The sequence below is a fragment of the Onychomys torridus genome, chromosome 5, assembly GCF_903995425.1.
Source record: "Onychomys torridus chromosome 5, mOncTor1.1, whole genome shotgun sequence".
Classification (NCBI taxonomy): Eukaryota; Metazoa; Chordata; class Mammalia; order Rodentia; family Cricetidae; genus Onychomys; species Onychomys torridus.
Window position 1 is genome coordinate 34197990 of NC_050447.1, and position 60948 is coordinate 34258937.

The following is a 60948-nucleotide window of genomic DNA, read 5'->3' on the forward strand; positions in this document are numbered from 1 at the left end:
TCAAGAGCAGGTTGGCAACGAAGTTAGGCAATAACATTTGGAGTACAGAGCTGGGGTAGACTGTGGGTTTTGCTTCTGTCCTGGCTATTTGGCTATGGGCAGGGGACAGAAACTCTTACTCTTAAGAAATATGACCAGGACAGCCAGGACTATATAGAAAAACCTTGTCTCAAAAAAACAAAACAAACAAACAAAAAGAAAAAAGAAAAGAAAGGAAAGGAAGAAAGGGAAAGGCAAGAAGTATGAATCATATGAACTACTTCATAGAACTGTATGGATTATAATAAGCTCACACATGAAAGTACATGGCTGCAAGTCTGGTATGCAGTGAGTAATACGGAATTGTGGTCACTCCTTTTCTTATGGTGTGCATGATTTGTGTGGCACTTTGCGAAAAACACTTTCCCTTATGTGAGTGCACCGGAGCACTGTTGTGTGAGGTCAGCCAGGGAAACAACATTGATTTTGCTTCTCCTGTGCATTTAGCACCCTGCCGGATGCTAACAGTTACTTTGTTGGTCTCACTCATTCAATAAATATTTGAGTGTTTGAGTATTTGATGCCAGGCTGTTTTATGCACTAGGGATCTCGCAGTGAACAAGAGACAAAAATCCCTGCCTGGGGCTGGAGCGATGGCTCAGTAGTCAGTCTCTGATGCCCAGACATGAGGCTCTGAGATTGGATCCCCAATACCTACTTATAGTCCTGTGCCTGTAACCTTAACACTGTGGAAGCAGAGAGGCAGTTCCTCAGAGCTTGCTGACTTGCCAGCCTAGCTAAATCGGTGAGCTCCGGGCTCAGTGAGAGACTCTGTCTCCAAGAAACAATGAAGTAGAAAGCCAAGTGAGGGGGACACCAGCATGGACCTCTGCAAGCACAGGCAAAGGTAAGAGGGAAACAGGTTCCATGCCTTGGCACAACTGACTCCATGATGGAAGGTACCACTCAGGCTGTAAAACTCAGCATGTAGGCAGCACCATCTGCCAAAACTGAGAACAACAATCTAACCTATCAAAGCCCATAGTTCTGGGAGAGTCTCGGCTTTTGGCTCCTGTAGTTCCAATCCTTGCTCACTGTTCTTGTTAACTGGAAGTACCTCAACCCAGGATGTGGTTTTTGTGCTTAAAAGCTCACCCTGAGAAAAGCTTGGGATCACACTGGGATCCCGAATAACCAATATAGTCACCAGATTTCTGATAAAGACTTTCTGTTGGCTTACAGTCCTGTCCAACATTCTTCTCTGGTGGACACCCCACAAGAGTGTACCTGCACAAGCACACTCACTCGCATATGTACACACACACAAATATGCACCCATACATACACTACACACACACACACACACACACAAATAAATAAAAAAACAAAACAAAACAATAATTAAAAGATGTTTGGGTTGGGGATTTAGCTCAGTGGTAGAGCACTTTCCTAGCAAGCACAAGGCCCTGGGTTCGATCCTCAGCTTAAAAAAAAAAAAAAAAAAAAAAAAGATGTTCATTAGGACCAGGAAAGATTCCATTAAGGGCACTGGCTGCTCTTCCAGAGACCCCATATGGCAGTTCATAACCATCTGTAACTCCAGTTTCAAGGGTCTGGAGCCTTCTCTGACATCCATGGGTACCAGGCACTCATATGCACAGACATACATGCAGGCAAAACACTCATACCCATAAAATAATGTAAAAATTTTTTAAGAAATGTTTAGTTCCTCTTCAGACTACTCAGCTGCAAGTTGATTAAACTAGTTTTGTCTTGGGTTTTTTAAATCCCTTTCTCACAGAGGGAGTTCTCTCCATGTGGAGAAAGACAATAAACACAATGTAGTAATCTTTTGGGTTTGGCGTTGTACAGTGCTTTACAAGCACTCACTGTACAGACGACATCTGAGACACATTGATAGTCTCACGACTAAACGTGCTAAATTCAAGATTTAAAGTCAGGTAGAACGATTCTGAGTTCTGGATCTTAATCATTATGGTATGTTATCTCAACAAACAAAAACAAAACAAAGTCTTTATTATTATTATTGTTATTGTTATTGTTATTATTTTGGTTTTTGACAGATTCTCTCTCTATAGCTCTGGCTGTCCTGGAACTCACTATGTAGACCAGTTTGGCCTTGAACTCACAGACAGTTGCCTGACTCTGAATGCCGAGATTAAAGATGTGCGCCACCACACCCAGCTCAATAACTACAACAAAATTATGTAGGTACTAATAAATCAAGATCCTGTAAATGCTCTGGAGGGGGCAAAAACAAAGGCTGGAAAGATGGTGGAGGGGGTGCAAGATGGTCAGGAGGGATGCGAGATGGTCAGGAGGGATGCAAGATGGTCAGGGGGGAAAGCAAGATGGTCGGGGGAAAGCAAGATGGTCGGGGGAAAGGCACCGGCCACCAACCCTGATGTCCTGAGCTTTGTCCTGAGACCCACATACTGGAAGAAGAACCCATCCTGTAGCTGTACTCTAAGGCCACATCTGAGCCACAGCACATGTACCCACACAAGACAAACAAATAAAAATGTAGTTTAAAAAATTGGAAAGGGAACCCTCAGAAGGCAAGTGCAGGCTGTCTGTGAATTCAAGGTCAGTCTGGTCTACATGAAAGGTTCTAGGCTAGCTAGTACTACAGAGTAAGACTGTCAAAAAAAAATCCCATAATAATAATAATAAAATAAAAAAGGCAACAGGAGGAAATACAGGGTGTGTGTTCTCTATGTAGGGTCATCAGAGATGGGCTCCTTGAGGAGTCACATCTGAGCAGAAACTTTCCAGGCATGGAAAAGACTACAAGGGATATTTTGGACCTCAATCCTGGCTGAGGGTAGAGCATGCGCAAAGGCCAGAAGCGTACTTCTGTGTTCGGGGAACCACAAGGAGGCCTGGATGGCAGGTGCCACGAGCCAAGGGTTCAAAGATGGCTCAGCTCAAGCTGCTGGCTGGCTGCAGTTGTTTTTTGCTAGGGAAGATTGTGGGAGCAGGTTTGGATGGCAAGGTGAAGGTTTGGGGTAATCAATCACCCAGGTGGGAGTTACTAATTCCACAGGATTTAGAGGGGTTAAGTAGCTCAACCCAGGCAGTCATTTTCTAAGACTTGATTCAAACTCATGTAGGCGAGTGTGGTGGTACACACCTGTAATCCCAGCACGTGGGAAGCAGTGGCGGAAGTCCAGGGTGAGCCTGGGTTACACAATCAAGTTTGAGATCAGCCAAACACCCTGCCTCGATAAAAACAAAGGCTTGGGATAGAGCTCTGTTGGTAGAGTACTTGCCTGGCATGCACAGGGCCCTGGGTTTGATCCTTAACACCGCATAAATTAGGCATAAGGCAGTCCTAGCATTTGGGAGATAGAAACAGAAGGATTAGACATTCTAAGTCATTTTCAACTGTTAGTGAGTTCAAAGCCAGCCTGGGCTACTGTAGGGCTCTGACCCCTCATTTTGGGTGGCTGTTGCCTTGCTTGCTGACCTTGACCAGATGTCCTCCCTATACTGATTCCCTGTGGGTTTCCTTCCTCCTGAATGCTCACCGGAGGTTCCTTGTCTGTGTATCCTGCATATTGGGCATAAACAGCTTAGATGCAAGAATGTAGAACATCGGCAGCGAACTTCTGCCCTCCAGGATTCTCCCATTGTGCTGTAAGCCTGTATTTAAGGCCACCTCCCTCCTTCAATAAATGCCATTTGGCATTCTGCTGAGGCAAATGACCCACTGTCTCTTGTCTCTGTTTTTTTTTATCCACAGCCCCTCTCTTGCTCGGACATGGTGAACGGGTGGTGGTAGTGCAGGTGTTACTGCTACGGGCTACATGAAACATTGTCTAAAAAATAGGAGGTAAGCACTGGGAAGACGGTTTGTTGGTTAAAGTACTTTTCATACAAGCAAAAGAATCAGAGTTCAGACCCTCTGAACTCATAAAAATCCTGGCTGGGTGTGGTGGCTCACCTGTCATCTCAGCCTAGGAAGGTGAGGACATGGGATCCTCAAAAGAAGCTAGCTAGTGAAAGTAGCTAGCTGCATTGGAAAACTCTGGGTTTGATGAGAAACTTTACATCAAAGGATAAGGTAGAAGAGCCTTAGAAAGAAATTCCTGACAGACGAACAACCTCAAGCCTCCACATTCATGCATTTGTGTTTGCACCTGTCCACTACATGTACCCTCATACTGGGAGCACGCGCGCGCACACACACCCCCACACACACACCACACACCCACACACACACACACACACACCCCACACCCCCCCCCCCCACACACACAAAGGTCTCCAAAGACCCATGTATTAAAAGATTGGTCTCCAAGGTCTACTAATGGGAAATGATAGATTACTTAAGAACTGGGGCCTGGAGATAGGTATGGTGGTACACTTCTTTAATCCCAGCATTCTGGAGGCAGAGGCCAGCCTGGTCTACAAAGTAAGTTCCAGGGCTGTGGGAAACCTGCTCTCACCTTTTAAAGGGTTCCTATGAGGAGGAGAGAGGAATACAAAATGTTAAATAGAATGACAGGCCTAGCCAATGAGAGGAAAGACAGAAACACAGGATAGCTTCAGAAGGACTTGGGTCAATACCCAATGGCCCAGAACTTATTCCAAAGGGCTTTTTATAGTAATATCAAGGGGCAAGGCAAAAGACCTCCCCCTTGCTAGATACAGCCAAGTGTAGACCCTTCCAAACACCTGGCAACCATGCCCGTGGTCCAGTCATCCTCTTATGCAGCCCTGCTGGGTAAAGCAAGCTCAGTTCTCACTAGGAAACCTCTGTGGGCTCCACACAGACAATAAAGGCTGCACGGTGAAACCAACCTTCTTTCAAAAAACCACACACATACACACACAAAAAAGATCTAGGGCCTGGTGAGAGTTCTTTAGATTACTGAGAACACACGCTCATATTTTGTTATTTAAAATTTGATTTGTTAATGCTACAAATTTGAATTTTGGGTTTTTTATTTTTATCCATTTTATGTCTACGAGTATTTTGACTGCATGTCTACATGTACGTTTTGTGTGTGCCTGGTGCTCAGAGAGAGCAGAAGTGAACTTCAGATTCTCTGGAACTGGAGTTAGGATGGCTGTAAGCAGCCATGTGGGTGCTGAGAAACAACCCAGTTACTCTGTAAAAAACAGTGAGTATTCCTCAACACTGACCCATCGCTCTAGCCCCAAATTCATTTTGGTTTTTTAATTTTTTAAAATTTACTTTGGGTGTATGTTTGCCTGCGTGTATGTATACCATGTATGTTTCTGGTGCCCGAGGAGGCCAAAAGAGAGTGTTGGAGCTCCTTGAACTGCAGTTACAAATGGTTGAGAGCCGTCATGTGGGTCCTCTGCCAGAGCAACAGTGCTCTTAACTGCTGAGCCATCTCACCAGCCCTTGTCTTTCGTTTCCTAAAGTGAATTTGTTTTGGGACAATCTTATGCATGTATGCAATGTATTTTGGTCACATTTACCCCTCACCTCCTCTTGACTCCTTCTTCCCACCAAGTCCCTCCTTCCTGCCTAGTCCACCCTGGCTTCAGTGTGTCTGAGTGGAGGCTTATTTGCCAGAACTTCCCAGTAGCTATAGCACAGAAGAAAAAAATGTCTCCCCATCCCCTTAGGGACTGGTTCTGAAGCACCAGGTCCGTTCCTCTCCCATCCTTTGTTTCCTGGCCAGAGCGTGAGTAGGTTTTGTGTTCCTTTATACCTCTGCCATGTTATGCTTGTTTAGCACAGGCCCAAAACTTTGGGGACTCTCAGCCGTGGACTGGAACCTTCAAAGCTGAGAGCCCCAAACAAGCCTTTCTCTTTCTAGGTTGCATGCCTTGAGTATTTTCTTATTACGACAGAAAACTAACCAATGTAGATGAGAAGACGCCAGAAGCCTGGAGTCTGCTAGGCAAGCCTTTGCTGCAAGGTGTCTTCCTGTTGTGATAGTATCCCCTAGCCAGACACTTCCTCTGAACTGGAACACACAACCTGGAAGCCTCCTCCTCACACCATGTCAGACTTCTGAAATATCACCAATCCCAGGCTTGTTCTGCCCATGATGGGATTCTAAGAACCCAAACTTGAGATAAGGATTCACATTCCCAGTCTGACACATCAAGAAATGCTCCCAGGAGGAACCACTAGGGACAAGTAAGATAAGGAAGGGCAAGAGGTGGGGTGAGCACAGACTAGGCCCACAGAGGGTGGCATCAGCCCACTCCACAGGGAGCTCTATGGTGCAATTACATTGAAAGGGTTAACCGCTCCCGCTTTCGCAACGGAATTTAGGTTCCAGTTCTCTGAGAAGGACAAACAGGTGTCTTTCCCAACAAAGGGTCATTTATCCACAAGGCTCTTTCATTCAGGGTGGAGGGAGAGAATCAACAGAGGGCCTGAGTCAGCCCCACAGTGTCTCAAGGACAAACCAGCAGCCCCCTTCTGAGTCACGTCCAAGCTTGTGCAGATGTGTCCAAAAATGATAAGACTAAATCTTAGCCAATTAGAAATATACTAGCCAATTAGGTAACTGACACTGAAACTCCTCTAAGCTGTCCTTAAAAGGAGCTTGCACGGCCCTCTGGGGGGCCTCACCATTTTGTACAGATGAGTTACCCTACATGCATGTGGCATAATAAATGCTTTATTCTTGCATACTTTTTGAGTCTGGGGTCTTCCTTCAGCGTTCCCTCGACCCTATAATGTCTTAGGGTTTGTCTATCTGGAAGGAAGGATGCTGGGCTGTCACCTACTCCAGGTAGTCATTGGCTGTGGGTGGAGGAAGCAAATTCTGGGCGTCTTTTTTTTTTTTTTTTTTTTTTCTTCTTTTTTTTCCCCTGAGACAAGAGCTTGCTATATATCCCATGTTGAGCTGACCAGGCTATCAGTAAATTTAACTGAAACTCAAGACTGAAATTCATTCAGTTAAAAGAATGAACTGATGAATGGCCAGCTGGGGAAAGCTGCGCAGAAGGCGGCATCGTGATCCAGGCACGCATAAACGCTGAGTACCGTTTTCACCGCTCGGCTCGCGGCCCCCCGCCGGAATGCTGAGTGCCGGGGAAGGAGGCGGAAATGAGCGCGCTCCACAGCTCTCCAGTCGAGTGTTTACTTAATTAGGGCCTGTATCCCGAGGCTCGTTTGTGTTTAACTGTCCGCCTAATAGCTTCGTCTGGCTCCCGGCCGGCGCGCGGGGGGACTTTAGGGGAGAGGATAGGTCGGGCCACCCTGTTCCCTCTGGGCCAGAGCCATTGAGCAACTCCGGCAAGCACCTAGGACTTGGAAAGCGTCCCCTGCAGGAGAGCGGGGCCCCTAGCTAGCTAGCTGCCTTAGGCTTTTCCTGAAATTTGCCACCTCCCACCACGGCTGCTGGGACTGCAGGGATCACTGAAGACTCCAGCGCTGGCAGATGCCAGCTACCCTCAGCCGTGAAATTGAAGGATTCCGACACTGCTCATTCTCTTAGTTGTGGAAATGGGGGTGCTAGCCAGGAGAGGAACGGCTGGCTGACGAGGTAGAGAAAGCCAAATGGGCCGCATCCTAGAGCCCTAATACCGACAACACTGGGCCCTTGTTCTGTGCCAACTACTGAGTTCAGCGTTTTTAACACATTAATCTGTTTAATCCTCATGTACACTTATTCACTTAATCCTAATACAGCCAAGTACAGTATGTGTGGTGTGTGAGTGTGGGGGGGATGGTGGTGATGTGTGTTCATGTGGATGAGTAGAGGCCAACGTGCATAGCCGGAAGACAATCTCTGAGCCAGCAGCCCTATCCTTCACCTTGTTTGAGACAGGTTTTCTGTTGTTTGGCACTGTCTAAGCCAGGCTAGCTGGCCTGATAGCTTCCCTTGAGTCTCACATCCTCCTCCTATCCCTCCATAGGAGATTACAGATTGTCACTGCTTTCCATATAACATGGGTTCTGGGGATTTGAACATAGGGACTTTACCAAAGCCGAGCCATCTCCTCCATCCTACCTACCTGCTTTGAAACAGGCTCACTATGTAGTGCAAGCTGTCCTTGAACTTGCAGTAATCATCTTGCCTCCCATCCGGTGCTGGGATTAAAGGCGTATACCAACCACCACCCTTAGCTCTAGTGCAGTTCTTTAGAGGGTAGGTGTCAAGATAGTTCCGTATCCCAGCAAGAGGTGGGATCCAAGCCTGAATCCCACCCAGTAGAGCAAGCAGAGACAGTGCTTGCCTGATTGCATCACAAGTTCCACAGCTCAGTCAGAGGTGGGGTAGGAAGGACAGGTAGGTTCAGGTAAATACGTGGTGAAGAACAAAAAATTATAAATAAACCTTTAAATATGGGGCTCAGTGGTAGAGCACTTGCCTAGCAAGAGCAAGGCCCTGGGTTCAGTCCTCAGCTCCGACCAAAAAAAAAAAAAAAAAAAAAAAAACAAACCCTTTAAATATGAGCTAAGTGGAGGGGAAGGCAGGGGAAGGAGAGGCATCATCCTGGGGTTCTCCAGGGAGCAATGGAAGGTGGCGGGGAGCTCAGGACGAAAGGCGTTAGATTGGTTCAGAAAGCTCTGCTCCAAGGCTGAGGCTGTAGCCCAGTGGTGGAACACTTGCCAGCCATGTGCAAGGCCTGGTGTTCAACTGGTGTTCAATCTCCAGCATTGCATAGAGGTGAGGCGGGGGGAGGGGGAAGCTGCCTATATGGGGAAAGGGCATGTAGAGTAGAGCAGTTGGAGCCTATGCCTGCCCAGGGACTTGTGGGCCCCAGTGTGCCTCAAGGACAGCCATTCTTGTCCAATATTGTAGAAAGAGCAACCTAAAGGAACAAGTCCCAGCTCACCAGGAGAGCTGTCTTCCAAGGGACAAGCATTACGCAGCAGGTAGTTTTCGGATTATGTACAACATTTCAGGCCAATAACAAAAGCTACATTTAAAATTGCCTTTATTGGGAATGGGGCTGTAGCTCAGCTGATAGACTGCTTGTCTAGCACGCATGAAGCCCTGGGTTCAGTTCCCATAATCACCTAAACCAGGCATAGGGATACATGCTTGAAATCCTAGTAGTAAAAAGGTAGAGCCTGGAGAAGCAGAAATTCAAGGCCATTTCCAGCTACATATTGAGTTTAAAGCCAGCCAGAGATATATTAGATTTTTATTAAATTGTCATTATTAAGCTAGTCATATCGGGTCATGCCTTTAATCCCAGCAGTTAGGAGACTGAAATGGAAAGTTTGCCATGAATTCAAGGCCAGCCTAAGACTACAGTGTGAGATCCCACCTCAAAAAAATAAATAGAAGGGCAAAGAAATGGTTTAGCAGGCAAAGTACTTCCTGCACAATCCTGATGCCCCTGAGTTCAAACCCCAGAACCCCTTTAAAGGTGGAAGGAGAGAACCGACTTCACAAAGTCCTCCTCTGACCTACACAAGTGTGCAGTGGGCCCATATACACACATAACAACAACAAATAAGACAAAAACCTCCATTATTTGTATTCAACATCAAATTGAGGAAACATTCACATTGGGGGAAGAAAGCATTTATATTGGGGGTGGTGGAAATAATGGGGCTAATAACTAATAACCGTCTCCCTACCTCAAGCCCTTTGAAGTTACTATGACTTCCAAACTCTGGGGATTTCTCTACTTGCTTCCACCCATTTGTTCAGCTGCAAACGGAAGTAACTATTCTCTCAAACGTATATCAGATCGTGTACTGCGGTCCTCTGAGATCTCGATGTCAGTTTCAAATCCCTAGTGCTCCCTGCTTGCTCGCGTGGGAGGTGGAGAAAGTGTCAGAGGGCAGATCCCGCTGTAGCTGGTGTGAAGACACGCCCTGCCTCCATCAAAGCTTTGAACTCGACGCCTCCGGCAGCATGAATGGGAAGCCTCTGTTTTTTGTCGGGTTTCAGATGCGTCTCCACTTTTTTTTTTTTCCGTTGTAGTTGCCAGCAATGGAATATTTGTCTTCCCGTGCTGCAGAGGCTGGGGTGGAGTGGATTGGAAGTTTTGTTTTGTTATACTTTTTTCCAGCGAAGCCAGAACCTGCGAGAGGCACGGGGTACCTTTCTGGAGTAGCTCCAGAAGAGCTGGGAGGACCCAGGAGGGAACCGCCGAGGCTCCGCAGGGGCTTCACGAGTGCCTGCCGCGGGCTAGCCTCGGCCCCACCTGCGAGGGGGCGGGGCCTCGTGACGCTGAACCAATCAGCAGCTACCTGAGCGCACCTGGCCTCCTCCCGCGGGCTCTACCGAGCCGCGGCGCTCAAAGCTGCACCCGGAGCTTAGCCGAGTACATTGCTACCATCGCGGCAGCGTCTTCACCTCCCTCCAGTCATGAGACTCCGTAGTGGGCCTCTCGCCTCCCTGCTCCTCCTGCTTCAGGTACCACAGTGCCTTGCCCTAGTCCTAACCCAGATTGATCCCTGGAGGGCGGGCGGGGTACTCACGCTGCGGGCGCCCCGCAGGGAGTGGGGGCACGGACCTCGGGGCTGTGTTCCTTGGGGCCAAAGTTGTCCCGGAGGCCCACGGAGGACTCCCAAGGATGGGTGTGCAGAACCGGGCACGCCTGTGACTCAGCCTCCCTCTTAACCCTTCTGCTCTCAGACGCAGGTTTGCTGGCTACTAAGCGTGGCCTCCCAGCCCTACCCGGCGGACTTCGGGGAGGCTGAAGTGACCTTGGAGATGGCAGGAACTGATCTGGAGCCGAGCCAAGCGCCGGGGAAAGGTAAGACCCTCCTGGAGCCAGCCAGGATGGAACCGCTGTGCGGAAGACCACACTTGGTCTGCTTTGCTGTGGCCCTCCGGTGGGGTGTCCAGACCAGAGCTGGGGACGTCTGGAGCCACCTCACATCCTGAGGAGGAGCAGAAAGTGGCCCCCCGGGCTGGGATGGGCTCTAGAGGGCTGAGCAACGGTGCGCCCACTAACGTCCAGCTCCTCCTAGCCCCACGGCCGCTGCTTGTCTTGACTTCTTAGTGCCTCGAGGCTGAGCCCCTCACCCAGCCCCGACGTGGAAAAACCTCTCCCGCGCCGGCCACAACCGAGGAATGCGCGATGCACATTCCTCCCACAACCCCCGCGCAGGTGTGGGGATGAGCGGTGCCCTGGGCAGCCCCCTTCGCCCTTCTCGGGCCCCCTTTGTGAACCGTGCTTTATGTCTCCGACAGACAGACCGGGTCTGTTTCTCTTCTCCCGGCCGCCCTCCCCGCCCCCCTTCTTCCCGGACTGGAATGCGCTCTTAACCCTGCCCTCCCCGGAGGGCCTGCGCCCCTGCAGCCTGCCTGCGAATGGCCTGGCACACCTGGCCGGAGGCCATCACGCGTGAGGGACACACTAGGTCCCGTTCTCCAAGCATCTTGTTAATAGGATGTTAGATCACTTGAGTGGGGGTGGGAGGGGGGCGCATCTGTGTTGTGTCCCAAGCCCGCAGGAGGCAGTGAGTGAGCGATCAAAGCGCATTTTGATCTTTTTGTTGAATGGAGTTTTCTCCATTCAAGTTAAAAGACTTGAAAGTGGAAGGTCATTTTGGTGCTGAGGACCCGAGTGCCGTGAGACCCGAGCATCTACTAGCTAGTGGGGGCTCCTGACTAGAGAGGACAATGGAGTTTTCCCTGTAGATCAGACCCACGTTGTTAAAAACCAGGAGTAACTCGGGATCCTTGCGTGACGTTCCAGAGAACTTTTGCATGCATTTTTCTGGCGAGGGGATCTATAGTTTAAACGACTTTCAAAACATTTGCCACGTAGCCCTTTGTAGTACTTCCATCAAAACTCCCTACAGACGCGTGTCTACGGCTGGAATATGGGGGTGTCAGAGCTTAAGGGCAAAATGACTCTCCTTTGTTTCTCAAAAAAAAAAAAAAAAAAAAAGAGTGAGGCCCTTGAGTCTGTAGAACTTAAAAAAAAAAAAAACTTTTCTCAGATAACTCTGCAGATTGACAAAATAATTAACACCCAGGCTAGGCTAGGTTCCTTAAAGGCTTGGCTGTAGGGAGCCGGAGCCTAGGCATTAAGAGGCCATGCCTCATAAACTTTAAATTCTTGCACATGGGTTTATTACTGGCGGGCTAACAAACTGCAACTGAGCCAACCTGTAAAAATGTTAACTTGGGCAGGGCCCCAGATCCAATTCCGGCTCCCTGAGGAAGCTCTATGGCTAACCAGACTTCTGCCAAATCCACCTCCCCACCCCCACCATCACATTCTCTGCTGTATTTTGGAAGCAGGTATGGCTTTGAGTTGTGAGTGTCTTATCTTCCTTACTGAAGCAAAATATATATATATATATAACAGATTAGCTGTCACTTTACTTGGTGTGGGGAAGTGCCGATCAGGTTTTTGATTACATGGTTGAGCTGGCCGGTGATGTCACAGATTTTAAAACTTCTTTTTCTAAGGAAAGTCTACTTTCTCGGATGTCTGGTTTATGGTTGTGAAATGGTAGGTTTGTGCCAAGAATGCACCTGGTTTATAAAACAGACTGGGCCAATGTGCGTAGCACGCCTTGATTTTCCCTGCGAACATTACTGACTCTTGGGGCAGGCATCCCTGGAAATGGGAAGTCACTTGGGCTTTTAAGTAAGAGCAAGTTTCTGGACCCATGTGGTGCTAATAAGTTGAGACTCTCTAAGCTGAACAGCATGCTTGTAGTCCCAGCTACTCCAGAGGCTGAGACAGGATGTAAGTAAACTGCCAAAACTCTGGGTTTGGTGTCCCGGGTTTCGGCACCAAAATGTTAGTAAATTGATGGCCGAAACTGCAAGGAGACAGTTCAGCCCTAGAGGACCAGGTATCCCAGACACCTCGAGCTACTCAGAACAAGAGCTCTGCCCTGAAGATGTCCCGGACACCTGGAACTGTATAGCACAGCTGTGATGGCTGAACTGGAGACAGTTTAGCCCTGGAGGGTGAGGTATCCCAGACACCTCGAGCTACTCAGAACAAGAGCTCTGCCCTGAAGGTGTCCCGGACACCTGGAGCTGTTTAGCACAGCTGTGATGGCTGGGACTGCAAAGAAACAGCCCAACCTTGGAAAGGAAGGTGTTCTGACTTCTTGCGAGAGTCAGACCTGGAACTGCTCCAGCAAGGAAGGGTGTCCTGACTCTTCAGGAAAGTCAGGATATACCTGGTGTGATGGGGGTGGTCTCCCCTCAGGACACAGCAATCCTGCTCCTCTCCTGGAGAGCCACAATCTCTGGTTTAGAGTTACCAGCTCTCTCTTGCTCAGTCCACTATGGGAAGTCCCTCCAAAGTTCTTCTTTTCAGCTGTCAATGAAGGTCTTCACTCAATACTCTGTTGAGAAAGAGGTTTATTTGGGAGGGAGGAGTCCAGGAGAGTAGCTGCCTCTACCAGGGTGGAGAGAACAGCTCACGACTGACCAGGCAGGGCGGTTTATATAGGATGTCTAGGGGGCAGAGTCAACTGTAATTGGATAGTTTATTTTCTGCCCAGGGATTGGCCAGTTTTGTGAGCAAGGGGCAGAGATAGCCTTATTTCAGAGTCAAACTGTGTTTCTTTCACTGGCCTTTCTTGGCTTTTTGACACTACCTCTAAGGCCAGGGCACATTTTTCACTGACTCTGATTCTAGGGGCCAAGAGTGTTATTTTGGTACTAGTTTCAGAGTCAGGGCATATTTCCTGGGTTCTGGGTTTGGGGATAAAGTGTTCATTTCTCTGGCCTAGGTCCCAAACACAGGCTGTGTTTCTTTCCCTGGTCCTGGGCCCTAGGGCCAGGATTCTGCTGTCCTGCTCTGTGATTGATTGATTTCACAAGTCAGTTGTACAGGGGCAGAGATGGCTCTGATCTGAGCTAAACTGTGTTTCTCTCACTGGCTTTATCTGAGACATTCTTCCCTAATTCTAGGCTCCAGGGTCAGGGTGGGTTTCTCTACCCAGCCCCCTTTCCCTACACAGGATCCCATGGCCCCGAGAATTCAGGGCCAACTTAGAAAATGTAGCAAAGATGCTGGTGGTGGTGCTGCACGCCTTTAATAAGCGTCTGAGTGATTATTTTATATGTGGGTTGTGGGACCGTGGGGGCTTGGTGGCACCTGGAGAGAAGATCTCCAACTACACAGTACCGTGTGTGTGTGTGTGTGTGTGTGTGTGTGTGTGTGTGTGTGTGTGTGTGTGTGAAAATGCCTGCATGAATGTATGTACACCATATATGTGCCCACAGAGGCCAGAAGAGGGTTCCAATCCTCTGGAAGGTACAGGGCTTGTAAGCCACCTGCTATGAGTGCTGGGAACTGAACCTAAGTCCTCTGTAGGAGCAACTACTCATCTTAACCACTGAGCCATCTCTCCTGCTCAAGATCCCATATCTTAAAGAAAATAAATAAATATGGTTGTGGGTATAGCTCAGTGGCAGGATGAGGCCTTGGTTTTGATCCTCAGCACTGAAAAACTATTTTTTATTTATTTACTTTATTTTATGTGCATTGCTGTGAAGGTGTCAGATTCCCCTGGAACTGGAGTTACAGACAGCGTTAGCTGCCGTGTGGGTGCTGAGAATTGAACCTGGGTCCTCTGGAAGAGCAGCCAGTGCTCTCAACCACTGAGCCATCTCTCCAGCCCTTTCAAAACTAAATTTTAAAATTTAAATAAATGAAACTCCCTAACAACAACAAGAATATGTAAGTCTTATTCCCCAGTGTATTTCTTTATGGTCTCAACTGCTGAGAAGTTTTACTTCACTGTCACCACCCTAGTCTCCTGTTCTTAAAACATTATGTCCCTTGGATGTGACAAGGTTGAAAGGGTTATCCTGCGGGTACATACAAACCCTCAAGTCTGGCCAAACAAACAATCCTTTCCATTACAATCGTCCCTCCTTGCCCCTGGGTTATGAATATTATAAGCGGCTATGAAGTTGAGCTCAAAGAAGTGATCTGGTGTAATTAGCACCTTGTTTGTTGTGTGTGTGCTTTCCTCTTCAAAGCCCTTCTACAACTCTGAGCTTGCTTTACCCTCCTAACAGGCCCTTGAAGCAGGGTAGGTGAACATTAAACGCTTTGAGGTCTTAATCTCAGAGTTAGGACTTGAGAAACCCCATAGCCAAACCCTGCCAGAAGTTTTAAAGGTGGATAAACAAAGGTATGGGTTCCTCATTTGAATGTGTTCAACAGTTCGTAAACATCTTTGAGGCTCCCAGACAAAACGTTCCTTCCTGTTGCCCAAGGCCCAGTAGGTCCACTGGAAGAAATCAAGACAACCTTCCTGAGGGCCAGTCTACTTTTTGTCCCTTACCCCCTTTTTAAAGATAGGGTCTCATTCTGTAGCCCTGGCTAGCCTGGAACTGTATAGATCAGACTGACTTTGGACTACAGAGATCCTCCTGCCTCTGCTCCCACACCCGGCTGGCCAACCCATTTTACAAAAGAAGCCCTACTGGTGATGATTTTATCACAATCATTGTTGCAGTGCCCAGCGAGCATTTGAAGACGTTTCTGACTCCATGTTGTGTAGGACGAACCATCAGAGTGAATGCTGGGTCTCGAATCTCACAGACGCCCGTCACCCTCACTGCACCTGTGAGCACTTTGCCTTTTGTTTGTTTGGTTGGTTGGTTGGTGGTTGTTTTGGTTGTAAGCCTAGCCTTTCATGTCTAGCCATCTCTCCAGCCCTGTTTGTTCATTTTTTTTGAGACAGGGTCTCACTATGTAACCCCGGCTGTCCTGGAATTCACTATTAAGACCAGGCTGGCCTCAAACTCAGAGACCCACTGCTCTGCCTCTGCCTCTTGAGTGCTAGGATTAAGGGCATATGGCACCATGCCCGGCTAGTCAGATATTTTTTTTATTGTAGGATTTTCAAAAAAACATTTCTCCACAGGGAGACAGCCTCTCATGGTCCTAGTATTAGGGGCTTGACTAAAGAAGTTAATCTTGAAGGAAAGAGAACAGGGCTGTTTCTGTATTCTTGCCCCTCCTAGTGGGGGTTGCCTAGTCCTTCAGGTGTGATCTGAGAGCAGAGACAAAGGAGAGCTTGTGAGGTATGAGTGCCGTGAGGAGAAGTGAGAGACCTCAGGCACCTACCCATCCTTGATGTTGAGCAATTGAGAGACACCGCTTCATGACACTGGTCCAAGACACTCAGGTCCCAATTGTAACCCCTCCACAGTATCAACCAGCTCTTAGGAAGCCTTTGGGTGAGACTGAGAGCTAAGCATAGGAAGCGTTAAAGCTCACTAATGAACTTGACTGGCCTTGAGTTGGTTTCAAGATGGTTGTGTTTAGCTCAGCTATTAGTATTTAAAAAAAACAAACAAACAAAAAAAACCCTTTAGTTTGGAGTTAACAGTTCATTTTTTCAGTAAACTGTAATCGATATCTACATGTTTCAGGGTCTGTTCTAGAATTGTATCTAACAGTGAGCGGATTAAACGAAGTCCCTGCCTTTGGGAAGCTTCGAGTCTGGTGTGAGCTGTTTTTTAGTGCTATGGCTGCCTTGCAAAGCAGGTGATAATACCTTCTTTCCCTTAGTTGTAAAATGGAGTCACTGGGGCTGTCAGCAGTAAGTCCAGAATGTAAATCCTGGTTAGCTGCTTCCATAGCCCAAGGGAATTCTGTAGTGCCCAATAAATCTGCCTCAGAGGAATGAAGGGTAGGGAGCTGGGGTTTGGAGCCAGCTGCCTTCCTTGCTTAGCAGAGGGGAGGGCTGGTTGCTGAAGACTGCCCTATATCACCATCCATTGTGTCAGGGGAGCAGGTCTCAAACCTCTAGTCACCTCCTCTCATAGCACTCTGTTCCTAGGTTACCCAGAACGAGTGTTCTCACCTCCCTGCTGCATCAGGAGGATGTTGCTTATGATGGACAGTGAGTAACTAGGGTCAGAAGCTTAAGTTCTGTAAAACGTTTGGAGTGGGCTATGGCAGGCGGGGAGAAGGCCTCCCCTGCCGAGATCAGTGAGGCTTCTGTCCTGATGCCGAGCAGTCGCTGTTAAGAGACTTGATGTTGAAGAATAGCATGTGTTGAGGACTGGCAGGGTGACGGCACATGAGCACATGTCTCCAAGCACATGAGCACATGTCTCCAAGCCCCGCGACCTGAATCCCCACATGGTGGAAGAAGTAACTCTCTCCAGGTTGCTCTCTGACCTCCATAAAAGTGTACCAGGTAATTTGGCTTTCCCTCCTCACCCCGCCATAACTAACTAAATAAGTGTAATAACTAAATAAAATAATAAAATAGAACGTAATTTATTTAGTTATTATTTATTTGGGGGTTTTTTGAGACAGGGTTTCTCTGTGTAACCCTGACTGTCCTGGAACTCACTGTGTGGACCAGGCTGGCCCCGAACTCACAGAGATCCACCTGCCTCTGCCTCCCAAGTGCTGGGATTAAAGGCGGTACCACCACCACCCAGCTAATAAATGTAATTTTAACCAAAGAATAAATGTGGTGAGGTAAGTGCCAAATTAATTAGCTTATTGGTATCACCAGCTTAAAATGCCCATGTACCCAGCACACATACCAAGGAATGGCATCACTCGTAACTAATAACCCCTTGCCTTCTAGCTACCCTTCTCTCAAGATAACTACTATTCTGACTTCTGATATTGTAGATTAATTTTTCTACATTAGAACTTTATATATAGGTGTGTGTTACTCTCCCTTTAACCCCAGCACTTGGGAACTAATGGCAGAAAGATCAGAAGTTCTAGGTCACCCTCAGCCTGGGGTATATAAGTCTCTGTCTCAAAAAACAAATGGGTCTGTAAGATGTCATAAAGACACCTACTGCCAAACCTGAGTTCAATCCCTAGACTCTACATGGAGGGAAGCAAGAACTGACTCCTGCAAGTTCTCCTCTGACCAACTGCGCGTGCGTAATAAGAAACCATCAGGAAAGATCTTATAAACTGGGGATGGTGAGGCATGGCTGTAATTCCAGCACAGAAGGCAAAGGCAGGAGGGTCTTAAGTTCAAGGCTAGCCTGGGTGACATAGTGAGACCTTGTGCTAAAGGAAAGAAAGATATGAAGTATAAGCTCTTGAGCCTGGCTTTTTTTGTTGCCCGTATTAAGATCTTTATGATTCTGGGTGTGAGTGCAGATGAGTCTCACTGTTGTATTCCATTGTGAGGCCATTTGAGTAGTTTCTATTCATGCTTTGGCTATTAGTAATAGTATTCTGTACATACACACGCAGATGTGTGTGTCTTACAGGGTCTCTCAAAGTGCTTGCTAGGCAAGTTCTTTGCCACTAAGCTACATCCTCCTATCCCCTCATGAACATCTTTTTTTATTTTTCACATAGACTGGGCTGACCTTGAACTCACAGACATCTATCTACCAAGTACTGGGACTAAAGATGTGTGTCACCATGCTCGGACCACGAAGATTTTTGTTCTCATCTTCTGCTTAACCTTTCTGAATACATTTGCTGGATTATCCCATGGTCCCCTGTGTATCCCTGTACTATGTGGTATTGGATCAAGCTAATGACTGTTCTCTGTCCTAAGATATTGCTGTCTTCTGGATGCTCTTACCCTTCTAGACTAGTTTCTCGTATGGCCAAGGCTAAGGAGACAGTGGGTTTCTAGTGTGTATTTGGTACTTTGCCTTGCTGGAGACTGTCATCCTATGTTTACTGTTAGAGGTTTCTCTTTTTCCCCAAATTAGGAAGGGAGCGTGTCTTAGTCACTGTGTTCTATTGCTGTGAAGAGACACCATAACCAAGGCAGCTTCTAAAGGAAAGCATTTCATTAGGGCCTTTCTTACAATCTGTAAGGATTGGTCCATGACCATCCTAGCAGGGAGTGTGAGGGCAGGCAGGCATGATGCAGGAGCAGTAGCTGAGAGCTTACATCTGATCCACAAACAGGAGGCAGAGTGACTGGGCCTGGTGTGGCCCACCCCAGTGACACACCCCCTCCAACAAGGCCACACCTCCTAACCCTAAACGGTTCACCAACTGGAGACCAGACATTCAAATAGGAGCCTAAGGGAGTCACCCTCTCATTCAAACCTCGGCAAAGCCTGACAAGGGCTGCGGCTCTCTAGCCAGGGACTTTTCTCCTGGCCAGGGCAAGGGAGGGCAGCAGCTTTCTGGTTTTGCCCCATGGACAAATCCAGTTCACCCCTCATAGAGGCAGTGAAGTATCTGAGATCTAAAGCCAAGATGAAATGGTCATTCAGCCCACAAATGCCTGGGCATGGACTTGGTGTGAGATATTCAGAGAGAAGCAAGATCCATAGCTTCTTGTGAGCTCCCAGTTAGAAATCCACAAGGGTCGGTCTCCAGGCCATTATAATCGCTAATCCTCACTTCAACACCTACCTACCCCGTGCCTCACCCTACTTTAGACAAGCTCTCACTATGTAGTCCTCATGGTCATGATCTTCTTTTCTCAGCCTCCTTCGTGCTGGGCTTTCAGGTGTGTGCCAGGTTCTGTTCTAGGTGCTGGGGATACATTAGTGAACAGACGGACAAAAGCCCCCAAGCTTCAAAGGCTACTTTGAAAAGTGGAGAGACAGGCAAAGTAAGTATTGGGGTGGGTGGGAATTTAGATGACGTTAAAAGGGAATACTAGGAAGGGACCCATAGGAAGTGATGTCTTCGAGGCTGAGAAGGATCTAGGCTAGAGTGTTGGACGTGAGAGATGGCAGAAATGTTCCTCCAGGTGATCAGCATGGATTCCAGGACTAAATCCATTTCATATGTCTGGACCATAGAGTGTAAGATGGAGAGAGCAATCGAGAGCTGTTCAGGACTGTCGGGCCTCAGCGAGGGCAGCAAGGTAATGTTCAGGAAAGGCAGGCTGGATGCTTAGGCAGCCCATAGCCTTGCTGAAGTCTTCCTCTGAGCCAGGATGCTGAACCCCCACACTCAGTGCCCCCACCCCCACCCCACTTTCTCCTCCCTGGCTTTCCTCAGACCAGAAGATGTTTTGTGCATTGACCCTTACCCCTCACTTCATTTATTTGGGCAAAGGAACTGGTAAGAAAAGGTTCAAAAGCCATCAGCCTAAATACCGTCTCTTTTATTTTTATTACATGTATTTACTGCGTGTTCATGTGTGTGCATGGATCCATGAGTGGAGGAGAACAGCTTGGGAGGGTCAGTTCTCCCCCTCTGCCACGTGGGCTCCAGGCATCAAACTTGGTTGTCAGGCTTGGTAGCAAGCACCTTTATCTACTGACTCATCTCACTGGCCCCTAAGTGCCACCTCTTGAGAGCTTACTGCATTCCAGAGTCACACTTTGCTCTTGATGTAAGAAGCCCCTTTAATCCTGAAAGGCCCCACGGGCGGGTGGGATTGGCCCCATTTAGCCGGATTGGAAACCTATGTTAGTAATTTTGTAACTTGCCCAGTGTCACACATCTACTAGAAAGATGTGGAATTGGGCTTTGAACCCTCCCCTAAGTGTACAGTACTAACCATGTGGGAATCCAAGTAGTTGAGGGAAAGCATTTGTGAGTCCTCTGGCCCCAGACAAGCTAGGGGAAGACTGGAAATAGTTAAACTTCTGACTCAGGAGCCCTGAATTCCTGTTCCCTCCCCTGGCCTCTGTTAATCACCAGGGACTGGAGTGGTGAGGCCGAACACTTCCGTCCAACAGCTCTGGCATCTCCTTTAGGATGGGGGTGGGGTTCAGATACCAGGCCTGTTAGGGCTCAGGCTGACCTTCTGAGCAGACATTGCCACTGGCTGTTTGTTCATCTGCCTCTCCTCGACCCACACCTCCCGCCCCTGGCCCTGGATAGTAGAGCTTGTAAGACCTCGCCTCCCTCTTTCCTCCACCACTACCAGATTCCAAACCTCATGGTTCTGGGTTCCCGGGAGCTTTAGCAGCAATGGTCTAGAAACTCACTAGCTAGCTACCCGGTCTGCAGGCCGCAGCTACCCTGGTGTTGCTCAGAAATAGCTCACCCTAGGAAAGCAACCCAGTGAACAGCTTACTTTCTCTTCGACTTCTTTAAAGTCACAGCTTTGGCTTTGTCACTGACTTCGCATCAGAGGAGAAGGAGGCTCCGCCATACAGGTGGGAGAACCTGACTCAATGAGGAGAGACAGTGGGCTGCTTCCCCTCGAGGCTTGAATGGAGAGCTCTGGATTGAGAGGCCTTCCTCTCCCCACTAAACCTTAGGATCCATCTTTGCTCATTTGAGAGTTCTTAAGGGCCAGACATTGTGGGACATGCCAGGGATCCTAGTCCTTCAAAGAGGGAGGCAGGAGAATAGAGCCTGAACACTGGGCATGATGGTGCATGCCTGTAATTCTAATACTTAACAGTCTGAGGCAGAAGATTGTGGGGCAGAGCAGCCTGCTTTACGTAGCAAGACTTTGTCTCAGTAAAATAGACTGCCTAAGATACTGGAGGTATAGCCACCTCAGTGGTAGAGTACATGATTAGCAAGTCTTTGATCCCCTAGAATTATGTGTATAGGGGTGCATGTACATATTTCTAAAATATTCTCTTGAGAACAGACTATTTATTGCTCTGTAACATAGGCTAGCCTGGGACTGAAGACCTTCCTGCCGCGGCGTCCTAAGTGATAGGATTACGTTCATGTTCTGCCGAGTCCGGCTTGCTTTCTCACACTTGAGGACCATAGCACCTCTATCGATCTGTCTTGTGTTGTTATTGTTGTTATGTGTGTGTGTATACATGCATGTGTGCGGTAGCAGGCACTTGGAGGTCAGAGGACAGCTTACAAGAGTCTGTTCTCTCCTTCCACCGTGTGGGTCCAGGGGATCAAACTCAGGCCATCAGGCTTGGTGACAGGCACCTTTCCCCACTGACCCACCTCACTGTCCTTGGTCATTTTATAGAGAAATAAGAACTACCATCTAGACTGAGCATGTAGCACAGGTCTGTAATCCTAATGCTCAGGAAGCTGAGGCGGAAGGACCATGAGTTAATGCCCATCTGGGCTGTGTGGAAAGATCGTGTCCCCATCCCCCAAATTCCTTAAGACTCTTGTTAAACCAGCCAGAAGGGACAGACCTATGGTATTCACCTGAGCGCTTGAAAGAGAGGGGAATTTTCCTTCATGATGCTCACCCCAAATTCTGTGACCTGAGGCGAGAGCCTCAGAATGCCTCCAATGCCCGAGGGCTGTGAGGAGATAAACTTCTGCTCAGACAATTAGAGAGACAGTTGGAGGGTCTGCTAAAGGTTCCGTGCCCCAAAGGGGCACATCCTGCGTGTCCTGCGTCAGGCTGACTGCTGGCTGAGCTGCCTTCACAGGACATGCCCTGTCTTGTACCTCCAGGCATAGGGTAAATAGCTTCTTGTGGGCTCCCTACGTACAAGCCAGTACAAGCCAGAACAAGATGCCGGTCCCACACCCTGCCCTTTCCCTGTGGAGTCCCTCAGCCAGCTTCCCAACAGGCTCCCAGACCTTTTTTTTCTTGTCCTTTATGGTCTTTATCCCATTCCAGAATCTTCTCACATTCCCCAGTTTGGACTTAACCCTACCCACCGCTGTTTCATCCCTGCCTTTGGCCTCTGAGTCAATAGTTTGCAAGTTCATCTTTTGTAAGAGTGGTGTGTGCTCATAACTGCTGCCGTCTCTCCAACTCCTGAGATATTTAATTAAACCATGCACATATGCTCCCTATAGATACAAACATTTTTGCAGTCAAATGTGCGGCACTTTCTATGTGACAGGCATGATTCTAAGCACTTGATATGTACTAGCTCATTAAAGTCTCAAACGTTGTTTGAAGAAGGTACCATCACCCAGTTTTTCAAGTGAGGGAACTGAAATCAATTAAGTAACCCCCGCCACCACCACCCAATTCTCACCACCCCGCCCATCCCACCCCCTCCCGGACACACTGATCTTAGCAGACACAGAATTTGGACTTAGCAGTCTGACTCCCTGTCATTGGCACCAAATCATAAATAAATACAGAATAGTTCTTTTTCTGGATTCTACTCCTTATGGGCAAGCACAGTTAGTAGCTTAATATAATCCTATTTTGTAGACCTTTTAAATTTTTTAAGGCGTTTATTTATTTGTGTATGTGGATAACTTGCTGGAGTTAGGTTCTCTCTTTCTGCAGGATGGGCACCAGAGATTGAGCTCGGGTCATCAGCCTTGGCAGCGAGTTTATTTACTGGCTGGGTCATCTTGATGACCTTTTTCTGACCAAAACCGTGAGCGTACATACAGGAATTTGTATACAAGTTACTGCACAGCTTGCTTTGCTAGCTTAGAGATGCAGGCGTCTCTCCAGATTGTGAAATGCACATCTATCTATCTTGATTTTAACCACTGCTGGAGTCTTCCAGTGGCAGACGGGACATGATTTATTTGAGCCAGGCCTCTGTTTTTATCTTTTACAGATGTGGTGGCAGGGAGAAGCTAGCACAAAGATTGTGAAGTGTTTGGATTTTTAGAAATCTATCAGGAGTCGCCTTATTAGGAAAGACAGCAGCGGAAAAATGAAGGAGTGAACTGTGCATCTTAACCCCATCCAGACAAACTGAACTTTTTATGGTCAGACTGTGCTTGCAAGCTCAAGATAAGGCATCTACACTATTTAAAAACCATTAGTTTTCACAGTAACATTTTTTTTTATGACTCCATAATATGAATGTTTTCAAAGCATCTGAAGTCACCAAAAATCAAGACAGTTTAAAGCTGTATGACTTAGAAATAAACCACCAAATGTATTCATGCCAACATATTTTTCTCAACCACTCAGAGCTTGAAAGTATGGTTCAAACAGAACAAGAAAGGAAACACGTTTTCTCCCTCAAATTTTTCTTTAGGCTTTAAACTCTGCTAGCAGGTCTTTTGCTCACTAAAAGTTGGTTTCCCGTCTTCAAGCAGACACTCACGTCTGACCTTATTTTTCCCTTGAAAGAGAGTTATAAATTCTTTCTTAATCCCAGAGAGTGCTGTGGTCGACAGTGCTACACAGGGCACAGTTGCATTGATGTAAAGGGTGCATTCCAGAAAGCCTCAAATAATTCATAACACCCATGATTTGAGATGTGTTTCCATATGAACACATGTGAAGTGTGTGCATGGCTCCGGGCAAATGGGGGCTTTACAGTTCCACAGCCTCTGCAGCTGAGCATTTGTGTGACTTTCTACAATTTTTTTTTAATATGAGAAATTGGGGTTTTATTGGTTGTTTTTTGTTTTTTTAAGATTTATTTGTTTTCCATGTTGTTCTGCCTGCACGTATATCAGTGCATCATGTGCATTCTGGTGCCCAGGAAAGTCAAAAGAAGGCATCAGATCCCCAGGGACCGGAGTTAGAGACAGCTATGAACTGCCATGTGGGTGCTGGGAACAGAACCCAGGTCTTCTGCAAGAGCAGCCTTTTCGCCTCTGAGCCATCACGCCAACCCCCATCGCAGGAATTTGTGTGTCTTTAAACTTAGCACACAAAGGAGGGCTTTCTTTGTGGAATCATTTCAAACTTGTTTTTTCTTTTTAATTATTTATTTTTATTTTACGTGCATTGGTGCTTTGCCTGCACGTATGTCTGTGTGAGGGTATTGGATCCCCTGGAACTGGAGTTACAGATAGTTGTGAACTGCCATGTGGTTGCTGGGCATTGAACCAGGGTCCTCTGGAAGAGCAGTCGGTGCTCTTAACTGCTGAGCCATCTCTCCAGCCCCTCATTCCAAACTTCTATAGTGGAAGTTTACATAAAGTTTATCAATAGTATGACAAGTAGGGTGCTTGGGCTGGTCTGTTTGCTCACTTATTAGCTGTAGCTCTTGGGTTAGACTGTTCATCTAATCACTGCACCTTAGTTTCTCATCTATAAGATAGAGGCATTAGAGACTGGCGAGATGATGGCTCAGTGGTTAGAACACTAACAGTTCTCGCAGAAGACCCGGTTCAAGTTCCGATAACAACATGATGGCTCGCAACCATTCTTAACACAGTTCTAGAGGATCCAGTGTCTCTTCTGACCTCCATGGGCACCAGTCACACATGTGGTACACGTATATACACAGGCAAAGCATTCATACACATAGGATAAAATCTAAAAACAACAACAACCAAAAAAAAAACATTTAAATGCATTTTGAAAACAGATATTAGCTGGGCATGATGAGAAATAAAGGAAGGAGGATCAAGAGTTCGAGGCAAGCCTTGGACACATAACACATAAAGCCTGGGCTACATAAAATACTGTCTCAAAAAAATAATAATTACCTGGCTGTAGTAGTGCACACTTTTAATCCTAACATTTGGGAGACAGAGGCAGGCTGATCTCTGTGAGTTTAAGGCCAGCCTGGTCTACAGAGTGAGTTCCAGGACAGCCAAAGCCACATAATGAGATTCTGTCTTGAAAACAAACAAATAAAATTATTATTATTATTATTATTATTATTATTATACATGGTAATGCATGTCTTTTTTTTTTTTTTTTTTTTTTTTGAGATGAGATCTCACTGTGTAGCTTGGCTGGCCTGGAACTCACAGAGATCCACCTATTTCTACCTCCAGTGCTGAGATTAAAGGTATGCACTGTAAGAGATGGTATCAGCTCAGGACCAAATTCTCCACACAAAGGAGATTTATTTGCCCCAGAGGGACAGAGGGCAGGGGATAAGAGACAGAGACAGGAGATAGAGGACTAGGGAGAAGGGGAAGGGAACAAGGGAAAAGGGATAGAGGTATTTTTCCCAGAGGGGAACAAAGACCACCTCTGGATGGAGCAGAGACAGATGTGGCACATAAGAAAATGATGTGGTTTATAAAGGTAAGGGGGGAAATCCTGTGTTAGGATGGGGTGTTTAACTTTAATTGGACATGTTAATTAGGTGAGCCAAAGGGGGCTTTTGACTGCTGGACTTCAGTATTTTGACTGCTGGACCTCAGTAGTCAGTCTCAGAAGGACGAAGTGGCTAAATAAGGAAATAGGCCTTGGTGTCTAGCTTTAGGAATGCAATCTAATGGTTTTCAGCAAGGCAGAGGGATTGGGGAAGGGCAAGGCTTGCCAGTCATGTTTGCCAGACCCAGACTGGCTGGAATCCCTCATACACCACCACATCTGGCCTTGACTCTCGCCTATAATTCCACTATTTGGGAGGCAGAAGCAGGTGGATCTCCATGAGTTCAAGCCCACTCTGATCTAGTAGCAAGTTCCAGGCCAGCCAGGGCTACAGAGTAAAACCCTATCTTAGAAAAAAAGTTACTACTAAAAATAAGCAAAGTAAAATTGGACTACAGTGAGGGAATTAAGTAAGTTTGTGTATAAAACCACACACAGCTACTGATGGGAAGTGACACATACTTGTAATCTTAACACTCAGGAGGTGAAGTTTTAAAGATTGTGAATTTGAGGCCAGCCTTGGTTACACAGTGAGATCTCGTTGAGGGGAGAGCTGGGGAGTTAGAAAAGGAGGGAGACAATGGGCGGGACAGTGGGGGTAAGGATTATATATTAATGTTTTTGAGGGCTTTTGTTTGTTTTATAAAAGACTTATTTTTTTAATGTATGTGTTGTGTGACAAAAATTTTCTTGGGGAGATGAAACACCCAATTGTGAACCCACAATAGACCATAGTACAGATACCACCAAAGACCCGCTTGGTGAATCAGTGAGTTTTAATGGGATTACTTATGGGAATGTGGAGGAGGGGTTACCTAGAGGAGCAGAAATGACTTAAAGACCAAAGCATCACCAAAGCCCACCCCAGCATGTGTGACAGCTCAAAAAAAGCTGGGAACCTGGAAGCCTGCAGACAGCTCATCAGGTTGGAGAGTGTCCTTTCCAAGGGACTCTGGTCTAAACCTCTTCCAGGCAGCCCAGCTGGTTTCTGCTTTCTCCAGGCCACTGGTCTGGTCTGAGATTCTTCTGTTTACTCTGGCAGGGAGGGACCTAGTGAATCTGGTCAGTTTCAGGTACTTCCTGAAGCTATCTGAGTTGTTTACCTTCCTTTTCAATGAGCTCCCCTGAAGGGTGGAATGATTTGCTCTCTAAGGAGACTGCTCCAGTGTCTATTTTACATGCACCATGGGCATCCTAGTGCTGGTAGAAGCCAGAAGAGAATGCCAGAACTCCTGGAACCAGAGTTACAGGCGTCTGTGAGCCACCTAGTGTGAGTGCTGGAGACTAAGACAGGGTCCTCTCCAGGAGCAATAAGTGCTTGTAATCTCTGAGCCATCTCTGTAGCCCTTTTGTTTTGTTTTCTGAAACTACTGAGACTTAGGTAGACTCAGGTTGGACCTGGACTGTGCTCTGCAGTCACTTGAACACATGACCTTATCATCTTTCTGTCTCCACCTCCTAAGTTCTGGGCTACAGGGGCACACCACCCATGTCCAGCAAGGTTTTGTTTTTCATCCTAGGATCAATGGCACATGATTGATGAGTTCTAAACAAGCATCACAGCCTTTGGACCTCCCGTAGACAGTAGTGTCAGGGTTTATCTCCAGAATCTCATGGTGGGCTTTTGGCCTGCCCACTATAGGGACTTGGAGAAGCTCTTGGAGAACCCCCAAGTGTGCTGGACACTAACTTCAGTGAAGCCTGTGTGGGGATGGACCTTCCAGCACACCCTGGGACAGCTTCTGGGTCAGTCAGAAGCACAGGGGCTCTTAGCCTGCATAGTGGAGTAGATTCCCAGCATGCTTTTCTGCCCTCCAGCCTCTCCCCATTGGCCTGCTCAGTTCCAGTCTTTTTCAGCTTTGATTTCCACTGCCATCTCTTTTTGCTCTCTTGCCTCAGCCTTTGGTGTTGGTGTATGTAAGCATGTGCCACCACAACCCGCCATCTTGGTGTCCCGTTGCTTAGAAGATGCCTAATGGATAGGCTTCAAAGACAGGAAGCTTTCTTGGTTCCAGGGCTCGGCTCCATCTCCTCATTTGTGCAGTGTGAAACTATTAATATTGTATAATTGTTGGATGCCTACTATAAATGGCTCTTTGTGACCTTTTCTCTGCTTTGTAGAGCACTGCTTTTCCTTGGAAGGTTTGCTTTTATAGTATTTGAGGCTATAGTTTAGATATTTGAATCCTTGTAATACAGCCTAATTAAGCATTCCATTGAAAGGTTTATTGAGTCCTTTATCTGTCTCCTACTTAAGCAACAGACTTGAGGATTCTCATAGGTCTGTCTTTGCCACACCTAGGATGATTTCTGGCACTGTACCCAGGTCAAAGGGCTTATTTATGGATTTTTTGTTGTTGTTGTTTGAGACAGGGTTTCTCTGTAGCTTTGGAGCCTGTCCTAGATTAGCTCTGTAGACCAGGTTGGCTCAAACTCACAGAGATCCACCTGCCTCTGCCTCCCGAGTGCTGGGATTACAGGCGTGTGCCACCACCGCCCGGCATGGATTTTTAATTGATAGAAAAGTGCCTGTTTACATTCTCACTCATCCCATATATTTAGCTTTCCTTAGGAAAATCCCAGCATCTTCCCAGTCAGTTCCACATGCTTTCCCCTGTGCCCTCCAGTGCTGCCTCTCATCAGAAGCTTGTTGGCCATATGAGGCAACTGTGTCCCCAAACAAACTGAACAGAGACTTTGAGGGCAGTTTCCTCTGCCGCTCTCAAGACTGCTGTGTGACCACACCCTGATCAGGTAGCTACAGTTCCCCGATATCAGCAGGGAAACTGGCCAGGACTGATGGCTTTGGTCCTCAGAGAGGTGGGTTGTTTTCTTTTGCCAGAAACTCTAACATAACAGGACAGTGGAGCTATGTAGCACCTTCATATTGTGGCTGAGAAGTCCAATTCCCCCCTTTCAAGGGTGTTTCCTTGGGATGGAGAGGGAAGTATCTGGGCATTTCTGACTGAAAGGGATACAGACATCCTCAGCACAGTACCCGTCAGTTCGTGTGAATCTATTTAAAATGCTTCCTTTCTTCCACAGCTGCAGTACTCCAGAGACTAGACTCTTCATGCCCAAGGTTTATAGTAGTGTCAGTTTAAGATCTGAGGCCAGCCTTCACAGGAGAGGAGTTTGGAACCCAAGCCAGGGACTACAGGTTCCTATCTAGAGCAGAAACACGAGGCTCCGATCTTTTTTGTTGGCGTTCTTGTTAGTTTCTATAGAAACGATCCCAGCTGAAAGCCGTCAGTTTCCCTGAGTCCAGCAGGCATGTCTTCCTCGAGTTCATACCCATGTCCGAACCCCCATGGGGAAAGCAGTCAGATGACGTTAAGGCCTTGGTGGGTATGGGAGTCAGAACTGTTTGGGTCTTTGTTTTCCAGCCTTAAAGTCTGAACCATTGCGTCATGTGTTCATTGGTGCTCATCAACTCACCTCAAAAGAGCAGGACACAAGCCCATTCATGCCCCCATGAGTTAGCCAGGATGTGTGGCCTTCAAAGCTACCACAACCAGGAACAGGCATCTTCTCTCTCTGAGGAAGGCAAGACCAAAGTAGGATGAGTTATGATGAGATGGAGTATGGGGCTCAGTTTTAGTCTGGGAGTGTGGAGTGAGGCAGGAAGCATCGGGGAGGAAGTTGTAGTGGTCTGCCCCAGGGCTTAACCTCTCAGCAGCTTCTCTGTGATGCCTAACGTACAAAGAAAATGACTCATGTTCTCACAGATGCCCCAGCAAGTTTCCTTTAAAAGGTCACTGTGTCTGTGAGATCTCCATGCTCTGCCTCCCCCAGCAAGCACACAGACACACACAGACACACACACACACACACAGACACACACACACCCCTTCCAGTGGCAGACTGAGCCAGTTTTCGTCTGTGTTCTTGGGCCCCAGGCATCTACTTCTCTCTTCAGGTCTATCAGTCACAGCTAACCCCTTTTCAGGTTGGGAGATTGCGTGTGTTCCCCCCCCCCCAAAAGACTATCTAGAGAAGGGTAGTACTGGAAAGGTGGTCCAGGGATTATGAACACTGGCTGCTCCTTCAGAGGCTTCAGGCTGAGTTCAAGGCACCTTCGTGACCGCTCACAACTATCTGTAACTGCAGTTTCAGTTTCAGAGAATCTCTCACCCCCTTCTAGCCCCTACAGACACTGCATGTATATTCAGGCCAAAAAAAAAAAAAAAAAAAGGCACATAAAAATGTAAAAGTACACATAAAACTTAAAAATCTTTTTAAAAATAAAAAAGACCAACCCAGGCAGTAGTAGCGTACTCCTTTAATCCCAGCACTCAGGAGGCAGAACCAAGTGGATCTCTGTGAGTTTGAGGCCAGCCTGATCTACAGACAGGCCCCAAAACCACACAGAGAAAAAACCCTGTTGAAAAACAAAACAACAACAACAACAAAAACAGCTGAGTGTGGTAGCACATACCTGTTATCTTGTACTTGGAAGACTGAGGCAGGAAAATTACAAGTTTGAGGCCAGCCTACATATAGTAAGTTCAAAGCCAGCCTGAGCTGCATAGCAAACCTTAAATCAAAAAAGAGCGAAGGGACCAGCGAGATGGCTCAGCGGATAAGAGAGCTCACTCTGCAAGTATGAGGGCCTGAATTTGAACCCCCACATAGAAGTCTGGCTTAGTTGTGTGTACCTATAACCCCAGCTAGAATGGAGCGTGGAGACTGAATGCTCCTGAGGGCTTGCTGTCCAGCCAGCCCAGCTGTGTGTGGGGAGAGGTGGGGCGGGGTTGTGAAAGGTGAGGGGGACGACCGGGGAACTGTTTCCTGTTCAGTAAGAGACTTTCAAGACAATAAGGTAGAAAGAGATATAGAAGACACTTGATACATTGATCTGGCCTCCACGAGTGTGTTTATGAGCATACTTAACTCGCATGTGTGTGCCATACACATATATGACACACTTATACACTACAAAGAGAGCTGGTAGAAATCAAGACTAGACACTTTGGTTAATTGTGCATACGTAGATTGATGGTACCTTTTGTTGAAGGCTTATCCTGGGCCAGGCACACATTATTATTCCCATTTCAGATGAGAAGACTGAACTTCCACAGGCTCACACCATTTCCTAGGCATACAGTGGACAGCCCAAGTCTGCCGGACCTCTGTGTTCTTCACTGACTGACTACCTTCAAGATTTGGCCAGGCGGTGGTAGCTCACGCCTGTAATCCAGCACTCAGGAGGCAGAGGCAGATGGATCTCTGTGAGTTCGAGGCCAGCCTGGTCTACAAAACGAGTTCCAGGACAGCCTCCAAAGCTACAGAGAAACCCTGTCTCAAAAAAAAAAAAACCAAAAAAAAACAAAAAATAAAACAAAAGATTTGAAGTCTGGTCCTGCTGTCTTCTAGCTGTTGGGACGTTCTCTCTGAAGCTGTCCCTGGGGCAGTTCAAGGCACCCTCGTCCCCTTTACCCCTACAGCCTCTTGTTTCCTGAGTTGTTGGGTTGGAAGCTGTAATACCTACCTTGCAGGAATATTAGTTCCCAGGACTGGGAAAGAAAACATTTAGCCTAGTGTCTCCAGCAGAGTGGGTGTTAGAAGCATGTCCCTGCCTGCCCTGTGGTCATATTCTGCTTCCTGCTGAGTGTGGGTTGGAGCTGATGTGTCTGGAATCTGCAGCCTTCAGGGAAGGCCGAGACACCCACACATATGTGACTGCTGCCTGCTTGGTTGCTGGCACTGCCCCCTCTGAGAATAGGTGGACAGTCTAGGTACTGAGATGCTAAGGTCCAGCACTAGTGGGAAGTGCCAGGAATCAGGGCAACAGCGTGTGCTGGCACTCCTTGTGGGTAGAGTGTGGAGATAATAGGAGGTTTTTCTGGGTTACTGGCTTCTTGTGGGTATGGAGTATTTAGAGTTTGGGGGGCTTAAGGCTTATGAGTTTGGGGGAGTCACCTTGCTGGGTAACGTGAAAGGATAGGATAGGAGAGCTGCTGGAGACTCTCAGAGTTCAAGAACAGGGAGGACTGTTAGGTTTTCTGTGTGTGTTGTCGTTTGGAGATAGACTCATTTAGCTAAGGATGGTTTCGAACTCCAGCTGACAAAGACAGTGAGCTCCTGATCCTCCTGCCTCCACCTCCCACATGCTGGGGTTACAGGCTTATGACATCGTGCCTGGCAAATTTTAAGTCAGTATTTTGAACAACTAATACAGTTAGTAACCATGGGACTCCCAAAAAGTCTATGATAGTCATCTTATCTTTGTCCAGCTGCAAGGGTCTTCGCCCAAAAGCCTATTTCTTTTTGCTTTTCAGAGATATTTTTTCAATATTTTTTTTTTGTTTTCCATTATATTTTGGGGGTTGGGAGGGTGATGATGGAGAGGCCAGAAGAGAGCATTAGCTCCCATCAGGAGCTGAAGTTACAGATGTTTGTGAACCTCCTGACATTGCTGGCATCTGAACTCTATTCCTTCTGATTGATGGGGAAGTGTTTGTAACCACTGAACCATTTCTCCAGCCCTCAGATACAGTTTTAAAGTGCACATATGAACTAGGGATATAACTCAGTGACAAAGTTTGTGCCTGGTGTGTGTAAGGTTCTGGTCAATCCCCACTGTTACACACACAAAACAAAATATCAAATAAATAATAAAGTACACATGTGGATATATTAGCAGGGAGGCAGATCACTCTCTACCTTTAAAATTTCTTAACAATATGTCCTGGGACCTTTTCATAGGCTACAGAATAAGGACACCTATCTTTTATAGCTTGTTTATTTTTTGAGTGCTAGGGAGTCAAATCCAAGGCCTCACATGCTAGGCAAGTGCTTCTTACCACTGAGCTAGATCCCTGGCCCTTTGCATAGTTTTCTGCAATACCTGGTTGGTGTTCCGTTGTATGGATGATAAAGTAACACAAATCAATCCCTCACTGATGCGCATTTAGATTTTTCTCTGCATTTTAGCTATGTCAGCCATGCATTGTTGATTAGTTTGTGAATGGTGTAGAAGGCCAAGAAAAGGTGACTTTGGAGTGCCCTGTAGGAGTGTCAAGGTACTTGTGGATCCTCTATCATGGTATCTAGGCAAATGTCACAGGTGCACAAGGCAGTTTTTGAATGAATGCCTTGCTGGAGAATCTGGCTTTAGACTGACCATGCCTGGGTTCTGAGTCTAATTCTGCTCTTTAGCAGTATGGATTTAGGCAAGTCATCTCACCTTGGAGTTCCAGTCTCCTCTTGGTGAGTGCTAGATGATGCTGTGTGTGGTCAACAGAATCATGTTTTGAGGTTTTGCTCTGTGTGGTATTGGTGATGGTTCTGTGAAGTCGAATGGTAGTCTTCCAAATCTAATAAGTTAATCCAAGTTCTGCATCAAGACGTCAATGTTTGTGCCAGATGGTGGCACACACCTTTAATCCCAGTACTCGGGAGGCAGAGGCAGGCGGCTCTCTATGAGTTCGAGGCCAGCCTGGGCTACAGAGCGAGTTCCAGGACAGGCTCCAAAGCTACACAGATAAACCCTGTCTTGAAAAAAAGATCGCTATTATTTTTGTAGATGGGGAGTAATGGAAGATGAGAAAGACTGAATGATCATGGTGATTATGAATGACTCAGGTTTCAGATAGGGCTGGGAACTAATTCCAGCATTTTCATTGCTTAGCTATGTGACTTTAATGAACTTGTTTAACCACTCAGTTTCCCAGTCTCAAAAATGGGCATTAAAATGTTTCTCATAAGTTGCTTCATCAGATGAAATAAGGAACTATGAGCTGGACGTGATGGCACATGCCTATATTTAAGGTGATTTAGTCTGTATTTTATAGCTATCATTCCTGGTCTTTCTAGGATTAAGGAAGAGAAAAAATCCTCAGATGAGCCTGCAAACATGTGCAATAGGTTAAAAGACATGGCCACTCTATGGTTCTCATGGCTCCCGGGACCCTCTGGAATAGAATCAAGTCCAGGTCCCTTTCTTCCCTCCCTCCCCAAGCCTGTGCTAGCCCAGGACTCCTCGGAGAGGTTATCGTCAAGGAGGCAGGGCTGTCCCTAAGCAATCTTCGCTTTCCTACTCGCACATTACAGCTTTCCAGGAGGAATGTGTGCCTGGGTGTGTGCGCTCTGGGGCTCTGGGGCTCCTGAAAGCTGGCACTGGGCTCCTGGGGGCTGCCAGTGGCTCATTATGGTTGTTAAGCACTGGTGCCTCTTCCACTGACTTCATCCACCTCTGTAAGCTCTGCGGGTTTTCCAGCTTCACACAGTGGAATCCTACTACAGGCAACTGAAATGTGTGGCTCCAGAAAATGCCTGTGGATATAAATATTTTTGAGCAAAAGACAACTAAAAAGTACTAAAAGAGTCAGGCATCGGGTGCACACCTTTGATCTCAGTGCTCCTAGGACATCTCTCTGAGTTCAAGACAGCTTGGTCTACAAGGCCGTATAGGGAGACTTTGTCTTTAAAAAAAAGCGGGGGATGGGATTGGGGATAGAGTGCTTGCCTAGCAAGTGCAAGGTCCTGGGTTCGATCCTCAGCTCAAAAAGAAGAAGAAGGAGAAGGAGAAGGAGAAGGAGAAGAAGAAGAAGAAGAAGAAGAAGAAGAAGAAGAAGAAGAAGAAGAAGAAGAAGAAGAAGAAAAGGGAGGGAGGGAGGGAGGGAGGGTATACTCAGCATGTGCAGGACCTGGATTTGATACCTAGCACAGAAAATGAGGATGGATGAATGAACACAGATTCAAACGCAGGGGCTGGAGAGGTGGTCAGCAATTAGAAAAGAAAAGGGGCGAGGCTCTCTCTCTCTCTCTCTCTCTCTCTCTCCCCCTCTCCCTCTCTCTCTCTCTCTCTCCCTCTCTCTCCCTCTCTCTCTCTCCCCTCCCAGCTTTCCCCGACCGGCTATGAGCTCTCCTTTCCCACAGCCACTCTTTTCAGTAAAGAAACCCCACTCCATTACTTGCTCCCTGGATTTACATCCACGGTTTCCGCCGCTGTAAGTGCTCTCCTTTGTCCTCTCTCCGAGCTGCGCTGTTCATTGTTGAGGAAGGCGTGTCAAGTTCTAAGCCACACGGAGGCTTCTACCACGTGACACGTACTGAACGTGTTAATAAGCTTGTGCTTCTCCTCTTACTCCACGGCCAGCTTCGGCTGTTGGGGGAAGGGGTGTTTCTTCCCCACAAGCACGCATCCTGCCTTCTATCTGGCTTTGCACCTCCGCCCTCTCTCTGCTCCTTGACTTCGCACCTTGCTGTATGTATGCCCTTGCCACTGAGTCATTTCAGAACCTGATGATACCACCGTGTTTCTGTGCGCGCTGCTTGCGTGGACACCTCCCGTTCCCAGTTGTGGCAATGACAGTAGTGCTGCTGTGAACATCTCAGCATGCACTTCCGGTTTTAAAAAAAATGCTAGAGATTGAACCTCAGGGCTTTGTACGTACAAGACAGCACTCTACTACTGGGTTACATGCCCAGCCTTGTGAATACATTCTAATTTTTTTCAAGTTTTATTAATTTAACGTGTATGGGTGTTTTGTCTACATGTATGTCTGTGCACCACATGTGTACTTGGTGTTCATGGAGGTCAGAAAAGGTTATCAGATCACCTGGAACTAGAGTTACAGGTGTTGTAAGCCACGTGGGTGCTGGGAATTGGACTCAGATCCTCTGAAAGAGTAGCCAGCTCTTAAATGCTGACTGCCTCTCCAGCCCCACTACCAGACTTTTCTGCATTGCCTGTTCGCTTTTACGTTCCCACCAGCCATGCACGCAAGGTATCTGGTTTCTCCAATCCTCCCTCTGGGAGTGAGACTCCATGCTAAGCCCCTGACTACCAGTCACTAAGGCCTGGGCGTGACCCCCAGCAGCACAGAGTAAATGGAGTTGGGGCGAATAGCCAGCTTGGGTGTATGCTGGTGACCTGTAGTTGGTAATTCCAACTGCTGGAGAGAAGGCTCAGTGGTTAAGAGAACTGGCTGCTCTTCCAGGGGACCTGGGTTCAGTTCCTAGCATCTACATGGTAGTTCACAACCACCTGTAACTTCAGTACCAGAGGAATCCAATTTCCTCTTCTGGTCTCTTTGGTGCACAGACAAATAAATAAATTTTTTTGTGTGGTGGGGAGGGGACAGTAGCCTTGCAGGTAGAATTCAAAAGAAGTATGACAAACTTAAATTACCAGAAGTTGCAGAAAGTGTCTGTGGGGAACAGTGTCACGACCTTGGATGCCGACTGTGTGTAGCTCTCCCCCAGGAAATCAGCTTCCTCCTTTAGCTGTATCTCAGCAAGGCTACCTGCAACTAATGGTATGAACGCTCACAACCGTGGTTCTCCAGCCTGGTGGACAAAGGAGTTGGGGACACAGACTGATGGTGAGGTGGTCCTCCCTCCACCAAGAGCAAATGTAGGGGCTGGAGAGACGGCTCAGTGGTTAAGGGCATGTACTGTTCTTCCAGAAGACTTGAGTTCAGTTCCCAACATGCCCATCAGGGGCTCACAACCACCTGTAACTCCAGCTCCAGAGCATCTGACTCTCCTGGCCTTCACAGGCACCTGCACACATGTGGCGTACACTCATACACATGAAAAAAAAAATTAAATAATGGTGAGACTGCATGTAGAAATGACATGAGACTTGTAACCACTTGCTGGACAGAGAGAGTAAGCCAAATCCCTGAGTGCCACCACTCGGTACTCCTTGATCTAGTCAGGGAACTGCTTTCTAATTCTTTCTCTTTTCCTCACTGTAGCATTGACTGGATGCACTGGACATGAGCTGCATGGTGCTGACCATGGAGAAATCACTGTGCTGAACAGTGAGACAGTCCAGGTAAAATGCCTTGTCTGGCTTCAGGACAAAGGGAAGGTGCTGTGTTCAGATTACTGCTGGCCAGAGGCCCTAAATGCTATAGTAGTGAGCACTAAATTAAACTCCTAACTCCCCACCCCACACCCCACCCTCCCCCGCCAGCTAATCAGAGCAGAGAAGTGATTGAAGCTGCCCAGTAGAGGGCGCAAGAGGCAACCCTTGGGGAAGGGAAGAGGGGCGTGGCTGACATCACCCAGTTCACCAAGGCTCTGTCTATCCCTCCAACACCTCCCTCCCTTCCAGTTTGGTCCATGTTAAACCCAAGTGAAGTTCATTTCAACACAGGATTGCCAGTCCTATGGACCTCGAGGATGGTAGACCTGAGGCGCTTAGCCATACTTCCTTGTTTGTTTTTTCCCCTAAGACAGTGTCTCACTATGTGACTCTGGCTATCCTGGAACTCACTTCTGTAAGCCAGGCTGAGCTCACAGAGAGATCCTCCTGCTTCTGCTTCCCAAGTGCTGAGATTAAAGACGTGCACCACCATCCAGCTTCCTAGTGTCTATTAGTTTTTGGAATAGTCAAATGTTCAAAACAAAAATATTTAGAGCGATATAACAGAAAGTCTTTGTCTCCATCTGCTCACGTCCCTGCCCGCCCTTGAGAAGACACAGATAACCACTGGGAGCAGGTTCTCTCCCTTCAGTTTCCTTCTGTGTATATACAAATAAAAATAGACTTTTCCTCTTTTTTCTTTTCCTTTATTATTCATATTACGATTGTTTTTATTACTGGGTTTTTGGTTTTTTTCTTTTTTTCACAAGGTTTCACATGGTTTAGGCTAACCTCAAATTGCTAGGTAGCAGAGGATGACCTTTAATTCCTGATCCTTGCCTCTGCCTCCAGAGCGCTGGGATTATGGGTGTGTGTAGCCACACCTGACTCCTTTCTCCTTTCATGCAATAGCTAACATATTATTCACATCTTTCTTTGCAGGGAGCGAAGGCTGCAGTGAGCTCCCCGCCCAGACGCATCTTACGAAGACGCAAGAGAGAGTGGGTGATGCCGCCAATATCAGTCCCTGAGAATGGCAAGGGTCCTTTTCCTCAGAGGCTGAACCAGGTACGATGGACGGTGCCTTCTGCCTGGGCAGCGCTGAGGTCTGCAGGATGGACTGTCTGAAGACCTAAGGGCGAGGCTTCTTGCCGCCCGGTGGGGAGCTGCAGAAGGCTCCCTGCCGCCAGGTGAGGAACCTGTCACTGTTAGCAGTCATTTTATTTTGTTCCCAGCTCAAATCTAATAAGGACAGAGGCACCAAGATTTTCTACAGCATCACTGGGCCTGGAGCGGACAGTCCCCCTGAGGGCGTCTTCACCATAGAGAAGGAGACAGGCTGGTTGCTGTTGAATATGCCACTGGACAGGGAGCAGATTGCCAAGTATGAGGTAAGTAGCCTTTAGTCCCCAATAGAGATGTCTTTTCTGAGGTAGGCCCAAGGCCTGATGAGGAGGGAACACCAGCTGACCCCAGACCTCTGTGCCCACAGCTTTTTGGCCATGCAGTGTCTGAGAATGGGGCTTCTGTGGAGGACCCCATGAACATCTCCATCATCGTGACAGACCAGAATGACAACAAGCCCAAGTTCACTCAAGAGACCTTCAGAGGGAGGGTTTTGGAGGGGGCAACGCCTGGTAAGGTTGGGAAGGAGCTACTCTGGGTCAGCAGGGTCCAGATCTATGGGGATCATTCTGGAGGTCAGCTGCCACTACATAGCTGTGTGTCAGGTTCCTTCATCACACTGCTCATCCACCCCATGAGTCCTGATCAAGCCTGACCTGTAGAAGAGCTCTGACATTCACATTTGAGAACTTCCCAGAAGCTCTGGGCTCAGCTAGACTTAGGAGCTACAGAGACTCAGAGTTAAATCTGGACTTTGCCTCTCTACTGCCCTTGATCTTAGGCACATCCGTGACCCTCTGAGCTTTGATCCAAATAGGAATATCAACCTTGAAATACAATGAGGATTAGAAATAACACATGCCACTGAGGGTGTAGCTCAGGGGTGGAACACATGCCGACTGTAAGATAGGCCCTGGGCACCAGCACCACACAAAAGGGAGAAAGAACACATGTATCATTTGTGCACTCCTATATACTGTGGGGCTCCCAGCCCGAAGTTCTGCAGCCACAGGGCAAGCAGCCGGGGCTGGGGGGCGGGGGTAGAATGTGACTTACAGAAAACAAAAATAGGTTGCCATCACCAGAGAAGAGAGGAATAGAAGATGAGGGACTAGATGCTCAGTGACAGGTGCTGGGGATGGGGGTGGGGTCCCCTTCTTGTTTGTAGTAGTCTGAACTGACCACCTCTTGGCCTTCTGGTTTCAGAGAGTTTCAGAGATGAGTTGCTCAGAGATTACCAGTAACAGAAATTACCACCATTAAAATATTTGATTGTTTTTTATTTGTTTTGGTTTTTTGTGGGGGTTGGTTTTTTTTTTGTTTTTTGGTTTTTGTTTTTTTTTTTTTTACAAGATCTCCCCGTGTAGCCCAGGCTGGCCTCAAACTTGTGATCCTTCTGCTTTAACCTCCTGAGTACAAGCTTGCACCAACACTGATAAAAATGTTCGTCTCGAGCCCAACGGTGGTGGTGCACACCTTTAGGAGACAGAGACAGGCAGATCTATGTGAGTTCAAGGTCAGCCTGGGCTACAGAGCGAGTTTTAGGACAGGCTCCAAAGCTACACAGAGAAACCCTGTCTCAAAAAAAAAAAAAAAAAAAAAAATGTTGGTCTCACTGAATAGCTCTGGCTGGTCTGGAACTCACCATGTCTATCAGGCTGTCCTTGAACTCACAGAAAGCCACCTGCCTCTTCCTCCTGAGGGCTGGGATTATAGGAGTGTACCACCAGGCCGAGCTTCTAAGTCTTTTTTTTATTGTTGTCTTGTGGATTTGTTTGGAGCATGGTCTAACTGTGTAGCCTTTATTGGCCTGGAACTTGTTGTGTAGACCAGGCTGGCCTAAACAGTGTTAAAAAGATGAAAATGTTGCTTTTCCCCTTCCTTCTACTGAGAAAGCCTGGAGGCAATTGATCCAGGGTGCCATGGGGCTTCAGTTAAAGGTCGAGGTTTCCTGTCTTGCCATTTTGCTGTTCACTCTTGTGGCCGAGGGAGCCACAGCCATTACTTTCTCAGGAGGCCGAAGAACAGCATGCTTATTTATTCTTTGTTTGATACAGGGTCTCACTGCTCTGTAGTCAAGGCCAGACTTGACTTCATGGGCAGTCCTCCTGCCTCAACCTCCCAAAGTTCTAGGATTACAAGCTTGAGTCACCAGCTACAAGTTCTTTTTGGTTTTTCAAGTACAAGTACATTCTTTAAAAAACTTCCGGTTGGGGATTTAGCTCAGTGGTAGAGCACTTGCCTAGCAAGCACCAAGGCCCTGGGTTTGATCCTCAGCTCCCAAAAAAAACAAAACTTCCTCCAAACTTGTCAGAAGTCACCGCCATGGCTGGAAGGATCAGAGCTATGGCCGTGGCCAGCCTAAACTGAAGATCCACTTCCCAGGAAAGAAGGGCAAGTGGCAAGTGGGTTCCAGGAAACTGGCTGCCACTGAGCAGGGGAGATCTTTCTGGTATGCAGGGCAGGATTCATGGGGTTCCGGAGTAGGCAGGCTGGCAGTGGGCCGAGAGGGAAAGGTGCTCAATGGTCCTCTTCCCCTGCAGGCACTTCTGTGATGCAGGTAACAGCCACAGATGAGGATGATGCCATCAACACTTACAATGGGGTGGTGGCTTACTCCATCCATAGCCAAGAACCAAAGGAGCCACATGACCTCATGTTCACCATCCACAAAAGCACCGGGACCATTAGTGTCATCTCGAGTGGCCTGGACAGAGAGGTGCGTGGCCTTTGGGAAGGTATTCGTGCCAAAGCCTGACTCAGAGTGGAAGCTGCTGTGGCTGCCCCAAGGTCAAGGCAGGGCAGTGGAGACCCAGGTCAGCTGCTGCATTGACTTGGCTGCTGCTGCATTGGCTTTTGCTGTCCCACTGCTCTTTGGGCTAGTGGCCTGCTGCCTAACCTGCTGGCTAGATCCCCTGGGGGTGAGGAAGCAGCTGTAAAATGCAGGCTTTTGAGTGCTTCTCATTTCCTGTCCGAATGGCTCATTTAGTTTACATGTTGCCCAGATTTGTCCCTTGTGTGCCACAAAGTAAAACTAGCTCCGTGGATATTGGAATTGCCTTCTGTTTCCTAATTAATATCTCTGCCTAGATCCTTGTGCCAGGCTCCTATGTGGAGCAGCCGAGGGTTGGCAGTGCTTGGGCTTGCACAGGAGAGCTGTGCACCCCAACCTGCACCCCACCCACCCCCATCATATGTTTACTTGTCTGTTCCCCGGAAGTGGTGAGGGGTGGGCCAGGGAATCGAGAACCCATGAAAGGGAGGACTGCTCTGCTTCCTCTGCCTCCCTACCCCAAGGCAGCTTCTTGTTGCCCAGCTGGGCAGTCCTCACATTGGACTCACAGTGGGCTTCCTCTTTGCTCCTTTCTGCCCAGAAAGTCCCAGAGTACACATTAACCATCCAAGCCACCGACATGGATGGAGAGGGTTCTACCACCACAGCAGTGGCCGTAGTGGAAATCCTTGACACCAATGACAACGCTCCCGAGTTTGAGCCACAGAAGGTAACTCCGGATCCTTCCTGCGTTCCTCATGACGTAAAGGACTGAGGTTGGCTGCCTCTCCAAATCAGCTGAGTCCCGAGTCTGTCTTTGCTGGCTGTGTGACCTTAGGCAAGCCACCAGGCCTCTCTGTGCCCAATTTCTTAATCTGTGAAATGGAGATAGGATAAATACCTGATAAATTGTTCTTAATTTTTAATGTAATGATCTGTACACAGGTCATTTCCAGTCTACAGGTACTACAGGGGCTTGACGTCATATGAAAACTACCTCGTATCTGGACCTGTCCGTAAACTTACATAGCTTCTGAGACAGAAAACTCAATGCCAGGACTGGAGAAATGGTTCAGTGGGCAACAGTATTTTCCACTAACCCGAATGATGTTTGATTCCCAAGACCCACGTGTTGGAAGGAGCGAATTGACCCTGTTCTTTGATTTCCACAAGCTTACCACAGCACATGGTGTACCCCCCACCCCCAATACGTAAACGTAATACAAAAATTAAAGAGAAAATGTCAACATTGGTTGAAGTAACACACACACACCACCCTGCATGGACACAAATCTCTAGCCTTGGAATGTCATTAGGCCTCATTAAAAATTTCCCCTGGGGAGATGGCACAGTTTGTAAAGTGTTGGCTGTGTGAGCATGGAGGCCTGAGTCAAAAGCCAGGTGTGGCAGCCCACACCTGGAACTCCGTTGTTGGGGGCTGGAAATAAGATTCCTGGGACTCCCTGGCTCATCTCAGGTGGACAGCTTCTGAGGAAAAATACCTGAAGTTGACCTTTCACCCCTGCAAACACACACACACACACACACACACACACACACTCACTCACTGTCCCGGAGACTTAGGTAGGTTGTCACATGCCTGTAATCACAATATTTGGGAGGTAAAGGCATGAAGATCGGGACTTCAGGGTCATTTTCAACTTCACATCACACTTTTTTGTTTTTAGAAGATCTATTTATTTATCATGTATACAGTATTCTGCCTGCATGTATGCCAGAAGAGGGCACCAGATCTCATCATAGATGGTTGAGAGCCACCATGTGGTTGCTGGGAATTGAACTCTGGACCTCTGGGAAGAGCAGCCAGTGCTCTTAACTTCTGAGCCATCTCTCAATACCAGCACTCAGGAGGCAGAGGCAGGCTGATGATCTCTGTGAGTTCTAAGGCCAGCCTGGTCTACAGAGAAAGTTCCAGGACAGCCAGGGCTGCTACACAGAGAAACCCTGTCTCAGAAAAAAAAAAAAAAAAAAAAAGCTAAAACTTAATAGAAAGCTGACTCCCTGGTCTTTGTTACCTGCCCCCAAACTTCCGGCCAGTCCTCCAACACCATGAGGCATCTGTCTTGCCATCTTTCTGGGGGCCTCTGCTCTCTGCCCTAAGGTGGGTGGCTATGCACAGTAGGGGCTTGGACACCCAGACTGGGAGAGTCTTGAGCTTCAGGCCTTCATGGTCCAGGGTGTGTGGCCTGGTCCCCATATCGTTGCTGATGCTTGGGATTGTCTCTCTGTACCTATGTGTGTCCTGAAAATCTCTCTGGGTTAGGCTGTGAGGCTTCCCAGCAGCAAGATGAGGACTCCCAGCTGCTGGAGAGTGGAGCAGCCTGTCAGGACGGCTCCTGTCTCTGCTTTGATTGCACTGTGCCCTGTCCCTCTCCCTCCACAGTATGAGGCCTGGGTGCCTGAGAACGCAGTGGGCCATGAGGTGCAGAGTCTAACGGTGACTGATCTGGATGCCCCCAACTCACCGGCATGGCGTGCCACCTACCAAATCGTGGGAGGTGATGATGGAGACCATTTTACCATCACCACTCACCCGGAGACCAACCAAGGCATCCTGACAACCAAGAAGGTAGGTCTGTTTGGGCCTCTAGGACAAAGGGACACCTGCCTCAGGCCACTTCCCTTGGGCCATCACCGGAGACTGCACCAAGACAGTAGCTCCTTCCTGATACTGTCCTTTGCTCTTGTGCTGAGAACCCTTTATTTAGGATTTGAAACAGGGTCTTACTATGGATTTTGTTTTGGGGGCTCTGGAGGTTGGGAGAGTATGGCGGTATTGGGGATGGAGCTCAGGGCCCTTTTATTTTATGAGCTTGTTTTTAATCAGGATACAGGGCAGGATTGGGTCAAAGAGTCTTTGGGAGCAGGGCAGGGTAGTTCACCCCTATGATCCCACACTTGGGATGTGGAATCAGGAAGGTCAGGAGTTCAAGTTCATTTTCAACTATGTAGCCAATCTGAGACCAGCCTGAGCTACAAAACAACCTACATACATAAATAAACACTTGAACAAAATTGATCCTTTAAGAGACCAGCATGTAGACAAAGTGTCACAGGTCTGTAATCTCAGCATTTAAGAGGATCACTCATTCAAGGCCAGCCTGGGCTATATAGTGAGACTAGTTCAACAAGAAAAGAAGATAACAATAATTGATGGTTCACGAATGTGGGCCTGTTTAAAGGGTCTCTAGCCGGGCGGTGGTGGCGCTCGCCTTCAATCCCAGCACTCAGGAGTCAAAGGCAAGCAGATCTCTGTGAGTTCGAGGCCAGCCTGGTCTACAGAGTAAGTTCCAGGACAGCCAGGGGTATGCAGTGAAAAACCATAAATGAATGAATGAATGGTCTCTGGTTTGATCCCAGGTTTCAGCACAAAAAAAGAATGTGGGCCTGGTTTGGGCATGGTGACACACTGACTTACTGGCACTCGCAAGGTAGAGGCAGGAGGATTTAATGAGTTTGAGGTCAGCCTGGACTCCATAGCAAGACCTTACCTCAAATACAGAAAAAGAGCCTTCATCTGCCTTTGCTTTGTCTTTCTAGTTCACAGTGGAGAGTGGCTTGGTGAGAAGCAGTTCTTTTTTTGTTTGTTTGTTTGTTTGTTTGTTTGTTTGTTTTTTCGAGACAGGGTTTCTCTGTGTAGCTTTGCTTTGTGCCTTTTCTGGATCTCGCTCGGGACCAGGCTGGCCTCGAACTCACAAAGATCCTCCTACCTCTGGGATTAAAGGCGTGCGCCACCACCCAGTGAGAAGTAAACAGGTGAATAAAGACTGTTTCAGATATGTTCTTTTGAAACAAATTCACTGTAATGCCTCTTATGTTGTGAAATGAAGTCCATATATAACACAATTTAGCCAACTCAATACTTTCTAGAAGAAAAGGCTGGGGTTTTGACTCGGTGATAGATCACTTGCCTAGTATCTGCAAAGCCCGTGGTTTGATCCCTGGCAGCACCACAAAAATGAAAAGCCAGGTGGTGTATACCTTTAATCCCAAAGAGAGGTAGGTTGATCTGAGTTCAAAGAGAGCCTGGTCTGCATATTGAGTTCCAAGCCAGGGACTGAAAGATAGCTCAATGGGTTAAGAGTTCCAGGCCAAGCTGGGCAGTGGTGGCCTACGTCTTTAATCTCAATACTCAAGAGCTAGAGACAGGCAGATCTCTGAGTTCAAGGATAACCTGGTCTACAGAGTGAGTTCTAAGATAGCCAGGGATACACAGAGAAACCCTGTCTTCAAAAACAACAAACAAACAAAAATAGGTCCAGGCCACCCAGAACTATATAGTAAAAATCCTATCTAAATAAACAAATAGAAAGAGGAGGAGGAAAAAGATATACATATTATAAATATGTACTATATTATTAGATTACAACATATAGAGATAGAGAATTATAAAATAGAAGGAGAGGTTCCTATATTTTGATATGTGAGTTATAGTTGGGACAGTGGCACTAGAAAGAAAGCACAGTGATGTGGTCAGATGTTTGCATTTGTGTGTAGAACATCCCATATGCAGTGGACCCTGTATGTCGGCTTGGTGACGCATTACCACCACTGGTATTCAGAATAAACAACTGAAATCGTCCTGAACAAATTAAATTACAAGCCGCTTTCAGAAGTTGCATTCCTTGAGAACTCAGTCTACATTAAAACCACACCAAAGCTTGCTTTATATTTTAAATATGTTCTTGGTTCTAATTATAAGCAGGTTTCTCACTCTAGTAAGTGTATGAGTGGCTATGGGGACACTGGCAAGTCACAAGAGACATAGAGGTGGTTCTTTATCCATAGCATTGGTGTGATGCAGCATCCTCCCCAGGTTGGGTACCAGAGGCACCCTCATCACGACTAATATGCCTCTCAGCTGTCCTAGAGGACATCACCACCCCATTGGGAATGAACTTTCTAGGCCTTGCTAACACTAAGCCTTTGGGGTGGTCTGAGGAACCCCAATAGATTTCCCCTTAGGAAACCCAGGGAGTTTGGGGGAATAGGAGGGGGCAGAAATGTTGCAGGCCAGAGCCTTGGTCCCTTCACTGTGGCCCTTCTGATATGCACAGGCCACCTCACAAAATGCTACCTCAGCTGCTTCTTCTCTCCTAGGGCTTGGATTTTGAGGCTCAGAGCCAACACACCCTGTACATAGAAGTGACCAACGAGGCTTCCTTTGTGGTGAAGCTCCCAACGGCCACTGCCACCGTAGTGGTCCACGTGGAAGATGTCAATGAAGCCCCTGTGTTTGTTCCACCTTCCAAAGTCATCGAGGCCCAGGAGGGTATCTCTGTTGGGGAACTGGTCTGCGTCTATACTGCACAGGACCCAGACAAGGAGGATCAGAAGATCAGGTACCTAGGAACTGGGCACTGGGTCAGCCAAGTACATGGTACACTTGGGTGGTTTGTGCCATTCACCATAACGTTTGTTCAATACTGTTACCATCATCCTTGCACCAAACCCCTCCTTCCAGCCACGCTCAGAGCTGAAGGTTCTACAGTTGGTCTGTGGAGGCTCTGAATGATTACAGTAACATTCTACCTCTGCTAACTCTGACCCTTCTTAACTTCCTGTCCAGCTACCACATCTTGAGAGACCCAGCGGGCTGGCTAGCCATGGACCCAGACAGTGGTGAAGTCACGGCTGCAGGCATCTTGGATCGTGAGGATGAGCAGTTTGTGAGGAACAACATCTATGAAGTCATAGTTTTGGCCACAGACAATGGTGAGAGCTTTCACCCAGTCCTTCCACAGGCAGACCTGTGGTACCCAGGGCATAGGACACAGCATATTCTCTCCTTAGCAGCAGATGATGAGAGGGAGGGGATTGACAAACCAGTATGGATGTAAAGGCCTGTCTGATATGATCCTAATGTTTCTAAATCCCAAGAGATGCAGTGTAGAGTGAGGTACTGAGGACTCCCTTTTCAGCTTGTTTTTAGTTCACTGACCTCTAAATTGGCCGGTCAGTTTCTACTGATAGTTGACTGGCAAGGACTGCTGGGAATACCGCAAGCGATTAGTGGTGTTGCACCATAACCAAGGGGGATTATGATATTATGCCATCTCTGCTTGACATTTAGTGAGCCAAGGACTTGAGACAGGTTTCTCTGAAGCTTCAAGTTCCCTGAAGCTGATCAGTAGACAACTGTACTAGCTTAAGGTAGCAAATAGGTTTTACTCTGTGATCGATTATAATGGCTGTCTGAATGTAGTAGCTGTAGCTGCACCCTGATTTGTTAGTAATGTCTGCTGTGGACACAAATTAGAACGATGGTGAGATTGCCATGGATTCAACATTGCCAATTTGGTCTACAATGAAGTTAGTGTATGGAGGGACTTAAAAAGGGATAGTTGGGTGCTAACCAGGGGTCTTTTGGAGGCTGATTGAGTAGGGCACAGGGGAACTTAACATTGGTTCATTCACCAACTGAGAACAAGAGCAGAAGCTGAAGAGATTGTATGTATGATTGTGAACAGGAAGCCCTCCCACCACCGGCACTGGGACCCTCATGCTAACGCTTACTGACATCAATGACCATGGCCCACTCCCAGAACCCCGCCAGATCACCATCTGTAACCAAAGCCCTGTGCCTCAAGTGCTGAACATCACAGACAAGGACCTGTCGCCCAACTCCTTCCCTTTCCAGGCCCAGCTGACACATGATTCGGACATCTACTGGAAAGCAGAAGTCAGCGAGAAAGGTAACTCAGTGGTTAACAGGGGGCTGCCAGCTCAGCTGGGTGGTAGGTGTCCACAATAGGACCCACATACATTCCTATTTCAGCATCTGTGGGTTGCAGAATTAATGGTCTCAAAAATGGCCATCAAGTGCTCTTCCTTAGCTTTATATCAGCCTTTGAAATCCCTCAGGAGCTCTAAAAGATGGCCTCAAAAACAAGACAAACAGGACTAAGCGTGACTGCACTCAATCTCAGTACTCAGGAAGCAGAAGCAAGAGGATTTCTGTGGGGGTTCAAGGCCAACCTGATCTATCTAGTGAATTCTAGGGCTATATAATGAGACCCTGTCTCAAACTAACAAGCAAACAGCATCCACAATAGAAACACAAGCAAAATTAGGTAGCCAGGGATGAAGAGATTTCTTAGTGGTTAAAAGCATCCATTTCAGGGCCTGGAGAGATGGCTCAGTGATTAAGAACACTAGCTGCCCTTCCGGAGGGCACTGGTTCAATCCCCATCACCCACATGGTAGCAGCTCACAACCACCTGCAACTCCAGTTCCAGAGAATCAGATGTTCTTTTCTGGTATCCACATCACTAGGTAGATCACTATATATGCATGTGGTGCACAGGCATACATGTAGGAAAAACACCTGTATACATTAAATAAAATTTAAAAATAAAAGAAAAAAAAGAGCTGGGCGGTGGTGGCGCACGCCTTTAATCCCAGCACTCAGGAGGCAGAGCCAGGCGAATCTCTGTGAGTTCGAGGCCAACCTGGTCTCCAAAGCGAGTTCCAAGAAAGGTGCAAAGCTATACAGAGAAACCCTATCTCTAAAAACCAAAACAGAAAAGAAAAGAAAAAGAAGAAAAAAAGAGCATGTGTTGCTCTCGTAGAGAATCCAGGACCAATTCCCATCACCCACATGGTAGCCCACAACCATCTGTAACTCCAGTGTCAAGGGATCTGGTATCCTCTTCTGACCTCCATGGGCACCAACCACATACATTGTGCACACATATACATGCAAGCAAGATAGTCGTACACATGCAATAAAATAAATACTTGTTTAAAGGTGGGTAACCAGGCCAGGCAGTGGTGGCATACCTTCTTAATCCTACCACACAGGAGGCAGAAGCAGTGGATATCTGTGAGTTCAAGGCCAGCCTGGTCTATAGAATGAGTTCCAGAACAGCCAGGGCTATACAGGGAAACCCTGTTTCAAAAAATATAGGTAACCAGTTAATGTGCATATTAACCAATTAAGTTAGCTACTTCTTAGAATAATGTTTGAGACAGGGTTTCTCTGCAAAGCCCTGGCTGTCCTGGAACTCACTCTGTAGGCCAGGTTAGCCTCAAACTCCTGCCTCTGCCTCCTAAGTGCTGGACTTGAAAGAATGTACCACCATTCCCTGGCTTATAATGTATTCTTCTGAGGCAAAGACTAGTCCAGCAGCTGATGATACCAGGCATATTGACCCAATATCACATGACCTCCAGAGCCTCATTTTACTAATACTAGAGTTGCTTTCCTGTTTGTTTTCAATAAAATGACAGCCAAGCATGGGAGCTCACACTTGTAACCCCAGCACTCAGGAGACTGAGGCACCAACCCCGATTATAGACTAAAACCCTGTCTTGCAAAAAATTAATTGGTTAATTAATTTTAAAATAATGAATTAATTGGAGCTGGAGAGATGACTCAGTGGTTAAGAGCACCGGCTGCTCTTCCAGTGGACCAGGTTCAATTCCCAGCAGTTACATGGCAGCTCACAGCTGTCTGTAACCACAGTTCAGAGGATCCAGCACTACCCTCCTCTGACCTCCAAGAGCACCAAGCGCACACATGATGCACAGACATGCAGACTTTCATGCAAGTAAAATACCTATACACATTAGAAATGAGAGAGAGATGAACTCATTTTGGGGGCTAGCAAGATTTCTCAGTGGGTAAAAGGTTTGCACAAACTTGATGGACCTGAGTTTGACTCCCAGAACCTGAGGTGGAAGGAGACTGACTCCCAAAAGACTTTCTTCTGATCTTCACCTGTGCATCATAACACACGCACGCCCCTCCCACACCAGCAACAAAAACAACACAGTAATAGTAAGATGATAAAGAAAATATACTGAAAAATGAAGTGATTTTTGTAACCCAGTACTCCTCACAAGGTTAAATTTTACTTCAGCCACATTTTTGGAGATGTTTTGTTTTGCTCTTTTCTGGGGCTTGAACCCACAGCCTCGTGGATGCTAAGCAGGTGGTACTCCATCACAGCGCTACACTTAGACAAAGGCTCTTCTTAAACCTTTATCATCTTCTACACTCAGTGCCCACACATAGGACATCCATAGACTAATAAAGTATCTGTCTCTCCAGGAGACACTGTGGCCTTGTCCCTGAAGAAGTTCCTGAAGCAAGACACCTATGATTTGCACCTTTCTCTGTCTGACCATGGCAACAGGGAGCAGCTAACCATGATCAGAGCCACTGTGTGTGACTGTCATGGCCATGTGGAGATCTGCCCCCCACCCTGGAAGGGTGGTTTCGTCCTCCCCATCCTGGGTGCTGTTCTGGCTCTGCTGAGTGAGTACCATGTGCCTCCATGTGTAACTGAGTAGTTAAGAGTCCTGATTTTTCTCAGAATTTCTGAAACTAAGAGAGCATCCAGTATTTCTCATTCATTTCTTTCTCTTTTTTTGGTTTTATGTGTATGAGTGTTTTTGCCTGTATGTATGCTTATGAACCACATGTGTGCTTGTACAAGCCATAACAGGGGTCAGATAGCCTGGAACTGGAGCTTTGAGCTGCCACGTGGATGCTGGGAATCGAACCCAGTCCTCTGCAAGAGTAGCCAGTGCTCTTAACCACTGAGCTGTCTGTCTCCTCCCCCAACTCTAAATTCTGAGAGTATCATTTAGTCAGTAGATGTTTCTGGAGCTTCTAGAACATGCCAGGCCAATGTCTTCCTGTCGTGTCATCTTGAGGCATAAACAGCGGCTCTGGGTAGTCCAGGGACTTGTTAGAGAGGCAGACTCTCCGCTTCAGGCAACCTCTGGCTACTCCAGCTGGCTGTCCCTTGCAGTATACTCAATAAACCTGCTTGTAAAAGAACAGGCAGGCCTGCAGTGGTGGCACACACCTTTAATCCCAGCACTCGGGAGGCAGAGCCAGGTGGATCTCTGTGAGTTCAAGGCCAGCCTGGGCTACAAAACAAGATCCAGGACAGGCACCAAAACCACACAAAGAAACCCTGCCTCGAAAAAAGAAAAAACAAAACCAAAAAACGGGCAGATTCTCCTGTCTGCCATTTTGCAGACCTGCTGATCCAGAAACTTAGGGGTAAGACCTAGTTCCCTATGTTTTAACAAGCCCTGAGAGCTTTTAAAACATGCCACAGTGTAAGAATCACTGCGCCAGAAGGTAGAAGTATTTAGTTAAAAACAAATTTCTTTTATGACATTTGCAGGAAAATGGATACAACTGGAAATCATTATGCTAAGTGAAGTAAGCTAGACTCAGGAAGACACTACCACGTGTTTTTTTCCTCTCATCTGGTACCCAGATTTAGAATTATATATGTAAATATATTTATGTGTGTGCATGTGCATACGTGTGTTTATATGTATGCATTTGCAGGTCATGAAACTAGCATGGGGATTCCAAGGAGAGGAAGCAGAAAGAAGTAATGGATTACATGTAATAGGAAAGCAGGGGTACTATTTGGGCAGAGGAGACAGGAACAAAGTGCAATAACACATGTCACTTTGTGTGCTGACTTAAAAAAATAATGAATAGCTGGGTATGGTAGCCCACACCTTTAATATCAGCACTTGGAGGTAGAGGTAGGCATTGTTCAAGGCCAACCTGGTCTATAAAACAAGTTCCAGGATAGCCAGAGGTATTACACAGATAAATTGTCTTGGGAAAAAATAAAATAAAATAATAATAGTAGTAACAATAACTAAATTTTAAAAACTTCTAGGCTAGGCAGTGGTGGCACATGCCTTTAATCGCAGCACTTGGGAGGCAGAGGCAGGTAAATCTCTGAGTTTGAGGCCAGCCTGGTCTACAAAGCAAATTCCAGAACAGCTGGAACTGTTACACAGAGAAAACTTGCCTCAAAAATAAGTGGATGGATGGATGGATGGATGGATGAATGAAGGAATATATATATTTCTAGGCTAAGCAGTGGTAGTGCACACCTTTAATCTCAGCACTCAGGAAGGCAGAGGCAGGTGGATCTCAGAGTGTGAAGCCAGCCTGTTCTATAGAATGACAGCCAGGCTACCCAGATAAACCCTGTCTTGAAAAACAACAATAACAACAACAACAACAAATTCTCAGAGCTGGACATGGTAGTACACATCTGTAATCCCAGCACCCACGGAGCAGAAACAAGAGTATTACCACAAATTCAAGGCCAGCCTGGGCTACACTGTGAGACTCGTCTCCAGAATAACAATAATGCAGATTTGAGCTGGGTATTTGGCATATACCTATAAATCCCACCACTGGGGAGACTGAGGTAGGATCACAAGTTTCACAAGCCAGCCTAGACTACAGACTGAAACCTTGTCTCAAAAACCACATGCATATATACATGTAAGCCCCAAATTTCATTGCTATAAAGATAGGTGTTTTTTCTGGCTCTTTGTTTTGGTCCTCACACACAGTGTTCATAGCAGCCAGATAGGTGTGGGGCAAGGATGGGCCTTCACCACTTCCCATTCTGTTCCCCAACCAGTGTTTAGGCACTAGGAGGTGGGGATGGGGGTGGGGGGCTGAGGGTACAGCACAGAACAATACATGAGGGGCTGTCCTTGCAGCATGGCCTCTGCAACACAGAGAGCTAAAAACAGTGGTTTCGCAGGCAATCCAGTGCTGCTGGGAAGAGAGAAAGCCAGAGGAGGGACAGGGTGGGAAGTCTGCACTTTTAACTAGGATGAACAGAACAGGCCTAAGGTAGTGTTAAATAACTAAAGATCTGGAAGAGAGAAGAAAAGCAGCCATGCAGATGTCCAGAACAATGTATGCCCTGGGTGTATGGAAACTGCAGTGCTGTGGTGGGGAGAAGTAGGGAGTGAAGCCAGGGGGGTGAGAGGTGCACACCCCTTGTAACAGATCTTGTGGACTGCTGGGAAGTCATTAATTAGAGGGTTTGAAGCATCGAGTGCTATGAGCTAACATGAATTTTTATGGAATTTCTACTGAAAAGACTATGCAGGGCCAGGGTGGAGGCAGGAGACTGTTGCCATAACTTATGGGTAAGAAGATGGTGGGTGGCCATACCAAGATGGCAGTATGGTGGTAAGATTTGTTCAGATTGGGGGAAGAAAGATTGGCAATGATTCCAAGTCTTTGGGGCTGAGCAAGCAGAAATATGGAATTTTGGAACTGGCCTCCTGCCTCAGTCCCTAGACTCCCCACCACTATCCAGTCAGTCCCCTGATGTTCGCGAGAGTCATATGAGCCAGGTAAGGTGTTTGCTCGCTGGGTTACAAAGACAAAAACCTTACAGAAGCAACTTAAAGGAGGAAGGTTGGTTTCCACTCGTAGCTCCAGGTTTGAGTCCAGAACTTGAAGCACCTGGTCATATCCACAGTCGAGAACAGGGAGGAACAGCCAGGTCCAGTGGCTATTTATCCCAGCACTCTGGAAGCAGAAACAGATGGACTGCTGTGAGTCTGAGGCCAACCCTAGTCTACATAACAAGTTCTTGGCCAGCCAGAGCTTCATAGTGAGACGGTCTTAAAAAGGGGGTGAAAGGGGCTGGAAAGATGGCTCAGCAGTTAAGAGCCCTGCCTGGCTGCTCTCTTTCTGGGGACACTGAGGTTCAATTTCTAGTGCCCACATGGTGGCTCACAATCATCTATAACTCCAGTTCCAAGGGATCTGACGCCCTCTTCTGGCTTCTGTGGGCTCCAGACATATACATGATACTAGACATACAAGCACCCCTACACATAAAATAAAAATAGAGGAACAGAGACTGGATACTTGCAAACTCATGTTCACTCTCTTCACTCAAATACAACTCAGGATCCCCTGCCTAAGAAATGGTGCCACCCACAGTGAGCAGCACTTTTTACCTCAAGATAAAATTTGGTCTAGGTAATCTTTCCTTGAGATTCTCTTCCTAGGTTCTCTAGATTGTGTTGTGTTGACAATTAAAATTAACCATCATGCTAGTGCTGATCACATCTCAGAAATTGTTAAGGACAAGCAAGATTTCATAAGACAGTCTCCTCCCACATCACCCAGGTACTTAGACTAAGTTGAAGTGAGCCAGGAATCTCTGCTCTAAGAGAACTGGGCCTTGACAAAGTGTAAACTCCTGTGGACTTCACAAGAATTTGTGAGTATTGATATTTGATTGTAGACAGTCACCTAGAAATGCAGAAGATAACACTTTGCCTTAGTTGAACAAAACTTCCTTTATTGAGTACCAAGCTATGTATCAGAGACTTGGAGTTTAATAAAAGAATGTTTCCAAAAAAATAAATAAATAAATAAAAGAATGTTTCTGCCTAACAGGCATGAACTCCTGGGCTACATCCCCAGAATCACATAAAAAACTGGGCAATGGCTGGGCGGTGATGGCGCACGCCTTTAATCCCAGCACCTGGGAGGCAGAGCCAGGCAGATCTCTGTGAGTTCGAGGCCACCAGGACAGGCGCAAAGCTACACAGAGAAACCCTGTCTCGAAAAACAAAAACAAAAATGCTGTGGGATGTTCTGTATGTCAAATGTGTTGCTCTGATTGGTTAAAATAAAGTGCTAATTGGCCAGTAGCCAGGCAGGAAGGATAGGGTGGGTGGGACAAGGAGGAGGAGAATTGTGGGAAGTGGAAGGCTGGGTGAAGAGATACTGCCAGCCACCACCATGACAAGGAAGATGTAAGCCACAAGCCACATGGCAAAGTATAGATTAATAGAAATGGGCTGAATATAAGAATAAGAGCTAGACAATGGTAGGCCTCAGCTAATGGCCCAAGAGTTTAAATAATATAAGCATCTGTGTGTTTATTTTATAAGTGGGCTGTTGGACTATCAGGGCTTGGTGGGGGCTGGAGATAAGGTCTCCAGCTACACAAAAAAATAAATAAATAAATAAATACATAAAAATAAAAAACTGGGCAAGGTACCAAGTACCTGCAGTCCCAGTACTTGGGAAGCAGAGGCAGAATAAGAAATTCCTTGTGAGCCAGGCCATCCCAGTACTCGGGAGGCAGAGGCAGGCGAATCTCTGAGTTTGAGGCCAGCCTGGTCTACCTAAAAACAGGGAATGAGTGTGGAGTGTGGTGTAGCTGGGGGAGGAAGCTAAGGAAAGAGTTTCCTTTTGCCCATCTGCTGTGGGAAGACACATGCCTGGTCAGGCCAAACGGGGAAGTGAGTAGGCAGATACACATACGCCTTGGGCTCAGGTGGGAAATCCAGTGTACCTTTAGCCTTCCCCCAGACCCGGTGGGGAGGAAAAGAGAAGAAAAGAAGTTACATCCAGTCCATTCCTGGGTGTGCATCCGGAGAAACCGTGACCTCCCAAAGAAAGCTAGGTCTGTCTTATCTAGTCACAGAGACAATGCTTCTATCAGTCAATAATAATAGTAATAGTAATAATAATAATAATAATAATAATAATAATAATAATCAACCCCAAACAGAGTTTGCCACAGCAGAGGTGAGAGGGCACCCCATAACATCTGGGAGGAAGAGCCTGGCCTTAGCCGCAATTCCCCCAGGCAAATGCTTTGCAGGTCTTTCCAATTGTCACTAGAAGCCCTCCTTCCCTTCAAATTCCAATTTAGTGCTTGCCACTAGATCAGTTACTACAGTGTAGCAACATCACTTATTTTACCTTTGAGTCTATGGCTAACTCAGAGGATGTCAATGACTCAGAGTCTCATGGGAGCTAACGACCCCCCCCCCCCCAATGCCACCATTGAGGAAAGTCTGGTGTAAATGCTGTAGGACGGCAGGTGGGAGGATTGGGGTCATGCTGCTCCCAGGAGGAGGTGACGTTAATGCATACCTAAAGGGGAAGCTGTGATTGTGCATGAAGGACAGAGACTGAAGGGCTCTAAATCTAGAAAACTGGATGTCCTAGCGCAGTCCTGGATCCCAGCATGGGGGGGGGGGTCTTGGAGGCCGAGTGTCAGGGTTCTCTAGAAGAACAGAACCAATACAATGAGTGTGTGTGTGTGTGTGTGTGTGTGTGTGTGTGTGTGTGTGTGTGTAGAAAGGGGATTTATTATGGTGGCTCAGAGGCTGGGGTCCAGCTAGTCCAACACTGTCTACCAATGAAAAGTCCAAGAATCCAGTAGTTGTTTAGTCCACAAGGCTGGATTCTCAGCTGGTCTTCAGTAAACACCAGAATCCTGAAGAAGGAGACTCTAATGCCAGTGAAGGAATGGACTTGCCAGCCAGAGGGAGAGCAAGCAGGCTGACAGAGTAAGCTTCCTTCTCCTGTGTCCTTATCTAGGCTGCCAACTGAAGGTGTGGCCCAGATTATAGGTGGAGGATCTTCCCATCTCAAAGATCTGGATTAAAAGTGGTCTTCCCGGTTCAAATTATTTAATTCAGAAAAATCCCTCACAGGTGTGCCCAGGTGCTTGGATTTTAGTTAATTCCAGATGTTGTCACATTGACAACCAAAACTAGCTGTCACCCAAGGGGGATCAGGAGTTCAAGACTAGTCTCAGCTAGACAGTGAAACTAATCCTGGCTACATAAGACCCTCTCTGAAAAATCCGCAAGTAAATAAATGCACTGCACTCTGAGGGCTTGCGGTCCTGGCTGGCCTCATGGTGGGGGAGCACTCACATTTCTCTACTCTTCCAGCCCTTCTGCTGGCGCTCCTCTTGTTGGTGAGAAAGAAAAGAAAGGTCAAAGAGCCCCTTCTGCTCCCAGAGGATGACACCCGTGACAACGTCTTCTATTATGGTGAAGAGGGTGGTGGCGAAGAGGACCAGGTGGGTCACTGGAGGGGTTAGGCGGTAGATATGGATGCTCCCAAGGCCCATGGTGGAAGCGGTTGGACCACCCAACAACCTCCATTACCTCTGTTGAATAGCCCTGGCAGAGGTATCAGTCTTCTGAAGAACTGGCCTCCACCTCCCTCTCCTGGGACGATGTCTCTTACCCTGTTCTCTTTGCCCCAGCTCAGTGGCTCTTGAGTCTGCCCTTAATTTGGAAGAAAGGGGTCAGTATAAATAAGGAATTTCTGGGATCTCTGGCCTCTTCCAGAGCACCAGAGGGCTGAGATGTAACTGGTAGGAATGGGGTACATTCTCAACCCCATGCTCGCATTTGTTTTCATAAAGGACTATGACATCACCCAACTCCACCGGGGGCTTGAGGCCAGGCCTGAGGTGGTTCTCCGCAATGATGTGGCACCAACCTTCATCCCCACACCCATGTACCGTCCCCGGCCAGCCAACCCAGATGAAATCGGCAACTTCATCATCGAGGTGAGGCATGGCAGGTTAACCCACAGCAGCCCTGAGTCAAGCACAAGTAGCCGGGGAGAACAAACACTGGCTTTCTGCATTGACTATGAGTTCAAATCCTGACTCTACCCACCAACTATGTGAGCTCTGAACACTTGAGTATCTGTGGGCTTCTCTTTCCTCCTCCATAAACTCCAAATTTGTAAAAATAGTTTCATCATTGATTCAAACACTGAGTTATTAGGAAAGTATTCTGGAGTCAGACAACTTAGGTTTGATTTGGATTTTTGGTGTGTAAGGTTCTCTCTCTCTGTTTTTTGTTTGTTTGTTTGTTTTTTAATCTTTATTTATTACATATACAGTGTTCTGCCTGCATGTATGCTTGGATGCCAGAAGAGGGCACCAGATCTCTTTATAGATGGCTGTGAGCCACCATGTGGTTGCTGGGACTTGAACTCAGGACCTCTGGAAGAGCAGCTGGTGCTCTTAACCTCTGAGCCATCTCTCCAGCCCATGTGTTGGCTTTTGTTGCTTGTTTTTAAATTATTTTGTTTTATTATTTTGTGTGTATGGGTGTTTTGCCTACATTCAAGTCTGTAAACCACATGTGTACAGTGTCCCCAGAGGCCAGAAGAGAGTGTTGGATCCCCTGGAACTGGAGTTTTGGACAATATGAGTCCCTATATGGCTGCTGGGGATTGAAACCCTCTGCTCTGGAAGAGCAGCAGCCAGTGTTCTTAGCTGCTAAGCCATTGCTCCAGCCTCTGGTTTTTGTTTTTTGTTTGTTTGGTTGGTTGAGTTTTTTTGGTTGTTGTTGTTTGGTTTTTCGAGACAGGGTTTCTCCGTGTAACAGCCTTGGCTGTCCTGGAACTCTCTTTGTAGACCAGGCTGGCCTCAAATTCACAGAGAGCTGCATCAGACACACAAGGGTTCACACCTGGAAAGCTGCATCAGACACACAGGTGCTCACACCTGGAAAGCTGCATCAGACACACAGGTGCTCACACCTGGAAAGCTGCATCAGACACACAAGGGTTCACACCTGGAAAGCTGCATCAGACACACAGGTGCTCACACCTGGAAAGCTGCATCAGACACACAGGTGCTCACACCTGGAAAGCTGCATCAGACACACAGGTGCTCACACCTGGAAAGCTGCATCAGACACACAGGTGCTCACACCTGGAAAGCTGCATCAGACACACAGGGGTTCACACCTGAAAAGCTGCATCAGACACACAGGGGCTCACACCTGGAAAGCTGCATCAGACACACAGGTGCTCACACCTGGAAAGCTGCATCAGACACACAGGGGCTCACACCTGGAAAGCTGCATCAGACACACAGGGGTTCATAACTGGAAAGCTGATCAGACACACAGGTGCTCACAGCTGAAAAGCTGCATCAGACACACAGGTTTTCACATCTGGAAATGTTGCTCAGGGCAGCTGGTGCAGAGATGCTTTGAGCCTCTCATTAGATGAGGACAGTTTTAGATAGTTTGCAAATTCTCTTATTTAATTCCCACATTTGCAAATATAAAGATGATGTCCAACTATCTGTCAGGTACTAGCCTACTAAGGTTTCGTATGTACTCAATTCCTCAAAAGCCACAGGGGCATCCCTATGTTACAGACAGGAAACAGGCATAGAGTGATTGAGAAGTTTGCCCAGTCTCAAAACTGGTATGTGTAGTCTTCTGGCTTGTCGTATCTGACTTCAAAGTCATGGTCTTTGCCCACTGCCTTGGGTTGCCCTGAGCTGCTATGCTAAATACTTTCTATGCATTTTTTAATTCCAACTTTCAAAGCTTTGGAGGCAGAGGCCAGGCAACCTTCCCTTGGGTTGGAGGTTGGGGGGGGTGGGTATAGAGGTTCAGCAGATACATTGATCTGCCAGAACCCAGGCAGCTGGCAGGGGTCACCATCCTGCCGTTCCTAACTGCTGATGTCTGTCGCTCTAGAACCTGAAGGCTGCTAACACAGACCCAACCGCTCCGCCCTACGACTCCCTGCTGGTATTTGACTATGAAGGCAGTGGTTCTGATGCTGCCTCCCTGAGCTCCCTCACCTCCTCCGCCTCCGACCAGGACCAGGACTACAACTACCTTAATGAATGGGGAAGTCGGTTCAAGAAACTGGCTGACATGTATGGTGGCGGCGAGGATGACTAGGCTACCCTGCCAAGCTACCCAGCAAGAACTAAAGATCAGGTCACAGCAGCATCTCCAAAGGAGCGTAGCTTCCACTTCAGCCGAGGACTCTGGAGCTTGCCAGGAAGCGACCTGTGAAGCACACTGCATCTGACACGAAGGCTGGACTGTAAGCCTTTCAGATGGAAGGATGTGGCGTTGACTTCGACATTGATCCCCTCTCAGCCAAGGTTACTTCAGACTGAACTCCAGAGGTCTCCCGCCTGCCTCCCAATGCTCAGCCCTGCCCTTTCAGGGCCAGCTTGCTCTGATGCCCTGTCTTTAGAAAGAGGCCTCTTACTGTAGTTTTTTTTTTTTAAATGCAGTTTTCAAAAAGTTAGAGGCTGGGGGTGGGGAGGGGGCAGTGTCCCTTCAGGCGTTCGGAAGAGAAGCCTGCAGGGCTCACTGGTCCTGGTGCATTTCTCTGCTCTCTAGGCCTCGAGGCTTCACATTGGGATGGATCGTTGCATTTTTTTTTTTAACTGAGTATGTCTAAATTGTCTTGCGTTTTTTACTTTCTCTGCTGCGTGTGGATGGAGAGTGATGGCAATCATGTAAATGTTCTGGAGTTTTTTTATTAAACAGACTTTTCCCAGAAGTGGTAGGGGAGTGAATTTAAAACAAAATGCGTATCTCAAAATTCTAATTCTCATACTCTTTATGAGAAGAGTTCGGGTGGTTCTCAGACTTTTTATAAGCTCTTGCAAACCCCTCACTTCCCCCTCGCGGTATGGACATGCTCAGCATTCATTCGAGGACTCTGTAGGCTCCATTGATCTCAGGGCAGGCAGGAGGAAGAAATCCTGTGACAGGCAGAGGTGGGTTCCAGCCTCCTCTCCCTGCAGCTTCAGAGCTCTGAGAGAATCCAAGTTAACTTCCCCCCCCCCCCCAACTGAGTGGCAATTACAACACTTGGGAGGTGAAATTAGGAATTCAAGGTCATGGTGAGCTATGCAGCGAGTCTGAGGTCAATGGTTGGGGGAGGGGAGAGGGAGGGTAACATGGGCGGTGTGTCCCTGTAATCCCAGCACCCAGAGGCTGAGGTGGGAGCTCTCAAATTGGAGGTCAGCCTGAGTTACAGATCAAAGCTCTTGTCTCAGAAAACAAAAATGCTTTCCAGCAGAGCTTTGTGGTGAGCCCTGTCTCAAACAAACAAACAAACAAACAAACAAAGATTAGATGGATTGATAACCTGCCTCGTGGTAAGTGCTGCCACTTACTAAGGTCTTCCCAAGCCCCCCAGCACTTAACTTTGCAGACTTCTTTAAACTTGACCTCACAGTCATCCTCTGAGGGGATTTTCCTGCGTTAAAGAGTGACTCCTTTGTGGGAGGTTTTTTTTTTTTTTTTTTAACTTTGTTTTATTTTTAAATGATATGTCAAAACCAAGCAAAATGGGAAATTGGAAAATTCACTCAGTGTTGGTCAAGTTAGAATAAATTAGAATGTTCCTGACACTGCCAGGGAGTCAGGATGACATCATCTTTAAAGTGAAGTTCAAAATTGTTCTTTTGTTGTTGTTTTATTTCATGTCTGAGTGTTTTCCCTGTATGTATGTATGACTCTGCCACGTGTGTGCCTAGTGCCCCTTCTGCCCAAGGAGGCACCAGAAGAGAGTGTTGGATCCCTCAGAACTGGGGTTACAGACAGTTGTGAGTTGCTGTGTGGGTGCTGGGAATTGAATCCAGGTCCTCACGAAGAGAAGTCAGCATCCTTTACCACTAAGCCATTTCTCTCTCCAGACTCACAAAATTTGTTTCAGAAGATACTGAGTATGTTAAGTATGGCTATCAACAAAATTGTTCTTTTCAATGAATGAAAAGAATAATGTCCGGCTGAAGAAATTGATGAGATTACAGTGGATGTTTCTTCCCCTGAGAATGGCTTTTGTTTCTTTTTGGAGAGTGGTCCCGGTAACCCACGGGCTTCAAACTCACGATCATCTTGCCCTAGACTCCTAAATGCTGGGATTACAGGTGTAAGACCCCACACCTGACTAAGAGTGGATAATTCTTTTCTAACGTTTATTTTTATGTATATGAATGTTTTGCTTGCATGTATATATGTATACCATGTGTATATGGTACCGAGGGAGGCCACAAAAAGGTGTTAGATTTTTCTGGACCTGGAGTTACAGCCTGTGGTGAGCTGCCAGGTGGGTGCTGGTATTATGGGGAGAACACTAGAGAAGACCAC

At 47.2% G+C, this 60948-nt stretch overlaps 1 protein-coding gene across 2 annotated transcripts; it reads left to right on the plus strand.

The window, feature by feature from the left end:
• Positions 1-10271: 10271 nt before the first annotated feature.
• On the plus strand, positions 10272-58866 carry Cdh3 (cadherin 3). Of its 2 annotated transcripts, XM_036188724.1 has the most exons (17): positions 10272-10319; positions 10548-10662; positions 23306-23325; positions 36432-36485; positions 37461-37586; positions 37754-37909; positions 38011-38155; positions 40187-40362; positions 41018-41146; positions 42821-43006; positions 45538-45779; positions 46007-46152; positions 46908-47132; positions 49493-49699; positions 55954-56084; positions 56436-56582; positions 58525-58866. In XM_036188724.1, exons 1-17 carry the CDS (start codon positions 10272-10274, stop codon positions 58732-58734), a joined length of 2463 nt encoding a protein of 820 aa, XP_036044617.1. In that variant the 3' UTR covers positions 58735-58866. The 2 variants fall into 2 exon arrangements, with proteins under 2 accessions (XP_036044617.1, XP_036044616.1); XM_036188723.1 differs by lacking the exon at positions 23306-23325 and having other exon boundaries at positions 36406-36485.
• Positions 58867-60948: the final 2082 nt, after the last annotated feature.

What these genes read in the sequence shown, in the direction of transcription:
- Cdh3 (XM_036188723.1), top strand. Translation starts at nt 10,272, where the DNA reads ATGAGACTCCGTAGTGGGCCTCTCGCCTCCCTGCTCCTCCTGCTTCAG. An exon ending in CCGAGTTTGAGCCACAGAAG is followed by an intron (nt 41,147 to 42,820) that starts GTAACTCCGGAT and finishes CTCCCTCCACAG; the next exon opens with TATGAGGCCTGGGTGCCTGA. An exon ending in TGCTGTTCTGGCTCTGCTGA is followed by an intron (nt 49,700 to 55,953) that starts GTGAGTACCATG and finishes CTACTCTTCCAG; the next exon opens with CCCTTCTGCTGGCGCTCCTC.